The sequence below is a fragment of the Podarcis cretensis genome, assembly GCF_951804945.1.
Source record: "Podarcis cretensis genome assembly, chromosome: 13".
NCBI lineage: Eukaryota > Metazoa > Chordata > Lepidosauria > Squamata > Lacertidae > Podarcis > Podarcis cretensis.
In genome coordinates this window covers 33,769,354-33,830,864 of record NC_137182.1, presented here as the reverse complement: position 1 = coordinate 33,830,864, position 61,511 = coordinate 33,769,354, and the positions used below count along the sequence as shown (strand labels likewise).

Sequence of the window (61,511 nt, the reverse complement as noted above, 5' to 3'; positions counted from 1 at the left end):
GACCAGAACACACTGATAGCTTTCATTGGTGGATCTATATCTGAAATCTCTGTCAATATGGCCATTATTTCAGCAATGCACAAGACTCCACAGGTAAGCTCTTGGTCTAGAGATACCACAAAAGTGTTGCACCATCTTGATCAGGGATGCTGGAGGATTCCACTCCAAGCACACATGGAAATGGAAATTCACATGTTCATTAGTATTTAGGAAAGTAAATCAGGCAAGCACATATTATCTGTATTCACAGTTCTTGTTTTGTTTTTACATTATTTTAATTCATTTTCCAAATTATTACAAATCAAACCAAATTTAATTTACTGCAATTTCTTAAAATCCGGTTTCCTGTTCCTGTTCCAAACATATGATCATCATCATTCCCTCGCATAGCTGCATAATTTTTTATTTAGAGTCCAGTTGAAATCCTTCACTTGCCATTAAACCATTTGTACAGCTGGCCATGTTTTTCACCATACGAACAGCACCTCCGTTACATCTTATTAATAAATAATCCATTTCAAATGTGTAGTTCTTCATATACATTGTTGTTCTGGACCTGGTGTGCTTGGAGAGTTAATTACTATCTTCCATTGTTCAGTTATTTGCAGTGTTTATCTGGATGGTACAAGGTCACATTCCATTCCTTACTCTGTTAACAGACTAGCGTATGAGCTGCAGCCATAAATAACTCACAGAGTGCATATCCAAACTCCACCATTAAAATTCCACTCTGGAGTTCTTCCTCTGAACACAGTTAAAAAGCAAGATGTTTTTTCTCAAATTCAGCCTCTTTACCACATCTGTTCAGCAGCAGTTCATTCTCTCCCCCCCACACACACACACATTCCTGCGACAGCACTCCTACTCCAGTCCATAAATAATTTTAAATAAAGTCCATTCAGCCTCGGTTGAGGGGGGGTCATAGTAAAACCTTGTTAAATTACTTGTTGAGCATAAATCAAAAGCCTCCCCCCTCTTTTCCGAAATAACAAACAGAATAACATAGCAGCGGCTACACAGAGAAGAGAAGAGAAGAGAAGAGAAGAGAAGAAAAAAGGAGGCCATTTGAAAACCATAAGAAAGCACAAAGCACCTTGTCCTCCCCCTTCTTTTTCCTGTTGCTGTAAGGATTCACAAGCTTCAAAGAAAACATTCAGATACCTTGAAAGAGTGTCTGCATATGTCAGTCCAGTTCAGATGTAGAACTAATTATCAAAGGGTACTTCCTGGAATTCTTCAAGCAGAGGGAAGAAAAGCTATAAATCATGGATGGTCAAATGCTTGATTGCCTGCATCATACTAGATTTTGCACTTGATTGCCTACAGGACCATTTCCAACTCTGGGATACAAAGACACACTTTTTTATTATGTGCAAAAAATCTTATATGTTTTATTTCAGCTCACTTATGGGTCATTTCTGGCAGTACAACATGGCAAAATGCTATTTCCATTTTTGTACCAGATGGTTCCCAACGAAGCCTACCAATACATGGGAGTTGTGCGGTTACTTCAGCATTTCAGATGGACATGGGTTGGGCTCTTGGCTGTGGCAGATGACAAAGGGGACCAGTTTTTACAGACCGTGGTGCCAATGCTCTCCCAGAATGGCATATGTTATGCCTTCATAGTAAGAATACCAAAATGTAATTATGTGGATGAATTGATAGAATTGCTTATACAGCAACAGAAAAACTATGAGATTCTCATGGAGAGAAAGGTCAGTGTGTTCTTTGTATATGGAGAACCTCCATCCTTTCAGGTTATGAGAATGTTGCTATTTCTAGCACCTTTCTTGTCACTGCCACCTCTGGGCAAAGTGTGGATTGTTACATCCCACTGGGATTTTGAATCACTGTCCGTTCAAAAGATCTGGGATATACAAGCCTTTCATGGTACCATATCCTTCAGCATTCATTCAAATCAGCCATTGGGATTTCAAGAGTTCATTAAGGGAGTAAGACCTTCCTGGGCCAAAGGAGATGGTTTTATCCAGGACTTCTGGGAACAGGCATTCAGCTGCTCATTAAAGTCTAATGAACAGGAGGGAAAGGAGAATAAAATCTGCACTGGAAAGGAGAAGATGGAGAATATTCCTGGAATTCTGTTTGAAATGGACATGACTGGCCACAGCTATAATGTCTACAATGCTGTCTATGCTGTGGCACATGCTTTGCATGCCATGTACATGCACAGCTTCAAATACAGAACAATGGAAGAAGGAAGGAAATTAGCCGTTCAGAATATACAACCCTGGCAGGTAATGACAATTAAATACAATGGCTACAGAACAGATTAGCTTATGATCCAGAAATAAAGGCACTTCTATCTCTGCATGAAACAATTCCAGCAGTAGGGGACTGTTTGGGGACGAGGGTATTCATTTTGATAAGTAATGTTACTAATGACCTTTTCCCCATAATATGCCAAGCATTTGTAGCCTAATAGAGAGGAACGACAGTAAGCAATAGAAAATGAACTCATACATAGAAGACCCAGACAGACTTTTAAGAATGCTAAACATTGGAATATTTGGGAGGCCTAGAATCATTATTTATCCCTTTGTCAATATATTCTTCCAAATTAGGTCCATCACTTTCTAAGTAGGGTCATATTCAATAATAGTGCTAGAGAAAGTCTGCACTTTGATGGAAATGGAGAAATGGTGGCCAGTTTTGATGTTACCAATTGGATGATGTTTCCCAATGGCTCAGTGATGAGAGTAAAAGTTGGAAGGCTAGAACCTCAAGCTCCTCCAGGCAAAGAGTTAACAATTCATGATGACCAAATTGTCTGGCACCAAAGCTTTAATCAGGTGAGACTCATCTTTTGAAAACATATTATTACAGTTGAGCTTTAATTCTTCTAAAATCTCACAGAATCTCTTTATTTCATGAACAAGGCCTCATCTCAAAGAGGGTTCATCATCTTTTTTTTTTTTTAATAATATTTATTAAAAATTTTCCAGAATAAAAAGGAAAGATAGCAAGCAAGAAAGAAAAAACAGATATGATTTACACTTGGTTTCAGTGGCATCTTTCCCGGACTTCCCACCCCCCACCCCCTCTTGTATTCCATTTCCCTTAAATTGATTCCACAGATTCTTACCCCAAATTTTAAAACCTTATTTGTAATTTTAAATAACCCATTTATTCCAAATTAATTTATCTTATTTATCTTAATGAGCCATTTCTCCTTATATTTTATATAATTCCCTAAGATCGACCCCATTTCCCTTCCACGAATTCCCCTATTTTCAAACAACAGACATGAAAAAAGAAAAGAAAGAAATAATATATAATTTTACAGCCTTTGGATTCCAAATCTCCCCCCCCCCCATTCCCCAGTTCCAATCCCCAAAGTTCATCCATTGTCTACTGCCAGCCTGGTGTATCCACGTCTATATCTCAACTCCACTTTGCCGTCTTTTGATAGCTTTTAATTTCAGAAAGTCCAATCTCGAAAAAACTCTCAGAAAAAGTCATTGTTCTTCCATCCAGACCTCTATGTTTAAGAGTCTAACTTAAATTCTATTTCTTGGTCCTTTTAAAGTCTGGATGTTCCAAATACTCCGGCTTCAAATTTGGTCCAGCTCTTATTCCTCAGGTTGCTTTTTCCTGTTCTGCTGCAGAAACCTTCTAATTCAGAAACTTTTTGTTCTCCACAGAGGCTTTTGTTATTCAGGAACATAACTTGCGTCAAGTCCCTTCCTTTCTTCAATAGATAAATCCATTGTCTCCTTTAGTATAGAAACCTCTGTAGACAAAATAATGCTTCGTTTTTGCAGCTTTCCCAAGAGATAACAGATCCTGCTCAAATTCATAGTATTTTTCCACTTGCTGCTACTGTTGCAATGTCCCAGCCTCCCTCTAGAGGGAATATGGTAACTTAATTTCTTTCAAAATCAGACCCAAAAGTCAAATAACTTGTTGCCTTTATTTCCAATAATTTATGTCCAAATTGTAACAAATCTAACCAGCAAAGCCATCGTAACAAAGTTCTCTTTTATTTTCCTGCTTTGACAGCTACTTTGACAGCTGTCAAAGTTTCTGTGTCTCTTCACCAGTCTCTCATAGCGGATCATTCCCGGTTCCCGGGGGGGGGTTGCACTTTAGTTCCCACAAATCAGTCTTCTCCTCCAGCACAATTATTGTAATTTCCCTTCGTGAAGTTAAAAATTTTTTTCAGGTAAACAAGTTCATCTCTCGATCTTAGTTGTCAAATCCTTGCATTGAGCCATCTACAACAGGGGGGGCGGACTTCCTTTTTGCACTCCCCCCACTCGCTCCAAATTCAAAGATCAAATTTCCCTTTTAAGTCCAATCAATTTACTCACGGGTTGTTCCTTTTAGTCCAAATCCGAAATTTTCAAAGAAGAAGTCGTTGCTCTCCGCCGAATGGCATGCGGCTTCGCTGGGCAGGGGAAGCATTGGACTCACAGCACCACACCCCCCGTCACCCGCTCCGCAGCCTTTAAAAAGGCTCCTTCGTGGGTCGGGGGGGCGCAAATGGTGCCCGCCGAGTCACCAAGTCCATGGGCATCCCCGCCCATGGTTTTTGAGGGTCCCCTCGTCGCCGGCACGGCAGGACCCGACCCCTACCCAGCCGACTCCCTCCGTAGCTCGGAGGGAGTCCGCCATTCGGCGATGGCGCCGAATATTTCACGAGGGCAGCAACACCTTTCTGATGAACTGAAGTATTGTTATTATTAATCAAACCCATCAGTTAATTAAATGTAAGGAATTAGTTTTTCGTTTACCTTCATATGAAGTCCTCTACAGTGCACAAGTCCCATCATTTCTGACCACTGATTGGAGTTATAGTTATGTCTAGAGGGCAGCATTTTGGCTACCCCTGACTTATAAGCACACTGTAATCTCCCTCAATCATCCAGAACTTGAGACTAACTACCTTTTGTAGGTCCATGGCTTGGTGCAAAGCTAATTGAATGAGAGAGATAAAGGAACTGCAGTTTTCCACCTTTCACTGATCCTTTTAATTCTGACTGGTGTAAAAACTGACAATTTTGGTGTATGGGGACAATGTGCTTGGAGACCAATATCAGGTCATGTTATTTCTGTTTGCCATACACCCCATTATGTAGAATGGATGGCTGGCCTTGCTTAAAATCCTTCATGTTTCTTTACAGGTGCTGCCAGTTTCTATATGCAATGACAACTGCTATCCTGGCTATAGCAGGAAGAAGAAGGAGGGAGAGAGATTTTGCTGCTATGATTGTGCTCGGTGTCCAGAAGGAAAGATCTCACACCAGAAGGGTAGGAGGAGTAATCAATAAATTTTATAAAATACACAGGGAACAGAACATAAAACAACATAACCTAGAGTCACAATCCTCCAAGCAGATCTTAATGCACTCATCAATTCAAATAGGAGCTGGTGTGTGTGTGTGTGTGTGTGTGTGTGTGTGTGTGTGTCCCTAAGAAATCTCAGACTTTAAAAATTATCAGTCAGTTTTTGAAATGGGTCTGCAAATGTACTAGAAGCTTCAAGAGAAGAGAAATATGTTCCTAATATTTACTTCTGAATAAGATATGAGCTGCCACATTTTGGAACAAGTGAAATTTCGAAATCTTCAAAGGAAACCCCTGGTGGACTGCAATGCAGTAATGCATCCTCAATGTATTGAACACATGTATTGCCATAGCCAGATAAACCTTCTTTAGGAATGGGCACAGTTGGTGTACCAGCCCAAACTGGACAAACATACTCACCCAAGGCTACAATGTCCACCTGGATGTGAAAGAGCAAAACTATTACAAAATTATAAGTAAGATTTAGCAAAGCTAAGCATGTAGTGATTGGTGCAATTTGCATAGACAGTGGGAACAACCAACTTGCATGGGTTTTCCTTTTTCATGTATAATATTCAGAAGTGTGTGTGTGGCTTGATGCCATCATTGAGATAGAAAGGGAATAGCAAATTTCTGTTTATTATACCAAACTAATTTTGATTTGTTTATTCACACATAGCATCCCTCATAGAAGACTTTCACCTAAAAGCCTTCACTTCTGTGGCTTCCCCAATAATGGGAAGTAGGTAGATGGTGATTTAGCAGTAAATCACTATATTTTTTTTAAGTACATTAGTGAGAATTTTTGACTTGGTTATTTAAAAATGACGATAGAAAGGCTTTTATTCTGAACTAGACTGTTAGGATTTCTAGAATCTCTTTATTAAAAAGCAGATTTGCATTTGAATATAAAGCTGACCTTTCTCCCCCTCTTTCTCTCTCCCACCTGCAAAAAGCAGACCACTTTGCAAAATTTTCTCCAAACATTCTGCACCATATGTTGTGGTGGCCTCAATTTTCCCCACTCAGTGCTCTGGAATGATTCAAGTGGTACAGACAAAATAATGCACAGGTTGCCAATGCATTTGATGGCCACTTACAGCAGCAGCCAAAAAAAAAACCCCACATCTTTTTGGGCTGGTTATACAGGAAGGTGCTCTAATTACTGCTAATGGGGATTTGAAGCCCAACACTGAGGGACAGGCATGCAATTTCTATTTCTGCTAGACAAATTTGGTGCAATCCTCTTCTCACTTCCCCATTACTCTGCTTGGTCATCCCAAGTATATGCAGTGCATCCCATCAACTCACCAGTAAGGTGAGACAGCAATTTTTCTTCATCTGTGAGACATGATCTTATTGCACATGTGTTCCACTGAGATAAATGTCACTTAATTAAATGTCACATGATTAAATGTTCATATCCATTGTAAATGAATCAATGTATTCCATTCTTTGCATTCATTCCACAAGCAGAATCAAGTCAGTGTGCTTCCGAAACTTCATGGATGGTCCACCATCCCGGAACTGACCAGAACCAAACTATTACAGTTTCAAAAAGCTAGCTGTGCAATGTGCCTTCATACCATGCTCTGGGATTAAAGGGCTCTCCAAACTCAAATACAATAGTAATAATAATAATAATTAGGCATGTGAAAAGTGCTTTTTGGATGTTTAAAGTGCTCCACATACACTATCCCAATAACATCAATAACAATCTTGTAAATTATACATGAGAATTAAGACTAACAAAGAACAGCATTTCCAAGAGTCACCTTCTATGTTCATGACTTGAGAAGAGGTCTGCATCATACAAAAATTGTGTCACAGAAAACATTTAGTCATTACCAGATCTGTATGATCACCAAGCACTCTCACTTTCTCTTTGAAATTATGGGAATCCTTTCTCCTAGTGTTGGTCAAAGAAATGCAACATTTAAAAATTAGGGAGGTGTTGGTTAACATTTTAAAATACTTAAACAATTCCTCCTTTTTTTCAGACATGGATGCCTGTGTCAGTTGTCCAGAAGACCAATACCCCAACAACAGCCAAATTGAATGCATTCCCAAGATTCTAGTCCACCTTTCTTATAAAGAAACGTTAGGGAGCATTTTAACTATCACGGCTATTTCTTTCTCCTTGATCACAAGTTTAGTACTTGGAACTTTTATGAAGCACAAAGACACTCCCATAGTCAAAGCCAACAATGAGACCCTTACCTGCATCCTCCTCATCTCTATCCTCCTTTGCTTCCTCTGCTCCTTACTCTTCATCGGACAGCCTGGAAAGGTCATCTGCCTTTTTCGACAAATTACTTTTGGCATCATCTTTTCTGTGGCTCTTTCATCTGTGTTGGCAAAAACCATCACTGTGGTTCTGGCATTCATGGCAACCAAACCAGGATCTAGAATGAGGAAATGGGTGGGGAAAGGACTCGCAAATTCTATTGTCCTTTCCTGCTCCTTTATTCAAGCAGGCATTTGTGCTCTTTGGTTATTTACATCCCCTCCATTCCCTGATAGAGACATGCACACAGTGCATGGAAAGATAATACTAGAATGTAATGAAGGTTCAGCAATCATGTTCTATTGTGTCTTGGGCTACATAGGCTTCCTGGCCATTGTCAGTTTGGTTGTGGCTTTCCTAGCCCGGAAGTTGCCAGACAGTTTCAATGAGGCCAAATTTATCACTTTCAGCATGTTGGTGTTTTGCAGTGTTTGGATAACCTTTCTTCCAACCTACTTGAGCACTAAAGGAAAATATATGGTGGCTGTGGAAATCTTCTCCATCCTGTCCTCCAGTGCTGGATTGCTTGGTTGCATATTTTTCCCTAAATGCTACATCATTGTACTGAGACCAGAGCTGAATAACAGGGAGATACTAATAAGAAAAAAATAATAATATGATAATGCTTATACAACTGGATAGCTCAGTTGGTTAGAGCATGGTGCTTATGACACCAAGGTTGCAAGTTCATTCCCCATATGGAAAGCTACATATTCCTGCATTGCAGGTGGATGAACTAGATGATCCTCACGGTCCCTTCCAATTCTACCATGCTATGATTCTATTACCTGGTTTTATCTGTGTTACCTGAAAATAGTGAGGGAAGGGATGTTATGAGAATTTATGCATGAGTGCTTGCCTAGGCAAATGTTACTGCTCAAATTCTCAAGGGGTCCTTGTATCTTGATCCTTCTCTCACACACACACTTTTGGCTTCAGCTCATCTGCAAGATGTCCTCCTCACCTTTGACTATTAGTAAGGTAAAAACAGTGTTCAGCATAGTGTTACTATTGTCTTTTTTCCACTCAGCATCATGGGATTTGTAGTTCACCATGACATATCAATTGATAAGTCCTTTGCCTACACCTCATATGACCAAACAACATTGAGGCAAGTAACTGTTGCACTTTGCATAAAATACCTGCACATCTTTTTCTTTATTGAAACTCACCCAACCCCTAACTCAAACTGTGAACATGTTCTCCCAAAACATTTCCCACACACAATCCAGTTGCCTATTACAGTTCTCTTTCTGCTCTCTCAGTACATGTTTATGAATGGAGTGCACTGATATTACTGCAGTAAGTTAAAGCATCTTTGAAGAACTGCTACCCTATTGAGGAAAAGAGACACATCTGAAGTAAGTCCAAAAGACAGAAGGCTCATGAAAGTACAATAGGCATGCAGATGGAACAATGAGATATTCTTGAAGGGAAGAAAAAGCAAGTGCCAAAACTCCAGTGAAATATATAAGGCTTATGCTGGCAAGAGGGGGCAGTTCAGAGCCCAAAGACCTCAGCACTGACGTCACATCCCAAGAAGGTATTGCCAGCCTTCACACACTCAGCAAGTTTAGGCCCTGCAACAAAAAGGGATACAAGATGGTTATTTCAGTGTGGCACCAGCAAGCAGTTTCCTGACAGACCCCTAAGCTTTCTATCCATAGCAAACACAGTAAGAATGGCAGTAAAACTCACACTAAGAACAAAATAAATAAATCAACAATTTATGTTGCAAGCTAAATGACAAATTAAAATGCACACTTTGATTTCCTTCCTCCACCGTTCCTTTCTCTCCTTTGCCTTTGTATATCCATCACTATTGTCCTTATTATTATAGGCTGTTTGCCTCTCTCTCTCTCTCTCTCTCTCTCTCTCTCTCTCTCCCACACACACACACACACACACACACACACTCACCTGTGCTCTCATGGAGCCATACCACGGCTTTTGCCTCTAATAGCTGCCAGATATCACTATGTTCTGCAAAGTGGACATGTAGCCAGAGAACGACAAGAACTGTTGTCCATGCAGTTTGGACCACCTGAAATTATGTGCAAGGGAAGGGGAGGAAAACATCAAGTGATTCTTGCTCATCCTGTCAGGGATACCTCCAATGCCCGCCCCCATGGGGACCCCCACCTTGGATGGATCCAAGAATGATTTCTATCTTCAAGGGCCCATCCAGGTGAAGACGCAGAAGAGCGTATGAGCTTTCCAAAGGAGGTTTGGGCTGGGTATTCATCAGTATGCAGATGACACCCAGCTCTACCTCTCCTTTAAATCAGAACCAGCAAAGGCAGTGAAGGTCCTGTGTGAGTGCCTGGAGGCAGTTGGAGGATGTATGGCGGCTAACAGATTGAGGTTTAATCCTGACAAGACAGAAGTACTGTTTTGGGGGGACAGGGAGCGGGTGGGTGTGGGGGACTCCCTGGTCCTGAATGGGGTAACTGTGCCCCTGAAGAACCAGGTGCGCAGCCTGGGAGTCATTTTGGACTCACGGCTGTCCATGGAGGCACAGGTTAATTCTGTGTCCAGGGCGGCTGTCTACCAGCTCCACCTGGTACGCAGGCTAAGACCCTACCTGCCCACGGACTGTCTTGGCAGAGTGGTGCATGCTCTAGTTATCTCCTGCTTGGACTACTGCAATGCTCTCTACGTGGGGCTACCTTTGAAGGTGACCCAGAAACTGCAATTAATCCAGAATTCGGCAGCTAGACTGGTGACTGGGAGTGGCCGCCGGGACCACATAACACCGGTCCTGAGAGATCAGCATTGGCTCCCAGTACGTTTCCAAGCACAATTCAAAGTGTTGGTGCTGACCTTTAAAGCCCTAAACAGCCTCGGTCCTGTATACCTGAAAGAGCGTCTCCACCCCCATCGTTCAGCCCAGACACTGAGATCCAGCACCAAGGGCCTTCTGGCGGTTCCCTCATTGTGAGAAGTGAGGTTACAGGGAACCAGACAGAGGGCCTTCTCAGTAGTGGCGCCCACCCTGTGGAACACCCTCCCTTAAAATGTGAAGGAAATAAGCAGCTATCCTATCTTTAAAAGACATCTGAAGGCAGCCCTGTTCAGGGAAGTTTTTAATATTTAATGCTGTACTGTTTTTAGCACTTGATTGGGAGCTGCCCAGAGTGGCTGGGGAAACTCAGCCAGATGGGTGGGGTATAAATAATAAATTATTATATTATTATTATTCCAAATGTCCTACCTGAGTAGGCATTTTGCCCAGAATCTCTGCTTCACTCAGACCTAGTATGCTGAGCAGGTTGGCATCAAGGGACCAGGAACCATCAGCATTCTGCAGGGAGACTAGCCTCAGGAGAAGTGATTCATTTGCTGTTGGGGAAATAAAGAAAAAAATGCACACCTTGCAAGCATTTCCTTTATTCTTCCTCTATTCTCCAAAGGGTTTTGAAAATCCACGAAAACAAAGAAAGGTCACGATCTGTGGAATTCAGGAAATAATGTATGAAAGTGTACAGCATTGTTTACGACACCATTCTGGAACCATTTGATACATATTGTGGGAGCCTTTGGGAAGCCTTGAATGCTGGGGCCTTAGAAGAAGAGGGATTCAGTACCACATGATTACAAAGAGAATAATTACCCCACTGCCAGCTTCCAAGGTCTGGGCATGCTAGCCAACCTTTCAGGCTTCCCAAATCTACTTTATGCCTTAAACCAGGGGTGGGAAACTTTTTAAAGCCACACTGATACCTGCCCAACAGGTAGTATATGACATCAGGTATGAGGCACATGACCATGGTTCAGACCAAATGGACAGGCCTAGTAGATCATATTTGGCCCATGGGCCAGAGGTTCTCCACCAAATTATGCCTTGGATTGGAGTGCATTTCTTTCTGTATATGCACCCATTTGAACCATTCTTTAAGATTGGCCTCCAAGTCTCATTGACCTGGTGCCAAGTAGGGTCAAATTAGCAGGCACTACACATAGCACCTTTTCAGTGGTGGCCCCAGCTTACAGTCTCCCTCTCTGAGCACGTACAGGCAAAACTGTGAATGCTGTTTGTGCCAGCTGGGAAGGGGAAGAGAGATGGGAGAGTCCAGCAAATCCATATGCATGTCTCTAGCTGGCAGCTCTACTGACCCTGATGTCTGTGAGCTTCCTTGGGATGGGGAAGAAGAGAGAAACACCAGCTGTAGCTTATTGCTACCCCCCTTTTGTGTGTGTGTGTGTGTGTGTGTGTGTGTGTGTGTGTGTTCAGTTGCTATTGTGGATAAGGGAGAGAAGTGTATTACGGTGAATGCTATACTGCTCAGGGTGAGAGCCTGGATAGTTTGGAAAGTAGGGGTAAAAGATGTTAAGTTACTCAAAAGCCTCAGGGTGAGAGTCTGTTGGCACAGAGTGAGCCCTCCTTGTGAGAGAGACAGAGAAGGGGTGACTGCCAAAGTGGGGAAATGAAGTGAGAGCTGTTGCTAAGACTTTTCATTCTTTAATCTGTTTCAGTCTGTTTCTATCTAGGTATTTGGTTAAATTTGAAATATTAATTTTTACTGCTGTTTTGCTTGTTTACCTTGATAAATTGTTGTTTATTTGACCTGCTTATAATTTTTGTATCCTGTTTTTCTCTATTTATTTTCGTTACTTTGCTCCCCACTCTGGAATTGAAAAGTAAAAATAATAAGTAAGTAAATAAGTAAATATGAGCCCTGCAGTGTTAGCTTTAAAAGCAGGCCTTTCTGTTCCAAGCTGCATTTAATCTATATTTTAGTGCTCTGTATTTAACTTCTATTTTCAATTTCTCATTACTGGCTACCTTGATGTTTTAGTCCAAGTGCATTTTTAATAAATTGTGGCTTTCTAGATTAATATGTTGTGAGAGCCACCTGGATGGGCTTTGAATTAATTATAAATTATACAAATGATAAATGCAAACAGAATAAATTCCACATGAATCATAAAGAACTGAGTCATCCCCACCTGCAAAGTTCCCCTCCTTCACTTTCATAGTCCTTTCCTTCTTTCCATATATTGGAGAGATAAGGTGTGTGATAGAATCTGGATTTAAGAGTGGGATTTTATTATGCATGGACACTTAAACCTTCTGCTTTTTTCCAAAAACTTATTATTAATCAACAATACATGCTGCTAAAAAGAGGTGAGTTATTGTCTCAACTGTCAAGCATGCTTATTTTGCATTCCCAACCATTTGTACACCACATAGTGATTCTGAAGATCTCTGTGACTTAATCTCTGGAAGCAGCAAGTGGTCAGAGGGTGGGAAATCTCCGGTCACAGATCCTAGTCTCTTAGCAATGACTTCTAATTGGTGGCGTTCTGCGCCTGATTTCTCCCTGCAATAGACATTATCCTTCCAAGTTCTTGGCCAAGATACTGATAAGAAGGAAAGGAGGGAGGAGAATCTGTAAATGTTAAGTCTAAGAAATTCAACATGATCTGGGGTTTCTTAGCACATAAATCTAGACATGTATACAGTGCAAACTCACATCCTGTTGCAATCCTACACTTACTTGGGAGACTGGCATGGTCAAACACTGCATTTTCAGCATTAAGGAACTCTCCAGTAGTGGAATAACTTCTCCAACCTCTGGTACTGCTGGCAAAAAGGGTGGATGCTGAGAAATAGAGCTTTGAGGAAAATTCTAAAGCTCTCAGCAAAATACTCTTGCATCTGGAAGGTTCACACTTATATTCATAACAGCATTTATCACTTTGGAGTATATCAGCCCACACAGAGCCTAAAAAGAGATAGAGTACAAGTAATACTGAAGATGATGTTTCCCACCATATCCCAGGCACAAGACAAAGAAAATAGAGCAGGGGTCAGCAACCTTTTTCAGCAGAGGGCTGGTGCACTGTCCCTCAGACCTTGTGGGGGGCCGAACTATATTTTTTTTTTGGGGGGGGGGGAATGAACAAATTCTTATGCCCCACAAAAAAACCAGAGATGCATTTTAAATAAAAGCACACATTCTACTCATGTAAAAACACTCTGATTCCCGGACCATCCGCAGGCCGGATTGAGAAGGTGATTGGGCTACATCTGGCCCCTGGGCCTTAGGTTGCCTACCCCTGAAATAAAGGGACAAATAAGCAACCCCCCCCCCCCGGAACCCTGGGAGCGATTTGTGAGAGCGCCGGGAGAAGAGAAATAGAGGTTTTGACAGCTGTCAAAGAGCTGTCAAAGCGGAAGAATAAAATAGAGGACTTTGTTACGAGGACTTTGCCGGTTACATTTGTTACAAATTGGATACAAATTGTTTTAAACAAGGAATAACAAGTTATTTTGACTAGTGGACGTGATCTGGAAGGGAATTCAGTTATTGCAAACCACCTAGAGGAGCCGAGGGATATTACAAGTATTGTTGGCGTGGAATTTGACCAGAACTTTCTATCTCCTGGGAAACTGCAGAAATGGAACACTATTTTGTCTACAGAGGTCTACACACTAAAGGAGACAATAGATTTATCTATTGAAGAATGAAAGGGACTTGACGTAATGTTTTGTTCCTGAATAACAAGCTTCTGCAGAGGAATTAGAAGCTTTTGGAATTAGAACATTTGTGCAGGAGAGCAGGAAAAAAAAAAAAGGAGGAGTGAGATCAACAAGAACAACAAAAATAATAAGAACGGGACAGGACAAAGCTGGAAGTGGGAACATTTGGGACATCCAGATTTGACAGGCTTAAAGAAATAAAATTGGAGTTTTTACTCCTAGATATAAAAATCTGGATGGAAGAAATGGGCCTTTTTTGAGACAGATTCCTTCCAAGATTGGACATTCAAAATTAAAGATGACTGGGAAAGGACTATGGCTTAGAGAGATGTGGGAACTCCAGGAAGACATCAGACGTTGAGGAACATTGGGAACGCAACCGGGAAAGGGGGGAGGGAAATTTGGAATCCAAAGGGTGTAAAATTATTTTTTTACTTTTTTCTATTTTAATCTGTATTGCATATTAAAGGGGGGAACTCGCGGAAGGGAACAGGTCGATTTTAGGGGATGGGAAAATATTTTTAAAATTGGGTCAATGATAATAAGTTTAAATTTGGGATAAGAACTTGTTGAATTTTCTTGTTTATTTGTAAGAATTGGAATACAGGAGGGGGAGGGGAGGGGAAGTCCCGGAAAGATGTTATTGGGAAAAAGATTTTAAAATTGGATGTTTTGTTTTGTTTTTATTTTGTTGTAATTGGAAAATCTTAATAAATATCATTTAAAAAAAATAAAATAAAGGGACAAATAGCCACCTTAAGTGGAGAGGCCTTGGTGAGGAAGCCAGTCTACAACATTCCTTCAGCTTCTTTTACATCCATCCTACCAAACACAAAAAATTCTCTATAGTCATTCTTAGCTCTTCTCCAGCTTTCATACCGTCACCAAAGCCCCTTTTATTTGTTTCAGTATAAATCTCAGGCCCCCTATCTTGAAGTTTATCTACTGTTGTCATACCACACTGCTCTGCTAGTTTCCTCCAAGTCCCAGTACTTGTTGATTTCTCTGGGTCAACTTTTTCACTGTTCCCCTCCCCTATAATGCTTCAGTGCTCCGTACTATTTGGATATGGAATCTCTCTGAATTCAACAGGGGCTTGAAGCGGCTCCCCCTGTTCCATATTCACTACCACGTAAGCAGTCTGAGCACACAGCACCCCAGAGCTCAGGCTGGTCTCCAGCACCAGCTGCTGCTTTGCTGTCGATCTTGTTTCCTCCAGTTCTTTCAAAACAGCCTGAGCTGCCAGTCGGTGAACAGGAAACCTGTAGAGAGACAAAGGGTGGGGAGGAAAGTGCAAGGCAGAATTTGAAGTGGAAGGTGTGATGGGTGGTGGTGGTAATGCCTTCATGGCCCACCCCTTTCTGGTATTCCCTGGGGGGGGGGGACAGCATTATAATAGACGGCTGCCAACTTCAAAAGTCAATTTCATTGAAGATAAAACCATGAATGGCTACTAGCCTTTATGACTGTGTACTACCTCCAGTTTCAGAGGTGATATTTTGGGAATCACAAGTGAGAAGAATGCTGTTGGACTCAGATCCTGCCTGCATGTTTCCTATAGGCATCTGAATTGCCACCGTGCTGGATTAGAAGGGCCTTTGACATCATCTCACAGGACAATACGTTCCTAATCATTAGACAGGATGAAGCTCCTGCCTGAGTCTGCTCTGTCAACTGCGCCTCCTATCATCCCTGGTCACTGGCCATCCTGACTGGTGCTGGTGGCAGAATGAGTCAAACAACAACCAGAGGGCCAAAGGTTCTTCATTCCTCCTCTCTTTATAATTTCTTTTTAATATATCTGGTCTCAAATTTTAGCTTTCAGGAATGAATACATTTTTGAAAGTTAGACAGTTAGGGGGGAAGCAGGGTGGGGAGTCCAACCTGTCATTCTCCTCTGCCTCAAGTCGAAAGTCCATCTTCTCTGTGAAAGTCTGGCCTTGCATGCTGTACTGGAGCACAACAGAACCCTCTGGGAGGTCAGAGGTCTGCAGGAAAGAAATAAAAGCATCAGGTGAAGTAGTGTTTGACAATGGTCAGTAACCTGGGTGGTGTAAAAGGGCCATTAGCTCACAGGGACAAGGCCTAAAGAGAGACTGGCACTTTACCTTCTTATTTTGGCAGACTTTAGAGAAATGAGCATAAATGTTCATGTGCAGGGCCAGCCCTGCCGTTTGGCAAACTGATGCAGTTACCTTAAAAGACAGATGCATTGGGGCAGCAATTTCTAGTTAATTTTAGGTTTAGTACAGATTACACATGGCCTTCCCCATAATGAAGAGAGAGAGCATCCCCATTTAAAGGTAAAGGTACCCCTGCCCATATGGGCCAATCGTGTCCGACTCTGGGGTTGCGTGCTCATCTCGCTTAAGAGGCCGGGAGCCAGCGCTGTCCAAAGACACTTCTGGGTCACGTGGCCAGCGTGACGAAGCTGCAGCTAGCGAGCCAGCACCAGAGCAGCACACGGAAACGCCGTTTACTTTCCCACTATAAAGCGGTCCCTATTTATCTACTTGCACTTAAGAGTGCTTTCGAACTGCTAGGTGGGCAGGAGCTGGGACTGAACGATGGGAGCTCACCCTGCCACAGGGATTCGAACCGCCGACCATACGATTGGCAAGTCCTAGGCGCTGAGGTTTTACCCACAGCGCCACCCGCGTCCCTAGCATCCCCATCTACTCTCAACCAATTTCCCTACGTTATACCTGGATAAATTTAGTTTCCACAACATTATCATATCATTTTCCTCCACCACCTTTGCCCCTAACTCTGGTGCAGCTCATCACACAGCACACATCACATTGATTTTGCCCACCAACTACCGGTATGTATTCCACCATTATATTGGGCCTACTTGCCTGTTGCTGCCCGCAGATCTGAGCGTACATGAGGTAGCGTTCCCCTGCAAAGATGGCTTGAGTGCTTGACCCCAGAAGCACGGCCTTAAGGGCAGGAGGCAAATGCCACTCTAGTTTAATGTGTTTCACTTCCGGCTGCAGAGAACACTTCAGAGATCGCAGTGCCTGTGAAACACAAATGATCTCACAATCAAGGGTGACGAGAGATCAAACATAACTTGGGGAGAAAACTTATAGCAAGATCTGTTGGGATGGGCAGGGATAGGATCTGGTGGATATCTGGCTGAGCTATGTATGAGATTCCTGACACAGCTGTACCACACCAGCTTAACTCCCTCATCCTTGGCTCAGCCAAGAAATACACACATATCTCCCTCTCCTGGTTTGGGTGGGACCAAACTGGCTGAGCAGATCTTATGTGTGAGCCCTGAAAAGGGGTTTTTGGGGGTGAGACCATAGAGGGGTGTATCCTAGGCCTGCTCAGCTCAGTAATGAGACATGGCAACCAGGTGTAACTTAAGCTGGCAAAAAGGGTGGTGTAACTCAAACACCATTTTAAAAACTTTTTTTCACCCTGCCAGGTAGAAGTCCAAAAACTACTGGAGAGCCACAAGGTCTTAATCCCTGGTCTATTCTGATTGGCAGTAGCTCTCCAGAAGCTAAGACAGAAGTCTTAGCTAGAGATGGCAGAGATTGAACCTGAGGCATTCTGCATGCCCTCAACCACTGAGCTCTGGCTCTTCACCCAAGTGTTGGATGGGGTCTATCAGATCATGGTGATGAAGACAAAACACCAGGACACTCACCTTGGCCTGCATTTGCTCCTTGCTCCTGATGAATTCAGCTCTGCCACCACTTGCTTCAGCAATGCCACCTATGAAGTATGAGGAAGTCCCTTCACCAATCCCAAAGGAGAAGCATCTGTATGACAGTGGGGGAAAGGTCAGTGCTCTACTCTATCCCATTGTGCATGTTTCAAGAAGTATCCACCATCAAGGCTTGCTAAACATAGTATCGTGACACTCCTCGTGGGTAAAATTGAGTGTTTCTCAAGTAAGCACCACTGGGACCTGAAAAGGCTGGCAGGATCCATCCCATACTTTCCTGCTTCCTCAAGTTTCCAGCCATGCTCAACCAGACTCTTCCTCCAACCCCATTTCATAGGGCTAGTTCACTTAAAATTAAATGTCATTCACCCTACCACAATCTCATATCCTGTTCTCACCTGTGGGACTTACTGTGACTCTGAACTTCAGCAATGACCTCATCTACGTTAGATACCTCTCCATCCGTGAATACAAAGACCTGGAGAAAGATAGGGGTGTATAAAGTTAACTTGGAAGTCCGTGCATGCGTGCGCACACACATACACACACACACACACACACACACACACACTTCTTCTATCCCTTGGGGAGGAACAAAGTTGTATTTATGTTTTGAATTCCTGGTTCAGACTTGCTTGCAGTTCACAGCAACTAGGATCAATTTTCTAGCCCACTGGATACATTCCAAATCCCTCTTGAGATCATAACCTGGCTCTCTAAAATACAGTAGTATATTATTTAATTTATTTCATAACTGTATATACCACCTGATTGTAATTTTTTTAAAAAAAATCAAACAAAGGTAATCATTTGTTTTAAGTGAATAGCCAGGGTGTTGTCATTTGAGCAGATATAATTTGGGGGGGATTACATCTCCTACCTGTCAAACAGGGATGAAACTAGCTGAGACTACTTTTTTGCCCTTGTTGTATTGGTTGAGATTATAACATGAAGAGAGGAGATAAATAAAAGGCAATGGATATGTAGCCGCATGGAACTACAATTAATTTACCGTATTTCACATACATGAAGGTGTGATGAATTTACCTGACGGGCATATCCTTCCCTACATGGCTGGCTGTAAATGGCCTTCAGTGGTTGCAGAATCTCTGTGCCACCCAAATTAGCCTGCAGGTCCAACACCCCCCGCAGGGACTCCAACATGGTCTGTTGTGTGTACTTTACACTCTTCCTGCAGAGGTCATGAGAGAGTAAAAGTAATGCGAAGGACTGCTCTCCTGTACTGTATTCCCACTTCCACACACCCATTAATCCCAGAGCTGCATACTTTATTTAACAAAGCCCAATATCAGTATAATAATTTAAAAGTGTGCTAAAAAACACACGAATTGGTGGATGCTTGGCTCCCCAGAACCTAATGAAATCAAAAGCCAACCCACTTAGTTTTGCCCGTTTCTCTCTTAAATAGATGCTAGCAACAGGTATTTTAATTAATTGTCCACTTTTAAACCACTGAATCAAATTTGCTTAATTAGTATACTATGAACAATCAAAGAAGGTGCCTTAAAGGACAATTCTGAATAAATAGAACTGGGTGGCCTGAAGGCTGCATGCTGCCCTCAAGGTGTTTTTTAGTGGTCCTTGGGAACATTTGATCTCCCCCATCAGCCCTAATGCTACCTTCCCCAAGCCCTGCAAGTGAGGTGCTGGGCTTTGGAAAAGAGATATGAGGGCTCTTTCCCAGCTTTGGAAAGGAGGTGGAGGCCCCTCTAGGACCTTTTGTTCAGCCCCCGCCCCCGCCCCCCCAATGAAATTGCTAAAAGCAGAGAGCAATGAGATAAACCCTACACCTTGTGGGTAGTAGTCAGCTTTCTCAGAGTACACCTACTGAAATTAATGAACATGACTAAGTTAGGGTCCATTAATTTCAATGGGTCTATTCTACACCCCCATGTATGTTTTAGAGATTTTGATATTTTAGAATCTTTGGTTCCTTATACTGCAAACTACATTGAGATATTTTATATAGAGTAAGCAGTATATTAGTTGACTAAATTGTTTTAACCAATTTTAATATTGTATGTTTGCATGGTTGCAACCCACCCTTGGATCTTATGATGAAGGGCAAATAAGAAATCAAATTAATAGTAGGAAGAGGAGTAAAAAAAAATAAAGGAACAAACATTGATAAACTGGAGGCTGTGTTCAAGGCAGCCTTCTTTAACCTGGGTCCCATATATTGTTGGACTACCACTCCAATCATCCCTGGCCATTGAGAGTTGTAACCCAACAACATCTGGGAACCCAAGGTTGAAGAACACCAATTAAGGGAAGCAAAGCTGCAGAAAGCAAGAGATGGAGAAGGGAGGACAAGTGGATGGTATTATGTAGTACTATTGTTGTTTTATGATGCATAGTATCTTTTTATGCTGTTGGTCATCCTGGGCTTCCTTTGGGAAGATGAGCAGGGTGAAAATTCAACAAAATAAATAAAAAATACTTGGTCACTTACCGGTAGAATGAGTAATAGGAGGATCCAAATGCATAGATGTTGAAGTAACATCCCAGTGGAAGACTCTTCAATAGGAAAATCAGGGTCTCCTAAGGCAAAAGGTATTGTCACCCTGGGTCACCTAGCTGTCCCAAGCTAGACTGTTGACACTGTCTCAGCAATAAAGCCCTCAGTCCTAACCTAGACCCATACACTTCCATGCATCACTCTCTGCCCATCTGATCTCACCTTGCCTATAGGACCAAATTCTATTCTACCCATGAGAGTCAGGTCCCTAAATAGTCCTTATCAGCCTGTCTGGAATTACATTAAACTGGCTGCCACTCTAATTCTTGAAGCAAGAGGTACACAAAACATCCATCATAGTCAAGCAGGAAGAAAGGGATACCCCATCCCATGTATTTTCCATAAATGAGTAATGGAAAATTTCAGCTTGAAACTGGAAGTTCAGTCTGCATGCAATCTAGTCATCTATGGCTGTGAATTTAACCACCTCCCTTTAATCTCCTCTCCTGTAAACCCAACATATCATCCTCCCTTGGCTATAGGTTCTTCCAACACATCCCTTTCATTTAGCCAGGTGGCACCTTGGCACTCTGAATGCGGGTTGTGGCTTCAGAGTTACTTCTGGTGCTGTAGCTCATGCTGCCAGAGCAATCCATCAAGAACAGGAATTCGCCTGTCGCATTCAGGCCTGGCTTTGGGGCAGGAGGACTGGGATACAGGGTAAGCAAAAGCATGGGGTCTCCCATCAGTGAACCTGTATTATGAGACAGGGAAGAAGAGATTGGAGTCAGCAGACATTTCCACCCAAGGCTGTTCCCTAGTCATTGTACTGGAAAAGCTGCATTTCATGTACCCAGCCCAAGCTCTGCTTCCAAGACCTCCCTTTCCACCAGCATGGGGAAGAATTCAGTTATTTGCAATTGGTGAAACAATAAATGAACCAAAATGCAGCTATATTTCAAAATCCATACTTCTCTCAGTTATGCAATGCAGTACTCCATTTTAAAAAGTGTACAGAATGCATACATTTGGATCAATTGTGCATAAAAATGCATATTTTTTTATTAAAAACAGTATAGAAAAATGTATTATATGGGTGGAAATGCTTGCAAAATAAAATGTGCATTAGGAAAACGTACTAAAAAAATTTCTGTGAGTAAAAATAATTGTAAACAAATGCAGAAAAGTGGTGAACTGAACTTACCGGTAGATAGGAAAACAAGAAAATGAGAGAAACTGAAACTGACAGATTTGCCCATCCTTAACTCTAGTCCTTGCTTACCTGGATCTGCTCCTGGCTTCCCAACCTCTAGCAGGAGACTGGGCTTACGAATCACCTCCTTGTAATATATCAGCAGCTCCACATCTCGATTAAGGCAGTATCCTTCAGTGAGGGAAATCTTTGGCAGGGGTACGATAAGCAAAAGCAAGAATTAAAACCTGGGTATGACATCATGCTAGTTCCAAAAGACTCCAGCAGCAATAGCAGCTCAGTTTTCACTTTACAGGGAACCTATAAGGTCAAGCTGTATTCAGGCCTTCAGGAAGAAAAGCATGCTCTTCCTGAAAGCCCTTAATGCCAACGCTTCACTATGGGCTGACATAAACCCAGACCTACTCAGAGTCAACCCAGTGAGATTAATGAACCTAAATTAGTCATGTTCATTAACTTCTGTAGATCTATTCTGAGTAGCATTGAATACTACCCCACCTCAGCATCCTTTACCTGGGCTGTAGTGTGGTCTTCTGTTGCATACTGCAGGGGTGTGAGGGTGCAATTTGACTTCACATGAGAGATTCCATATGGAGAATGCAGTGTAGCACTGAGGCTGAGCTTGTAGGAGAGCTCCCTCTCAGGCACTCGTGGTATGTCCTGTACGAAGCTGCTCTCTTCTGACCCTGCACAGGGACACAATCAATGCCATGAGAGAACATGAGCAAAATGACCTTCTCAGATGTATACACTAAGTTCTGAAAAATTGTCCTACATCCGGGATTTCAACCAATGTGGTTGTGAGCACCTTCCTTGACGCCCACCAAGCCCCCGCCTCTCTCAATTGTAAAAAAAATGTTTTCAGGTGAGTTTTGTGTTGTTTTGTTGAGCAAGTTACCTGGTTGTGTGGGCGGGAGATTGGCATGTATTATTTTCAGGTGCTATTTTCTGCCTCTTTGGGAAAGGAGACTCTGAGCATTGCCAGGTTTTCTTCTGTGAAACAGATATTTTGTAGTGCCCACGATAGTTTCTCCAATTTCCAGATGTTCCCTCAGGTCCATGAAGGCAGAATCCTGCCCTTGGTAGTTCCATGACAAAGGCAAGTCTTAGTCTGAGAAACTGGACTGGGGGAGTTTTGGGGAAGGTATAAATAGCATTGACCAGGCTTAGGGAACTTCTGACCTGTGGGTCAAAACAGGCATAGCAGCATAGGAGCCAACTCCCAGGGGCTGAAGTCCCTCCAGTCCCCTCCCCCACAAAATATTTGAGGGGCCAGCCTTCCCCAAGTTGATAAGCATTGTCATTCAAATGATATGCATGTGCCACATCTTGTGATTGATTATGTATGACGGAGCTTACTCCTCCCTCCTAATGTTTTATTCAGGTTGGCATCCCTGCAACAGGAGACCATTTTGACCCACTCCCACAACCTGTCCCACACCTGACAACAGATGTGGAGCAAGAAAAGATGAGGCTGCAAAGGAACAATCAGGAGCTTAAAGCTTTCTACTGCTCATTGGCAAGTAGGGCTCGCTGACAGTGCCATGATCTGAACAATACCAATGGTGTGTCTCACTGGGATCAGCTGTATGAGGGGGTCTACAAGTTTAAACTCCTTAGTACAGGCAATGGGACTCACTGTCAGTGCCCATCCACTGATGGATACTGGAAATGAGACCCTGTGAAGCTGTCCATTTGTAGACCAGGTTTGGATTCAAACCACACCTGCAAATGGACATTTCTTTTGGCTCTGCAGACCAGCCTGTAGAGGGGAAAGATGCCCAGTTTGAAAGGGAAAGGGTCTTCTGGATGGTAGAGCCCCACTTGTGGAATACTCTCCCCAGGAAGATTCACATAGCATGGAATTTGTGGGGCTCAGATTCAAAAGCAGACTTACCAGATCTTACCCAGGCAGAACATGACCCAGATTGGACCAATAGTCTACTTTTGAATCCACAGTCCTGAGAATCCAATTACAAGGCAGTCTGAGGACAGCAGGGCTTCGCTTGTACAATTTAAAAAACCACACACTGCCCAGGCTTGCACCCTGAGGAGGTCACTTCAGTGCTGCTAACAAAGCAGCTTGATTTCACCCCTGGAGGTGCACTCCATTGTCCTTCGAGACAGATGGATGGGAAGAAGTGTGAGTAACCATGGGACACACAGCTGCTTAACCTGGCAGCCAATTGGGACACAGCCAATCATCTTGAAAGCAGGCTTTTTGTTGGGGCAAAGATTAGCAGCTACTGGTTCTTACCCTGAAGTGCATAACGAGGATTCAGCACAACTGGCAGGACAAAGCGGACTGCCCCATCAGGCCCGGGAGCCAGTGCTTGGACATAGCACAGTTTCAGTGTGGCCTCTCCACTTGGTGGAAGATTACCCAGCATGCATTTGAAAATGTCTCTGGATTTGGGGTCCCTCACAAATAGCACGGATGCTTCGAGCACAGCCAACCGATCTTCATACAATGCCTGTGCCTGAAGATGTTGAGAGACCAGAAAGAAAAAGAAAGAGATGTGAAAAGGGCAAGGAGAAATAGATGGGGTGAGGGTCACAGTGGCAGCCAGAAACTTGTCTGGAGGGGAGTTGCTGCTAATTTCACCTCAGATGCCTTTCTGATTTCTTCAATCTTATCATCAAGTCATAAAGCTCAGGCTGCTCTGCACACCATGGCCGCTGCCAGCCTGAGCCGGGGAAAGAGGCACACATGTGCAGCAGAGACACCCCCCCATCCCCGCATGCCTCTTTCCCAAGCTCGGGCTGGCAGCATCTCGGGCTGTCCTCTTTTTTGCTCTTCAAGATATGGCAACCCTACCATACTTCTTCTCTACAACAAAAAGGAGAGGGAGCTGCATGCTGTGCATTAGGTGTTATTTATGTGGTTTTTAATAGTGGTTGTTTTTAGAATACAGTGGTACCTCAGGTTACATACGCTTCAGGTTACATACAATTCAGGTTACAGATTCCGCTAACCCAGAAATAGTACCTCGGGTTAAGAACTTTGCTTCAGGATGAGAACAGAAATTGTGCTCTGGTGGCGCGGCGGCAGTGGGAGGCCCCATTAGCTAAAGTGGTGCTTCAGGTTAAGAACAGTTTCAGGTTAAGAACAGACCTCTGGAACGAATTAAGTACTTAACCCGAGGTACCACTGTATTGTAATCATTTCTGAATTTTGTTTTTAAATTGTGAGTATGTTTGCCATCCTGAGCTACTTTTGGCAGGGAGGGAGGAGATAGGATTTAAATTCAATCAAAAATTTAGTCAATAATTTATATATTGATTGATGGTTAATTCCACTGTGCTGAAGTTGTTTGTTGACTGTGAGTGCATAAATTGTTGCTTGTTGCAAGTGGCAGCAAAGGGCCTAGGGAACATTTTGTTACTGGATGACCTATAAATGCAGTAAATCCATTTTTAAACAATGGTTTAAAACTCTTGATTCAAAGGGTTTGGAGACATGCCAGTCATGGCCTTCAGCATCCCCAGAACCTCCATACCCACCCCAACCTCCCACACTACCTTGAGCCCTCTCACCTGTTCCTTCTCCATGATCTGGGCCTCAATTTTTGTCTCACCCATTAGGCCCTCAAAGGTGTAGACAGCAGCATCAGCATCCAAGGGAAAGATAAATTCAACCTCCAAAGGGATTTTCTCCTCATTCTTGTAATGAAGTTCAGACACAACATCTGCCACGAAGCCTTTGATTGCCACAGCTACAGAGATGCTTTGCAAGGGCACTGAGGCACAGAAACAGCAAACAGCTTTAAAAGAGGGATACATTTAAGTACATTACAAAGCAGACAGACATTCATGGCAAAAACCTACACACCCTTGCTGGAAAGGTTGTCAGAACCATTGCTTTTTTCTGGGGGGACGCAGGGGTACGCATACCCCTAAACATTTTGTGAATCTTTGTACTTTTTTTCGATTTTACTGTATTTATTTTTCCCGATTTGAACTGTAAAATAGTGATTTTCTTGAGTCAAAATGAGAGTACTCCTAAACATTATTTTAGGGGGGGGGAGCACTGGTCAGAACAAAAATGTTTTCAATTGTTTCTGAAAATTGCAATTAGGGGGTGCATGTCACCAGGGCTGGATTTAGGTTTGATGAGGCCCTAAACTACTGAAGGTAATGGGGCCCTTTATATGTCCAGCTGTCCTTAGCCAACAACAAACTGTCACTGTTTTTTGTGTTGAATATATGCTATATGGTAATTTATGGACCTAATAAGTATCTAAAGCCATTTGCACATAACAAAATATGGATTTTATCAAAGTAATCATTGAACTGAAATGTTGCTGTATTTAGGTTTTATTTTATTTGTTTTTTATCTTATATTTTGGAAATTTACATCCAGAGGTTTTTTCCTTTAATTTTTTGGGGGGCCCCAAGAGAGTGGGGCCCTAAGCTATAGTTGTTTAGCTTATACATAAATCCGGCACTGCATGTCACATCTCCACAGAAATGTCATTCCACATAATAGGAGTAGCCACACCAAAAGCCCTTCTCCCAGTTACTGTGAAGTGGGAGTCTGAGATCTTTGGAACTTAAAGAAGCAGCTCTCCCGCAGATTGCAGTGACTTACTGGAAAACTATTAGATAAGGAGGTCTCTCAAGGAACCTGGTCCTGAGCAGGCTATTTATTTGAATATTTATAAACCACACTTTCATAAAATACATCAAACCAGTTTACACCAAAAAAATTATAAAATCAGTGTATAGATATCTTTAAAGCATAATTAGAAATATCAGTAAGACAACAGTAGATACCATCTGGTTAAAAAGAAAAACTAAGCCTCCTAAGTCACAATTTACATCGGGAGACTTAGTTTGGTCAGAATCAAATATACACTTCCAGAGTTAACACTAAATACATTACTTCTGGTAAATGAGCCACTATAGACACTAAAGGTAAAGGTAAAGGTAAAGGTAAAGGTACCCCTGCCCGTACGGGCCAGTCTTGACAGACTCTGGGGTTGTGCGCCCATCTCACTTAAGAGGCCAGGGGCCAGCGCTGTCCGGAGACACTTCTGGGTCACGTGGCCAGCGTGACATCGCTGCTCTGGCCAGAGCCAGAGCCAGAGCCGCACACGGAAACGCCGTTTACCTTCCCGCTGGTAAGCGGTCCCTATTTATCTACTTGCACCCGGAGGTGCTTTCGAACTGCTAGGTTGGCAGGCGCTGGGACCGAGCAGCGGGAGCGCACCCCGCCGCAGGGATTCGAACCGCCGACCTTTCGATCGGCAAGTCCTAGGCGCTGAGGCTTTAACCCACAGCGCCACCTGCGTCCCCATACTATAGACACTAAAGGTAAAGGTACCCCTGCCCATACGGGCCAGTCTTGACAGACTCTGGGGTTGTGCGCCCATCTCACTTAAGAGGCCAGGGGCCAGCGCTGTCCGGAGACACTTCCGGGTCACGTGGCCAGCGTGACAAAGCTGCATCTGGCGAGCCAGAGCCGCACACGGAAACGCCGTTTACCTTCCCGCTGGTAAGCGGTCCCTATTTATCTACTTGCACCCGGAGGTGCTTTCGAACTGCTAGGTTGGCAGGCGCTGGGACCGAGCAGCGGGAGCGCACCCCGCCGCAGGGATTCGAACCGCCGACCTTTCGATCGGCAAGTCCTAGGCGCTGAGGCTTTAACCCACAGCGCCACCTGCGTCCCACTATAGACACTAGAGGGCTATAAAAAAATTGTGTCCTGGGTTTTTTAGACTTGTCTACCCATGTACTATCTGAAACCAAAGGTGTGTCTTGGTTGCCAGATGTGAAGTTTTTTCAGCTCTCCTACCGCATTACATAAGCCAATAACCACAACTCCTGTGCGCAGTTAAGCATGCACACACACATCCGAAACACTGCCCCAATCTACCTTTTTGAGGATATACTAGTCTTCTGCTTGGCATTTCTGGTGGTGGAGGCCTTTCATTCCACGCGTCTTCATCCATCTTTGTTCGGGGAAGAGACCGTACCTGTGGTGAGCCAAATTAAGCAGTATGCATTGCAAGATGGATTGACCTTGCTTTGTTGATTGACATAAATGGGAGCATCTCTCTGCATACAGACATGGCAGAGTCTTTCTCCCACACAAAAACAGAAACAACACCCACATTAATTAATTTGCTAGGGCAGGCCTAGCAAAAATATGTTACAATATGTACACAAAACACATACAATTCATAAAGTGTGTGCAAGGCAACTTCCAGTAACAGCGAGCCTCCCTGTGATATAAAATAATAGAATTGCAGAATTGGAAGAGTCATCAGTCAAGCATGGATGGTCATGTCATACCCTTCAACATTTCTCCAATGAAAATAGGGACATCCAATTCAACAATAACAATTTTATTACGTATTTATACCCTGCCCATCTGACTGGGCTGCCCCAGCCACTCTGGGTGGCTTCCAACATATATCAAAACATAATAAAACTCTACAGGGCTGCCTTCAGATGTCTTCTAAAGGTTGTATTGTTATTTACCTTCTTGGCTCAGGGGTCGAATAACTCCATACCCTCCAACATTTTTCCAATGAAAATAAGAACATCCTAAAGAAAAGTGGGATCAAATCGGAAACTGAGACGGCTTCTGTAAATTCAGGACTGTCCCTGGAAAACAGGGGTGGAGGGTCTATCATGTGCACCAATGTGGGGGGTGAGACTAGCATGCCTCCTCCCTCTCCTCAAGTCAAACTCTTCAATGTATTGTTTTGAATGCATAAGTAGAACCATATACTTTTGCACGTTTAATCACCAGTCTTTTCAGAGAGGAGGAAGAGGGAGAGAGCAGCTCAATCACAGGAAGAGTTAAAATGGTCTGACTGAGCACCAGTCTCCATGGCTCAAGGGATTCTTACTAAACATTCAGGAATTTCTAAGGGATGCCCAGGTAATAGGAGGAGGTAAGGGTTTCTGCTTCTTTCCATCAGTCCTATAATAATGGCTGGTGAAGGGCTTTGCCTCAATGGCGGAGAATCTGCTTTGTACACAGAAGGACCCAGATTTAATCCCCAGCTTCTGTATGTAGGGCTGGAGAAGACACCCAGCCTGAAACTCTGGAGAGCTGCTGCCAGTGTCAGTGTAGACAATACAGAGCTAAATGGATCAGTGGCCTCACTCAGTTTATAAGGCAGGTTCCCGCATTGGAACAAGAAAGCAGTAACAGGATGAAGGGTCTTACTGCAATGGAGGGTAAGGAACATTTCTAAGGCCCTTCCAGAGAAACTCAGAATGCAATAGTTTTGGAGACCAAGTCTAAGTCAGGGGTTGAGTTTCTCAAGAGAAGAAGCTTTGCATGACGCAGAGAATGGGGCAGTGGAGCTACATATGCAGAGGATGAGATTGTCTAGACTGCCATGAAGATTGTTTAGTGCAGCATTAATGGGAAGGACTCAGAATTCAAAGGGACTCCATGCAGGGGAATGGTTATACTCACAGCGAGGCAGAGGATCTAGTCACCTGAGGCTCCAAAGCTCTCCCTGCAACCAGACTCCAGGGATGTTGCACGCTCTTTGATGCTACAGTGCTTCATTTTTTCCTGTGACGCCATTAGCATCAGCACTGCAGCCAGTCCCGTCATCCCCACCCCCGTCTGGGAATGCCTGCCAAATGCACGCGTATAGTTCAGTCACAGTCTGCTTTCCAGAGTAATGACTGCAGCAATGTTCCAATGTCATCTGGAAAATTGCTCCCTCTCCTGGCAAACCAGCAGCTCATCACAAAAACTAAAATCCACAAAGCCCATCCTGAGCAAAGGAAGGTTTGGATGGGCAGAGAAAGGAAGGAGACTAGCAGAACTGAGCTGCATTTACAGCATTTGAAAAGGGTGGGAAGTACAGCTCTATGTCTCCTAGGGTTCCCATTGTTCTAATCTTAAACTCAGTCCCCAAAATTTCCACATCAGCTTGTGGAATAAAATTCACCAGCATTTTAGAGCAAATGCCTCCTAATATTTTCATTTTACTTCCTGGGGGGGGGGGCGCAATCCAGATTAAAATGCAGGCTAGCACTGTCTGGCACTGTTTTGACAGTGCTGTCTGGGTGCTGGGGAAAACCTGCCTGTGGAGCAGCACTGATTCCAGAAAAAGTACCTGTCTGGAAGTGGTGTGTAACATTCAAAACGAGTTCTAATCCCAAACAGCCAAACATTGTTTTGAATAGTTGATTTTGTTTTTTAAAAAAGAAAATGAAAGTTAAGGCTGAGGCAGGCAGATTATTGACATTTCTCTTCAGCCAGGCATTTGGCTGGTTGACATTCTGTGGCCTTTAAAATATGTTTGTGAAAGTGGGATTATTGGTTTGTTTTTATTCTTGCTTTTGTTTTATTATAGATCATTGTGTTCTCATTTTGTATTTTTGTGTTGTGATTTTTGGATGAAGGGCTGTATACAAATTTTAATAATAATAAGGCTGCCTGCTTTCCAGACTGAGGATACATTTGATGAGCTTGCAGCATTATCACCCAAACAGCTCTCTCTCTCCCTCGTTAGGTTTTGAGGCAGGGGGCAAACACAAAGCCTTGGACTCTTTGCACAAAGAGCAACTTCCATGTCTTCCCAGCCCCAGATAAGACCAGACTGGACCCTGGCCTGCTGTTCTCCTTCCACTCAGGATGACATCACCTCCAGCCGGGGATTAGGCAGCGGCCTGCCCCCATCTTTGGGAAGCATCTTGAGCTCATAGTTTCTATGACAACACACCTGTACTTGGCCAGCTCTTTTCAGTAATGCAAGGAGATGCTTAACAGACTTGGCTCAGGCAATTAATTTAACAAAGAGAAGCAATTTGACTATTTCTGGCAGTTCCTTCTCTCCTACAGAATCCCACCATACTGATTCTGAAGTCTCTCAGCTTCAGATTGCTGCCTTCCATGTCTTGAAAAGTGACAGAAACACCAATGGCGAGGGGCAGATCTAATGTGTTTGGTCCCCACTGCCCCCTCTCATGTGTTGGAGTTAACAAAGTAATGCTTGAATGTGGTTACAGTGGTCAATGCTGGCATGTAGAAAACAAGTTACAGTGACCTCCATGTGTGGCCATATCATATTTACTGCCATGATCAAACTGTTTCCCTTTCACACATACGGTCATAATGGTCAGGTGGAAAAAGGCACAAACAAAATGGTTATTTGTGGGGAGAGGGGATTAGATGGGACAGAAGCAGTGATGTGTGAATTTGCCTTCTTTATTCAACCCACAGAATTCAGATTGCTTTTAACACATGGAGTCAGAGAGCACAAAGTATCCATTGCCCTCGCTATGTGAGTGGCCTCACATAAAGTAAAATGAGTAAATCACCCAAGCTCAAACGCTTTGATTAAAACTTTCTAATCTGTATTGAGAAACAGCCCCAAACTCTGGTCTAACTTTGTGAGTGGCATTTACTGTAACTTGTGTTTACCTGAATGCTGTTCTTGCCATTTAGTGCCGGTTCCCAAAGGGGCTCCTCCCCAAAGCGGAAACCAAGCCAAGATCCTGCAATTAGGCTTAATTGTCAGAGGCAGCACTGGCAACAGGCTCAATTAAAAGGTGTTGTCAGGTGCACAAACTAAGTTTGGAATGAACTTTGCCAAATAGCTGATTATTAGGTATGGCAACTCTCCAGTCCCTTAGACACAGCTGCTGCCTCTCAGCCATCTCCGTTTAATAATACCAACAAGCAAATGACACAGCTGGTGTCAGAAGGGAAACACAGAAGCGTTCAGGGCAGAGGAGGGGGGAGTTTCAAACTTTTTCTAGTGTGAGTGATTTCTCATGGTATACTCTGTACACAGAAATGCAGGCAAAAAAATATTGCTAGACATTAACCTGGTGCAATTGTAGAAAGCAGAACTAAATAAAGGCCTTCATAGTGTGAATGAATGTTTGGGCCTGTTTGGCATTACAAATCAATTGAAACAGCAAGTGCTTTAAGCCTAATCTACACACACATAAAACCCCTCACTTGTGTCTTGCTATAGCAGAGCTTTACAGTCTTTTCATGTTGGTGACACACTTTTTAGACATGCATCATTTCGCAACACAGTAATTCAGGTTTACTAGCAAACCGGAGGTTAAACTAACCCATTTCCAGCTCCAGGAGTAGTGCGGGGAGTGTTTCACAACTCACCTGCACACTGCAGCAGACACACTAACGTCATGACACACAGTCTGCAAAGCTCTGTGCTAAAGCTAGAGGGCTAGCAAATGTCCTATTGAATGCGTACATGGGCCAGGATTGACCTCGGCTGCCATTTAGAGGACTGCACTGTGAAATAGCAGTGGTAACATACTCTGAGTGGTAGTGCTATACTTGTCAGGATAGGGGTGGGGTGAGGTGAGGTGGCAGCAAGGTCAGTGCAGTGGCTCCAAGTTGGTGGCAGGGCTCTGCAGGCGTACATGCTCCTGTGGGGCTGCTGCCACCAACCTGAAGCTTTCACAGCCTTACCACTGCTGCATCCCTTTTGGGCCTAAGGAGCATAGAACCACTGCCACAAAGAGGACACTAGTGTTGCCCGCCTGCTATGAGCTGTTGCTGCTGTGAAGGTTGCTACAGATTTGGCATCGCCATTATACTAAAGCTGCCATCCTGTACACACTTACCTGGGAATAAGCTCTATTGAACTGTGTCTAGAACTACAGTGGTACCTCAGGTTACATACGCTTCAGGTTACATACGCTTCAGGTTACAGACTCTGCTAACCCAGAAATAGTACCTCAGGTTAAGAACTTTGCTTCAGGATGAGAACAGAAATTGTTCAGCGGCAGCAGGAGGCCCCATTAGCTAAAGTGTTGCTTCAGGTTAAGAACAGTTTCAGGTTAAGAACGGACCTCCAGAATGAATTAGGTTCTTAACCCGAGGTACCACTGTATTTATCAACTGGTGATATTTAAATAGTTTTCTAAATAAATAAATATATTGCTTCATTCTCACAGCCTCCAAACTTCCCTCCCATCTATAATACATCAGCAATCCTCTTTCACCATATAGTTTAATAATCATATCTTGACTCAGTCTCGCCATGTATCTATTTATTATATTAATATATTAGTGTTCCACCCTTCTTCACCCATGGAGCTCAATACATAAGAATTATCCCTTTCTTTTTTTTACTTCTGTGTGAGGGTAGTTAGGCCCCAGGACAAAAGAGATGTGCTTGCCTTGATAAACAGTCTACATTTATTGCCCATAGTTACAATATACTTGTCATTTGTACTGGTGTACAGTTATTTAGGTGTTCCAGTTTGCATGTGACTTCTACATGTGTGGATAGGCTTGCCTAAACAAACCTGTTTTAAGCAGGCGCTGAAAAGAATACAGCAAAAGCCTAGTGTCAATAAGCAGGTGGGTCCAAAATACAGGTGCTGGTGTGGCACAATAAAAGTATCTATTCCTTCTAAGTGTATCATTGTGCTTCCATAGGAACTGATTGTTAGAGCATTTTCCTCCCCCCCCCCCTTTTTTTTTTTTTGACTGGCCAATAAATACCTGAAATACCTAAGAATGGTGTGATGTCTATGTGAAGGGAGACTGCAGTTTTGAGACAATGGCTAAGGAGAACTGAATTAGGGTACTGTAAGCTAACATGGGTGGTGCTGTGGGTTAAACCACAGAGCCTAGGGCTTGTCGATCAGAATATTGGCAGTTCGAATCCCCGCGATGGAGTGAGCTCCCCTTGCTCGGTCCCTGCTCCTGCCAACCTAGCAGTTCGAAAGCATGTAAAAGTGCAAATAGATCAATAGGTACCGCTCCGGTGGGAAGGTAACCAGCGTTTCCATGCGCTGCTCTGGTTCACCAGAAGCGGCTTAGTCATGCTGGCCGCATGACCCGGAAGCTGTATGCTGGCTCTTTCAGCCAATAAAGCGAGATGAGCGCCACAACCCCAGAGTCGTCCGTGACTGGACCTAATGGTCAGGGGTCCCTTTACCTTTAAGCTAACAAAATTTGGGAGGCTGTGTGATGTGGGAGGTAGTATTAGAATTTGGCTGTTGAAGTTGCTCAGCTGTTATATTTGTAAATTAACATAAGAATTACAAAATGCAAATAAGCCTCCAATGACTCCTTTGCTAAAGGAACCAAATGTAAGCATCATGCCCCTGGAATCTCTCAACACTCAGAAAATAGCATTGAGTGCAACAATACACCTTTTAAAAAATAAAGGTCTTACATTGCATTTCCTCTGGAAAGGCCAACTATAACCTCAGGACAATTCCAAAAGAAGCCCTGTTTCACCCACATGCAATCTGATATTCTTTCTTCTGAAGCCTCTCGATACTGTTTGTGGTTAAAAAAAAACAAAAACCCCAAAAAACAGAAGAGACAGGTTGTGTATACCCAGGTAAGTCTTTTTAGTAAGCAAAATTCCAAACAGAGAGATAGCTCAAGTACTACATCTCATTGAGGAAAATTCTCCCTTCCTACCCTGTATACCTGTCTGTTCCCTCAGTACTGGCAAAAGCCTTGTTTTCTTATCCACCACCAAATGGAGTTAAATACCTCTGCCTGTAGGGTTTTGAATGCTCTATTTTATTTGTTGCCTGGGTATCTTTTTTTTCACAATTGTAACATAGGCAAACATCTACCTCCTGAAAATCCCAGTGAGATAACAGTAGGGGTTATGAATTATGCCCCCCAAACCCTCCAAAGGAAAACCCTTCTCACACTTTTTAATCCTTTAAGAGGCATAGCAGCAACAGGCATTTTCAAATTGCAGAGACCAAAAATCACACCAGTTTAAGTTGTCTTTAAAAGTGCTTTTTATTATGTGGTTATATCAAAACCCTGACAGATAATTCAGAAAATTATTTCATACACATGAGATTAAGTGGTTTTTACAAATCAAAGCCCCAAAGTCAAGCTGTGCAGGAGATTATTATGCAAAGCAAAAGAAAAGAAGAAGAAAATCAGTGTACAATTCTATACCCGCTTAGTCCCATTTAACTCAATGGGATTTACCTCTGTAAACAGATATACTATATATAGAGAGAGGATATGTAGATATAGGATTGTGCTGTTAATCTGCTTTAGCTGGTCTTCAATATTTATGGACATGTCTTTAGATTAAGGCTCAGCAAAAAATTATCTGGGTTGAAACTGGGGTTAGGGGGAGAGAACATTTCCACCACTTGTTACATGGCCCAAGGGGAAAACATAAGTCATTGTCATGTATTTTCATTCCCAGAGAATCTTGGGGGGGCAGAGGGAAAAAATTTGGCTGCCAGCCATACAGAGGGGCATTGCAACAAGCAGTGCATTTTGCAGGGGGTAGTCTAGTGTACACAGTACCGCCACCTCTCTTTTTTTGTTATTGTTAAAAAGTGTAGCACTTACTGCAACAACTTCATGGTGAGTAGTGGCACCTATTTTTCTAGAAAAAAAAGTACTGGCCACAAATAAGGCCTACATCCCCCACTCCCTTTGCCCTCTTTTTGCAATTCTCAAATAGTGATGAAATATCTCTCCCCTGTAAAAGGGAAAATAAAATTGCTGTGGAACATTTGGGGCCAGCATTCCTTCAGATTCTTGACCCTGCATCTACAAATATAGACATAGACAATGTGGAAACGCCACAGAGATTCTTGCTAAGCATAATTCTTGGCAGGCCACAACCTGACATCACTGGGATGATGAGGTCTCAGAAATACAGCACTGTGGAGGAAAAGACAAAAGATGCATTCAAAAGTTAGTAGGGCACACCCTGATGTGGTTTCAGTCTCACATTGCAAAGCTTTAGGGTTAGCAGAGAATGTGGCTAGTCCACCTACAAACTAAAATAATGTAGCTCTTGCTCCATGACAAGAGCTATTCTACATGTTTAGAAAGGGGGGGGGGGAATTGTGTGCAACAAATGTGGAAAATAAAGGTGCACTTACTGAGCATTAGAAAACCTGATGATGGAGGAATGTCCTGAGGGAAACAATGGGCAAAATGCACAGGAATATGCTCTTAACCTGCCTGTAAGTGACTTCAGCAATGAAGTGTGGACTATTATAAACTATTTCTCTCCTCCTCCCTCTCTATCTGATGGCAGAGAGTCTGCAGCGAGGAGGAAGATTGGAGACTGCTGTCTGAAACAATGGCTTCATGAGTTTTTTATGGTGAGTTTGATAATGCAGACTATTGCTGTTATTCTTTACCCTTCCTTGAAAAACAAATAAAAAACTCTAGCTACTGTGAAATGTGGTGTTTGTCATAAACATAAGATTCAGAGGAGTCGAACAGTAAAAGCTGGGAGTTTGTAGGCCCTCCTTCCTTGGAGGTTTCTAAGCAGCGGTTGGATGGTCACCTGTCATGGATGCTTTAGTTGAGATTCCTGCATTGCAGGGGGCTGGGCTAGATGACTCTTGGAGCCAACTCTACAATTCTGTGATTCTAGAATTGCAAAGTGTGGAGATGCATTTCCACAAGTACACAAGAAGAATGCAATCTGCTCTTGAGAAACGTGACATATCCCTCTAACAAAAGAACAACATGGGTTAAGATGCAAGCCACATTCACACCATACATTCTTAAGCACCATGATACCATTTTGAACAGTTGTGGCTTCCTCCAAGGAATTTGTGAAGCGGGGGGGCCACTAAGTGGCGCGTCGGAAGATGGCTGACAATAACATCTCTCCGACCCACACGAGGTAATTTGGAGGCTATGATGGGGGTAATTAGCCTCCTTAACCCCCCCCCCCCAGGATTATGGGGGGGCGGCCCTTGCCTGCTGTGCCCTATACCACCCCCGAATTTCTGGGGGTGGGGGCACTAGGCACAAAGCCCTCCTGTGGGATTATCGGCACTCCTCGACGCCGTCCCCGATTCGCGCCGCTGGTTGCAATGATCTTTAAAAGAAATAATTTGGACATGATTAATTGCACATACATCAAGGAAAAAGGGGACTAAATACTGCTGACAGAAGAGATCTCTGATAACAAGACAACTATAAAATACGAGAAGAACGGCAAGATACGGTAATGACTGAGGGGGGAGGGGGAAAAAACCTGCCTCTACCTTTTTATGTGATTTAACAAAATCCCCCTCCCCTAATGAGTCAGAAATTAAGGACTTAAGCTGTGGATTTAAGGCTGTGTGGAGATAAACTTTCGATCCAAAGCAATGTTTCAAGATGAAGCTGGAAAGCTAAGAGTTTTGGAGTGACGCAGTCAGGGAAAAAATGCCGTTCGCCATTTTGTGAGGCATTGTGGGAGCTCTTGGGTCTGGGAGGAGAAAGAGAGAAATAGAGTTGTTTACATATCGTGAATCAACTCCTCGGTGGGACTTAAGAGCGACAAATGCCAAAATTTATGATGGATAAAGTGATGTTATCTACGAAGGAGATATATGGAAACCATCTAGACTTAGTGGAGGAACGGGAAATCCACACAGGATTATTACACTTGCTATCGGCTTAAGGAGACTAACAGAAGAGATCATAAAGGAAAAAGAGAAATTATACGAACAAGATATGATGTGGCAACACCAAGATAAGACTGGATAGAATTATGAACTTTGTTTGGACTGATTGGGACTGATTTGGACATTAACGCAGTAATAAGAAGATTGTCCGAATTCCCCTTTGGATCTTGAAGTATGGGTTCCCCCAACAAAATTTAAAAATTTGGCTTTGTAATTCGGAATTTATATGATGTGATTTAATTTGATGTGATTGGCCAGTTAATAAAAATTATTAAAAAAAAAAAAAAGGAATTTGTGAAGCGTAGTTTGTTAGGGGTGCTGATAGTTGTCAGGACACTTCCATCCCCTACCCAGAGCTACAATTCCCAGAGAGGTTTAATCTCTCTTCCCAGGGAATGCTAGGAACTATAGCTGAGGCCCTCGTGCCAAATGTGACTCTGTGGATCTCTTTATCCAGTCATCCCTGGGCCACATTCCTCACCAGCCCTGCTCATGAGTGCTTTTGCCTTCCTGGAATGTGTACTTGAACTGGGCTGCTGGTACCTCTTGCTCTCCTGATGGAGGATCGAGAAGTGTGGTTATGGGTGTAGAAACCTCAGGTTTTTTGCATGGTTGGAATGGAGCCAAGTGAACAAAAGTAAGAGTCTCATCCATTGCAGCACGGCCCACTTACGTTCTTGAACCCTCCCATCACTGGCATGCGGCCTCTAGAAGATTTCCCAGGAGGAATGTGACCCCACGGCCCCCACCTTTAACTATCTTCTTTTGCAGGCTAACCTTTCTTGTGCTAAGGAATCTAGGGATTCCAAAAACCACTCCATATAGATCCATTTTAGTCATCCCCTCCACCACCAACACCAAGTTTTAATTCCATCTCAGGCTGTCACATACCTTGATGTCCAGGACAGGCTTGGTTATTATCCCAACCTATAGAATAGAGAGAGAGAAGTATTTTCCCCCCTTTAAACAACCATTCTCCCAATTCCCATCTTATAGTCTGAGAACCTTAAAGGTAAAGGTAAAGGTACCCCTGCCCGTACGGGCCAGTCTTGACAGAAGGTAGGGTTGTGCGCTCATCTCACTCTAGAGGCCGGGAGCCAGCACTGTCCGCAGACACTTCCGGGTCACGTGGCCAGCGTGACAAAACTGCTCCGGCGAACTGGCACCAGAGCAGCACACGGAACGCCGTTTACCTTCCCGCTAGAAAGCGGTACCTATTTATCTACTTGCACTTAATTGTGCTTTCGAACTGCTAGGTGGGCAGGAGCTAGGACCAAACGATGGGAACTCACCCCGCCGCGGGGATTCAAACCGCCGACCATGCGATCGGCAAGTCCTAGGCACTGAGGTTTTACCCACAGCGCCACCCACATCCCCTGAGAACCTTAGAAGGGGCAAAATTCTGTATTTCTGTCTCTCCAATTTGTCTAGTTCAGTGTTTCCCAAAGTGGGTGATACTGCCCCTTGAGGGGTGCTAGAACAATCCAGTGGGGGTGGTAGTAGCCTCAGGTTGGTGAATAAAAATAAGGGAGCTGTGGAAGGATAAAGAAAGAAGATAAGAAAATTTTGAAAAACTGTTCATACATGTTTCATCTGTTGTGTTGTGATGCCGACCACCAGGTCAACACCTCCCCTGAATCCGGCGGTCGTGCTGGAGGTGAGGGGTTTGGGTGAACCCTTTTTGGCCATATCCAGGCCCAGGAAGTAGATAATGGCTTGCGTGCCTATTAGACCAATGGCAGGTGGTCTGTGACACCAGCCCCACCCCATGGGCTTTTAAATGCTTAAAGAAGGTAGATTTCCAGAGGCCACTAGTAAAACAATTTCTGAAAAGGAGGCAGTAGGCCAAAAAAGTGGGAACCTCTGGTCTAGTTCATAGTGGGAGGAGGATTTTAGAACTGATTATATACCCTATACAGAAAAGAAAACATGTTTTTCCCTCATCCATTTAAGATGGTATTGGATGAAGAAAAAAATCACACATCCAATTGCTTCATGAGATTTACTTCTGCCCACCCACCCAACTACGCCAAACCCAACCCAGACAGGGAGGGATGGGGAATTAGAACTGGTGCCCCACAAAATGAAAAGCCCAGTAACTTCCATTTGGTTACCTTTCCCCTCAAAAGCACAGTTGTGGTAGCTGCAAGTCCCCACTGACTTGGCATCTACAGTCTGGCCATCTGGGGTGTCTTCAACTGACGTGACCTTGAAAATCTCATAGGGAGGGACCAACACCTCCTCTTCTTTCAAAAGTGACATCTCACTTATATCAATCCCCTCACAGGTGAACAATTTGAAAAAGGTTACAGTCTGAAATACTTCGGCCACATTCGAGTTCTCTGATGTGGAAGTGAACTGCCCAAACCTGAAGAGGTCCTTGATGGAAAACTTCACACCAGTGCCCCTGTAGACCTTAACACATTTGTGGTCCTTTCGTTTGAATGACAGGGTTGCCTGGGTTAAGAGGAAATGCAGGGACTTGAAAGGGTAGGCCTCATATTCCTTAGGCCCTTTTCCTGCTGTGCGGGTGGCAGCATTGAACTCCATGTAGAGTGAAGGGTATGCTCCAGTGTATGCCCAGATAGCCACTTCAGAGAGCTCTTCCATATTCTTGGGGTATAACTTGGACTGGTTCTCCTGCCAATTAAACAGTCCTTCCTCCCATGCTTCCTTATAGATCTTAGACATATTCAGCTCACTTAGAATGAGAGATGTCAGGATGCTCTGCATGCTCTCCAGGCAGCCTTCATACTTGTCATCGAGGGAGTAATGTGCCATGTTCAATATTGGTTGGGATCTATTTGTTGACATTTCACTGGAGCCAACCTGGAGCAAATTGATAATTGCATCAGGTGAGTCATATGGCCTCTCAGAAAACATGTATGACAGTTTGCTGTTCACAACACAAGGCTCCCAATCCATTGTAAAGACAAGAGGCTGCATCCTATGCATTGTTGGCTGAATGGTGAATCACCTCCACCACATGGCCTCACCTCAAGCAGAGAATGGATGAGCTTAAAATGTTCAAACAGGCTGGCCTCATTTGAATCAGGAGCAGGAGACTGGTCCAACCCAAAATGGGCTTTGGAAAGGGTAATATGCAGAGGAGAGCAGGAGCCTGAGCCTCTCCTTGTTTGTAATTTACATGCTCTGTATATCATTACTTAATGGGATGCAGCATTATTAAAAGCCCCATGATCCCTGGAAGGTAATAATGCACATCACACATCACACACAGCCAAGGAGAGGTCTTGCATGCATATCATGTTTAGGAACAGTAGATTATATTTGGAGACACATTGACAGGTCTCTGTGGTGTTGCCTCAGCTTTGGAACTTCCTGCCCCTTGAAATCCAGCTGATGGCCACATTGTCTTCCGTTAAACACCAGCTTGGAGCATGGTTTTTTGTGATTGCTGTTGAGGTTCACCTGTGATATACTTTGGCCATATATTTTTATGGGTTTTATAGATGTGATTTGATTAATTTACTGAAGTTGTGTACTTCATCCAGAGATCTTCAGATTAAAGGAGCAATACAAATGCTTTAAACAAATAAAGAATATGCAGTCAAGGAGATACCTTGCTTCTGCTCTGTTTTTCCAAATTATTTGCCCTGCACGTAATTTCCTGCCAAGAATCAGGGGCTTGTAATCCAGCATGGTGATGTGTATTACATTAGGAAATGATGTGTGATGCACCAGGTACAGCTGAGGTTAGACTTCTCATCTTCTCACCCACCCTCCACTATCAACTCCTATATCTCCCTTCTCTGAGAAAAGTGGGGGCATGGCAGCAGCATAGGTGGTGAGTATTTGACTTGGAAAAAAGTCCCATTAGACAGCCTGCTCATTCCTAACAACAACACCCAGACAGTTTCAAAAAACAACAACAAAGGCTATTGTCTTAGTTTGGTCAGTAGTCATATAATGCAAAAAAAAAAAAAAAAGAGGCGTGGGACATATAACCTGAGACAGCTCACAACTGCATACTCCATTCTCTTTCTAAATTCTGTTTGTCTCTCAATTTCACCATCTTTAAGAATCAGTTGTGAGTAAAACAGAATAAGACTCTGGAAGAGCAAGCATTTGATCACATATTAATCCAATGGCAAGATATAGGGAACTTTTGCTGAACCCATGGACCTTCTTGCAAGGCCTAAGTGCCCATAGCCATCTCCTTAGCACTGCCAAGATTTACCACAGTAGGTTCCTTCCAAACTTGGGGCAACCCTTGGGTTAGAGAAAGCCTTGCTTTCTCCAATTCAGGAGTGGGGGATCTTTGGCCCTCCAGATGCTGCTGAACTACAACTCCCATCAGTCCAAGCAAATATGGCCTGTAGCCAGGAATGATGGGAGTTGCAGTTCAGCAACATATGGGTGGCCAATGGTTCCCTGCACCTCCTCTAATTAGTCAGTCTTTGTTCATCAATAGCCACACAAAGCAGGGAAGGACATAGGACTTACCTCGGCAGTCCCTTGAGCAGATGACACAATGAAAGCAACTAGCAGAAATGTAACATGCCGTGGGTTCTCCATCCTGATGCCCCACAGTATGTCCACAGTTGTACAAGAACTGTGTCAGGTAATGTAAGTTGACTGGAGAAGTGGATATCTTTGAGGCTTTCACCTATCTGGAAATCCTGACCCAAACTGAAGGGACAGTGTTGTGACAAATGAGGATCTTCCCTCTTTGCCTTCCAAATGTAGCTTCATGGTGCTATAAAGCCACAGTACAGCTTATATGACACAAGTTAGAGCCGTTAGGAAGATTACAAGATAGGTAGAGCATGTGTGCTGATAAAGCCACTTCCTCATGACATGGGGACATTATATATTATCTCAGTGGTCTCTGACCATGTGCTTGTCCATTTTTTCAGAAGTACTTGATGCTGCTCCCTAAAATGGCTCCTTTGCTCCATCAAGGCTGAGGCCTCCTCCAAGTTAATGCAAGCAAAATGGTAATGAGGTAGCGAATCATTTCTTTCAATTAGCCAGTCTGTCAATCAATACCTTTATTATGGTCATAAGACCCATTCAGGTCAAAATACATAAAGCAAATAGCAGTACACAAAATATGCAATTTCTCCAATTTAGCTAAGATAGTCAGCCTCATATGGGCATGCCAGTTAGGAAAGGTTAAGTCACCTGTTTGGTGATCTGTTGGACCTGAAAAACAATGCATTGTCAGTCTTTCATCCAGACACCCTAGCAAACTAGTCAGAAGAGGGTAAGTTATATGACATGTCACATTGGAATAAAACTTACTATATAATCTCAGGAACTCCCACCTTATAGGGGCACAATCAATTTGGAAATTTAACATTCAAAAATCTGCTGGTTTATTTATTTATATAGGCTTATACACAGCACAATAAACAAAGTATCTCAGTGGTAAGCATCACAGCCATAAAACAGCATCAGAATGCTTAGTAAACATCTTGACACTGATACACAATAACTGGTGGTTGAGCTATATAAACAGAATTGTCTTAAATGGGCTTTTGAAACAAACTACTGATGGTGCCTGCTTAACATTAATAGGCAAAGACTTCCACAATCTAGGTGCACTGCAGACACACTAAATACCCCATTTTTTGTAGAAACGAAGGGAATGCAATGTGGTATCCTTAATAGTAATTAATAGGTTTTCTCCCTTGGCATTTTGGTATAAGAATTGCAGTGTTTCCATGTATCATGTGGTTCACTGGCGATAAAAAGTTTACATTTCAGGCGGAAGTTACTGTTGTGGAATCACCTTGTTAAATACAAACATAGGGGAGGCAGGTGCACTCTGTGCATGCTCATGGGATATATTTCTGACACTTGTAATTCTTAATCATATCTCCACCGGGTCAAGTTAAACACCTTAGGCTGTGTCACACTTTGATGTAGAATATTGCCTGCATGTTTTCTTTCTCAGTCAGTGAACTTTTAAAAACAAACAAATCATGCATTGGTTGGCATATATAGTTGTATTGCATTAGATCAGGCATCCCCAACCTGTGGCCCTCCAGATGTTTCGGCCTACAACTCCCATGATCCCTAGCTAACAGGACCAGTGGTCAGGGATGATGGGAATTATAGTCCAAAACATCTGGAGGGCCAAAGGTTGGGGATGCCTGCATTATATTAAGTCTTCCATTTTACATGTACCTTATCACAAATTTATTCTTGTCATTTATTGGTCCATGACTTTGTTATTTCTCTTGAGTGGTGATTTTAACACTGATTTTCCAGGGTCTACCTTATCCCACAACACAGGATTGCTATGTTTGCATGTATTGGAAGCTTGCTCTCTCTCTCTCTCTCTCTCTCTCTCTCTCTCTCTCTCACACACACACACACACACACACACACACACACACAAACACACTCATGCCTCTGGTAACACCTCCAAATCTGTTAACATATCAGCACATCATCTCATGGGGTGCATAGTGGGTAGTGATTTAAAAACGGTCACTGAGATAGACAGATTGCCACTATCATTTAAGCCATTATGCTTACCCGTTCCTCCTCCTTCTGTTTCCTTTGTTGATTTCTATCCTGGGGGGGGGCGGGGAATTGAAGGGCAAGGTAGAGATCTAATTTTTCTCCTAGAAACTTACAGTGGAAGTAGCTAAACTGTGGCTGACCAGATGTTGCTGGACTATGACTTGCATTAGCCCCAGCCAACATGATCAGGAATGAAGAGAGTGATAGTCCAGCAACTCTTTGGTTCCTTGGGCACAACTGCTGCCTCTCACACACTTTTGTTTAATAACATCCACTGGCAAGCATCACAGCTGGTAACAGACGGCAGCCATAGAAACAATCAGGACAGAGCTGAATGGTGTGGAGAAAATGGAGGGGATCAAACAAGATGTGCATACAAGGCCAGTTCCAGCTTTGAGGGGACCGTCAGCCAACTGCTCACAAATACCTGCAGTGACACTATGTCAGGGACATTGTGTGACATTGAAATGGTGGCTTGCAAACTCAGATACCGGAACAAGTGTCAGTGCCAGGGGGCTGGGCCTGCGTGCACTTGTTTGTTAAAGAATTGCTGGCCCATTTGAGTATAACAGGGGATGGTGGAAATCTATCAAAGGGGGCACTAAGGAAGGGGAATGACATTAACTCCACCTTTCCCACTCATTCTTCAACCACCTTACCTTGCCACTGCTTTGGGATGCTTTAGTCATTTTCCCTCAGCCCAGGCAGCAATGTTCTAAGGAGACCAAGTTGTTTGTGTCTATTGACAATTTTATATTTCCCAGTGTTGCTCTAAAGCAGAGGTGAGGGATCCTGTGGCCAGGGGCGCCAACTATAGGGGCTTCACCCACAATTTTTTTGTTGTGGATGCTCAGCACCCACACTGCAGCCCCCCCACCAACTTCCAAGGTCTTGCAAGGTCTCAGAACCTGACTTCCAGTGGCACCAGAAGTCAGGTTCCAAGGCCAGGGGGCAGGCGTGACGTCATGACGTCATGTTGTAATGTGATGTCACACCCACTGGCCACCCATAACCTGGGACCCAAGTTGGCTCTCCTACCTGTGGCCCTCCAGGTGACTGCAATTCCCATCAGCCCCAGTCAACCTGGGCTGCCCAAATAGCATTGGGCCTGTCAGGTACAGTCTTCTTCTGGTCAATATTGTCCCTTGAATTGACCAGTGGCAGCCTCTACCTGACAAGCCAAATGCTATTTGAATTAAGAAAATTTCAGAAGGTGGAGAAGGAATCCTACCGCAAAGGCCAGAACTCTGGAGATTTGATTAGGTACCCTATCATTGTCAAAATTACTGTTCTCGTGTTGACCACCTGATGTCAGTAAATTATTCGCAAGGCCAACATTATCCACACCTGAAGGATGCTATTTTTAAAAAGCCTGTTGTTTAGAACCAAATCCAGGGGTAGACAGCATTTTGTGTGGTCCTTTCCCCTTTATATTTTAGGCTTGATTTTTTCGTTGATACCCCCGTGGTCTATAACACAGAAATACATACCTGTGACTCAAGCACATTTTATTACATCTGTAGGTGCAAAGCTATCAGTGAGAATTGTTTCAAAAGGCACCTGCACTGGGCCTAAACATCCAGTCATCCTGAGTGGAAAATGTGAAAAGGTGAAGAGAATTTGCTGTGTTGAGGCATTGACTGACAAGAGGTAACAAAATGGAAACAAAGGCACTACAGCAGGCAGAAGAGACTCTTAACTGGCCAGTCTTTCCTTCTATAACCTGACAAAACTGATGCAGGACAGATAATATTTCATAGATGAAAACATGGGGCTTCACATAAGGAAGGGATGTTTTGCCTTCCAGAGGGCGCTGCCACTCATGTTGCTGCTTTTTCTGCTGTGCCATAGTATATACAATGCACATTCTATTAATTGCAGCATATACACCGACCCAATCCCTATTCCTCATGAATTTTATCACTCAGGAGACCTTGTAATCGGTGACATTGCTGCTCACATCTTCTTCTTTTATGAGACTCTCTCTTTCAAGGAACAGCCAAGACAGACTATGATTGGCAAACCGGTGTAAGGAAATATTTTCTCCCTTCGTTTTCCTTCTGTAAAAATGTTCCACTCTTGATATCTGAGAGCAGAAAATCATTTAAGCACTATGGTACTTGAGAAACACTTGGTCTAGCCTTCAGGGTGAAAAGTAGTGTTCCAGGGGACATTTAGTTTGTTCTGTCATTTTATTTTATCTGTCCTGCTATTTTCCTGTACCATCTGGCACATTTTATGAAGAATTTCTCTTACAGACCCTGTGCATTTTTAAGGGGCTGATGCAGAAAAGCCTGTCTTGAATTACTCTTTGATGCACCATTCTTGCACTTTAAGAACATTGATGAAATGGAGTGTGTCCGGAGGAGGGCAAACAGGATGGTGAGAGGTTATTGCATAGGCCTTATAGTAAAACAAAACACTGCACCACTAGAGACCTGCCTCTCCACACATTCCCTGGAACACTACCCCCCCCCCATGGACCCCTCTCTCTTGCATCACCTCCTCTTCACTCTGAGCCACACAGGGCTCCCTGGCCTTTCCTAACCAGCATCTGTTTTGCTGGGAACACTCGAAAGAGCTAGGTATTTTTAGCCTGAAGCATAGGAACAAACACAAAAGTAATTGAAAAAATTCAAATGGTTTGCATGCACTGCATAATGTGATCAATTACCTGTCTCTCCCCCCCCCCACCCCACTCATATCTTATTGAAGTTGGCACCTCTGGCCAGAAGAAGAGAAGATTATAGGGAAGCATGACAGCTGACTTCAAGTATCTGAAAGACTTTCATTCCCTGTAGCTCAAAGGGCAGGCTCAAATTTGTAGAGAAGTAAACTTTTGGCTGAATACTAGTCGAAACCTCCTAACGATAAAGGCTGTCTGATACTGTAATCAAATATCTTATGTGCACTGGGCAGTAGGCTGAGTTAAATTATTTCCAGGGTCTCTCAACTCCTTCCTCTAACTCTTTCTCCTCCATTTATTCATTAATTTCAGAACATTAAAAAAGGAGTTGTGAAATTACATGGTGGGTGTGGGTGTGGATGTGTAGCATGCTATTGTAGTAAGTTAAGTGCCCTCAAACAGATAGAAAACAGTAAGTAACTATTTCCATGGCATTGTTAGCTGCCAGCTGCCACAGGACAAAAAAGCTATTAAAAGCACAGTTAAAGCAGGCACATCAAAAGTTCGCAACTCTACTGTTCTGCAAAAGCCTTCAAGTACATTTTTAAACATTGTTTGGCTAAACCTCTAGTAATTCTCATTGCAGTTCAGTGCCAAAGAAATACCAGCACATCTTGGTCCTGGCATTTGCCATAAAAGAGATCAATGAGAATCCCAGCCTCTTACCAAATGTCACTTTGGGCTTCCATGTCCTCAACAGCTACTACGTTGCAAAGACAACTTTTAAAGCCACCCTCAGCCTGCTTTCCACACCACATAGGTTTGTTCCCAACTTCAAGTGTGATACTCAGAACCATTTAATTGCTGCCATTGGAGGGCTTGTTTCTGAAACCACTGCCAATATGGCCACCATCTATACCACCTACAAGACTCCACAGGTAGGCCATATGCAAAAGCTGTGGATATTTCTCAACTGTGGCACATAATCCAGTCATCCAATAATAAAATTAATTATTAAGATGTTTATTCATTTCCCTGGAATTGTGACTAAGATGACCCTGGGTCACTCTGGTAGATGATCGACACCAGAATTACAACAGAGGAGAATGAGACCTTATGATCCCCAGTTTTTTCTGGTGCAGCAGACACAGAAGGTGGTGCTGGGAAACCACTCTTCCAAACCCATGGACCTATGGGTGTTACAAGGATCAGTTTTGTCTCCCGGGATTTTACAAATTTACATGAAGCCTTAAGGACCACCTTCTTCCATGAACCTGTTTGAACAATGCATTCAACACTGGAGACTCTGTTTCAGGCCTCCTCATTGCAGGATGAGCGGCAGATGGACCTGAGGCAAAGCTCCTTTTCTCTTATGGCATCAAAGCCCTGGAATGGCTTCCCAAAGCAGAGGTCCTAGCTGGTGGTTAAAGGGAATGTAAACCTCAAAATGCAAGGTTGATCTTCAAGGAGTAGAAAATTATCAATCTGTAGTTGTAGATTCTGACCTGAATGGCTGAATTTTGTACTCTTCAAGACACATAAAAAGCAAAGGTAGATGTGTTGGGAAGGCGGGGACCTTCATTCTCCATGACTGAAGGTCTCACAGGGGCAAGACCTACCCAAGAAGTGTAGCTGTGCTCATGAGGCCTGACACTGCTGTGCAGATCCTGTTTTTTCTCATAATAAAGAGTTCACTTCTTTCATGTGATTTATGGCTGGTTTGCTCCTGATACAAACTGGATTTTTGCAGTTTTATCTTTTATAAAATGTGTTGGGAGGACTTTTCCCTGAAAGTACTTTAAATAAACAAGCCTTCATTTTTAAAAAAGAAGCCAGTTTTTATCTTTTATGTAGCAGAGCAGAGCATAGATGATTGAAAACGAATAAGGAAACATGTTCTTGGAACGCAACTGAAAGATTCTAACCTATTTCTTTCAGCTAACTTATGGATCATTTTCTCCAGTCCAAGGTGACAAAACACTATTCCCTTTCTTGAACCAGATGGTCCCAAATGAAGCCTACCAGTACAGAGGGATTGCCCGCTTACTTAAGCATTTTGCATGGACCTGGATTGGACTCGTTGCTGTGGATGATGACAGTGGAGAAAACTTTTTGCAGACAGTGATGCCCATGCTTTCCCAGAACGGCATCTGCTATGCTTTCATATTAAGAACTCCAAAGCGAACTTACATGCAAGAAATGTTAGAGTCATTGGTAACTCTGCTAGATCAATATCCAGTCCTCACGGACAGGAAAGTCAATGTCTGTCTCGTATATGGAGAACCTCCAGCTATGCAAGTTTTGAGAATGCTGTTGTTTACAGCAGAAATGTCTGACTTGCCACCTCTGGGTAAAGTATGGGTTGTTACATCTCAGTGGGAATTTGCTTCTTTATCCACTCAAAGGATTTGGGATACAACCCCCTTCCATGGTGCTTTATCCTTCACAGTTCATTCCAATGAGCCACCAGGATTCCAAACATTTCTTCAAATTGTAAGACCTTCCTGGTCTAAAGAAGATGGGTTCATCCATGATTTCTGGGAGCAAGCATTTGGCTGTAGGTTGAAACATTCTGATAAGTACAGTCAAGCCTGCACTGAGGAAGAGAAGCTGGAGAGCATCCCTGCAGTTTTGTTTGAAATGAACATGATTGGCCATAGCTACAATGTCTACAATTCTGTCTATGCTGTGGCACATGCATTGCATGCCACATATGTATCCAGATCCAAAAATGGGAGCTTAAAAAAAGGACAGAGGCTGATGTTTCAGAAGGTACAGCCATGGGAGGTAACTGAACACACATTTGTACTTTAAAAAGAAGTAGGGTAGAATATTATCTAGACAAGGACGGAACTCTGATCTCAAGCTCTGCACAAAATAAATCCTCCAAAATCATGCTAACAAATTTTCCAAGTTAATGTGTTTAACTAATGTCAGTTTAATGATCAAATTGCTGTTGTTCTTGTAATACAATTAAGGAAAACTATATGAAGGTTTTCTATAGATGGTATCTAACACCAAGCAGAATTGGCTTAATGTATTAAAAAAAAAAAACCTCAGATAAATGTTGGAAATGCAGTTAAGTGGTGGGTACAACATACCACGTTTGGTGGACATGCAGAAAGATGAGGGAGTTTGGGGATCTAATTTATAACGAATTAAAAAGGATGTTTAAAAAAACCCAGAAACATTCCTATTGGGAATTGTGGGAAATGAGATTCCAAAAGATTTAAAGAAAGTATTCATGTACACCACCACCACAGCAAGAGTTGTGATTGCACAGAACTGGAAAAGGGAATGTTTACCGACCAAAAAAGATTGGTTGGTCAAATTAATGGAGTACGCGGAGATGGGCAAGTTGACTGGGCAGATAAGAGATCAAACAAAACAAAAATTTAAAAAAAGATTGGAACATATTCAAACAATATTTGAAAGATTATCATGGGGAAATTGAAATTTTGACTGGTTTAGAATAACTTCTGTAAGAAAAAATACTAAAATATAGTGGAGAAACAGGAAAACAAACTCATAGACATGTTAAGAGAGGCATTCAAATAAGGAAAACTGAGGACCCAAGCAAGAAGGGGAGGGAAGTCAAGTATAAAAGGAATATGAATGAATCAAGCAATTAAGCACAAGTTTTTGTTTTTATTTTCTTTATTATTATTTAGAAATACATGTTTAGCCATAGGAAAACTGACATGTTATAATGTAATTCTATGAATGTAAATTAAAATAAACCAATAAAGATGATTTGCGCATGCGTATGTGTATATCTCAAGCCAGTGTTCTAGCAAAATAAAATAATTTAGGTTTAGCTAAGCCAGGACTTTATATAAACTTCACTGTAAAGATTTCAACAAGTTCTTCCTTTATTTTCTTGTTCATCCTAGATTAATCACTTTTTGAGAAGCATTTTGTTCAACAACAGTGCTGGAGACACTATACAGTTTGATGAAAATAGAGAATTAGTTGCTGGTTTTGATGTTATAAACTGGGTGACTTTCCCAAATAGCTCTTTTGTTAGAGTAAAAGTTGGACAACTGGAACCTCAAGCTCCTGCAGGCAAAGAACTAATCATGAATGATGACCAGATTGTCTGGCACAGGAACTTTGATCACGTAAGACACAGCTGCAAATGTTTAAAGTCTACTGAATAATTGCAGAAAGTTCAGTTTTGACCAATTCAGGCGTCTTCTTGAGGCTTGATTTCTGCTGAGTGTCAGTTGTGAAACCATAGCTCCTTCACTTGTTTGTAAAAGAAGTAAAAGAACATGAGATGCGTTAACTCAATAATGTTGGCATTGGATTAATTAAAGCAGTGAGGTTCTTAGATCACAATGAAACAAACACCTCCTTTGTTTTCTTGATGCTAATTACCATTTTGTTTATGGACAGGTACTGCCACTTTCTGTGTGCAATGACAAATGCTATCCTGGTTACAGAAGGAAAGAGAAGGAGGGAGAGAAATTTTGCTGCTATGATTGTGCTCCATGTCCAGAAGGGATGATTTCTGGCCAGAAGGGTAGGAGAAATAATGCACACTGGTTAAAAACAAAAATGGCCTAACCTAATATTCTGGTTGTTAGAGTGGTCTCAAGGCTATTATTAATTAGACAACTTGTCTTTGAGTGCAAGTTTTTTGTTCCACAAATTGCCAGTGTGTGTCTGGGGATGGAGTACAAATTGCAACCCTGGTGTGGGGTTGTTGGGACTTTAACCTTTTGCTTCCTGCTGCTTTCCTGATCTGGATCAGACTCTTATGCCTGAAATTTGCACTCAAGGTAGATGCAGAACCAATAATAAGTGAAATCCACTAATTCACTGTGGAGACCGTAGCTGCTTAATGGGATAATGTTGATATCATCAAAATGAAATCTTAGACCCTTGTCCTGGACCAGCATCTAGAACATAAGGGTACATGAAACACCTGGGATCCTGAGAGTGATCTATTTCAGGATCTGGTGCCTCTGACACTAAATGTGAAAGTAACCCCAAATGTGTGTTATCAGCTGACTATACATTTTTTCACGCCTACCCTTTCCGCCATCTACATTCCCCTCCCCCATCTTGAATTTTATACTGGAAACTTGTCAATACAGAAACCCTTCTTTCTCTCAGGGCTCTGTAAAGAACCAGGCAGATCCTCTATGCTAAATAAATCAGAATGCTAATGAAAGATGCTTCAAATTATAACATTCATTTTTATAATGTATTTTTTTCTGTAAATATTATTATTTAAAAAAAAACATTAACACAACATTTTGAAGGCAGCAGCTCTGTCAAAGACATACAATTTACATTTACATCTAGTTTGTATTGGTTATACGTCATATAGCAGCTGCTCCTTCAGTTATTCATTTTGATGATGTTAAACAAAGTCTTGAAATATTTCTCTTCCTGTTTTCAGATGTAGATGTCTGTGAAAATTGTCCAGAAGATCAGCATCCAAATGTTGACCAAAATCAATGCATTCCCAAAGTTCTAAGCTACCTGTCTTATAAAGATACATTGGGGATCATCTTAGCTATCTTGGCTGCTTCTTTGTCTTTGGTCACATCTTTAGTGCTTGGGACTTTTATTAAGCACAGGGACACTCCCATAGTCAAAGCCAACAACCGAACCCTCACCTACATCCTCCTTATCTCCCTCCTCCTTTGCTTCCTCTGCTCCTTGCTCTTCATTGGACAGCCTGGACATGTGACCTGCCTTCTCCGGCAAATGGCTTTTGGCATTATCTTTTCTGTGGCCCTTTCCTCAGTGTTGGCAAAGACCATCACTGTGGTTCTGGCATTCATGGCAACCAAACCAGGAGCCAGGATGAGGAAATGGGTAGGGAAAAGGCTGACGAACTCAGTTGTCTTTTCTGGCTCCTTTATTCAAGCTGGCATTTGTATGATTTGGTTAAGTACTTCTCCACCATTTCCAGATACAGACCTGCATTCACTGAGTGGGACAATCTTAGCAGAATGTAATGAGGGATCAGCTTCCATGTTTTACTGTGTCCTGGGCTATATGGGCTTCCTTGCAGTTGTCAGCCTCACTGTGGCTTTCCTAGCCAGGAAGTTACCTGACAGCTTCAATGAAGCTAAGTTCATCACTTTCAGCATGTTGGTTTTTTGCAGTGTTTGGTTGTCCTTTGTTCCAACCTACCTGAGCACCAAAGGAAAATACATGGTGGCTGTGGAGATCTTCTCCATCTTATGCTCCAGTGCTGGTTTACTGGGTTGCATTTTTACCCCAAAATGCTACATCATTGTGCTGAAGCCAGAGCTTAACAACAGAGAGCAGCTAATAAGAAGAAAATAATCAACGAATATGTATGCACCTCCCTTCTCCATTTGTTTATAGTTTGGAGAAACAATTTCCAAAGACTGCAGATCTTGTGGTTCATTGTGGAAAACCTTCATGGTCAAGGAAGTGATAAGAAGTACTGTAAGATAGGGTTGCCGTATTTCAAACAGTGAAAAATTGTTGAGCTTTTTGGCAATGTTTTTGAGCTTTTGGGGGGAAATTGCTTGCAAAATTGCTGGTTTTGAGCTATTTTTATGGAAAAACAGCGATGCCAACATGGGTTGCCATACGCCTGAATTTTCCCAGACATTTTCCTGGTTTCCAACCACACGCTGCTGCCGACTGCCGTATTTCAGATATGTTTGGGAAATTCCGAAAATATGGCAACCCTAAAGTAAGAAAATCCATCAAGAACAAACACTGCATGCATTTGAGAAAGTATATGAGCATGAAACTGACTTGTGCTGTAGTCAGGGCCACCCCAACACGTTTTGTTGTTTGAGGTAGAACAGCAAATGATACCCCCCACCCCCACCCCACAAAGTCAGGATACACAGTACCCAAAGCTGACCAAGGTTTGTTGACACCTCTGATAGAAACCCAGCAAGGACCTTTCCCTGCATGTGAAAACACAATAATTATCAGTTTAAGTACAGTGGAACCTTTACTCACGACTACAATCCATTCCGTAGGCCCGTCCGGAAGTCAAAACGGGTCACTGGGAGAAGCGTTGTTGTGTGCAGGTGCGGGCGACGATTGTCTACTTCTGCGCATGTGCGAATGGCAATTGCTGCAGTCCTAGCTTTCCAACACCAGTGCCGCCATCCACGGGTTACTGGCGGTGTGGGAGGAGGCGGGAGAGCTGAGAGTGGCATTGTGGTGCTTCCCCACTGCTCCTAACTGACCACACAAGTGCATGTGCCTGCCACCCCCCCCCCCATGATAACAGTGGGGGTTTTTTAGTATGCATGGCCAAATATTAGCAAAGTGGGAGTGGGCACACCATACTGCCCATGTCCATTCCGTGGCTATTGTTTCTGCTTGATGTTGAATTGTCTACTGGACCCCCCACCACCACCACCACCCTGAAGCTACTGTTCAGCTTCGGACCTTGCCTTTCAACCCTACTCCTCAGGAAGTGTTTTGATGTGCTGAAGAGAGAACCAGACGCTTTCTATTGTGGTACCATTTGCACAAGTAAACAAACGAACTGCAGCACCCCTGAAGCCCTTTTACACAGCGAGCTCAGTCCTTCTGTGGTTAAATGGTACGGTATTGTTCCTCTTTTCAGTGGGAGGGGGCAAGAGGGGGATTGGGCTGATTTTTATCTCTGTAATCACTAACCAAGAGTGTAAGATAGCAAAGATACAGAGTGTATTCAAGGAGCAAAGCAAACTTTATGCTCATTTGGGGGTCTTCCCCCCTTTTTTAGTGTGCTGGGGGATTTGTGCAGTTGGAAAACCTGCTTTTTTAAAAAACTCGGGTATAAAACATTTCCTGCACATGGAAAACTAGGTGTCTAGGTGGAAAAGCAGGCTAGAACACTAACCTCCAACCTCTAACTCACTCTGAGGATGGGGAAATGGTTAGTGTATGTAGGAGTGTTCAGTCATGTGAGCAATTAATTCATATGTAACTTTTCCTGGATTTCATGTGCTCTGGCATTCAAACTGTTAACAGAGAATGCAAAAGAGTTGACAACTCACCCCACTACTCCCCTGAAAACTAATTCCCTGAACTTTCTTAATTAACAAAAAAGATTCAGTGAGTGAATTTTCTCCACTGGGACCAAAACTGGTGCTGACTGGGAAATATTGAGCTGGCTAACAATGCCCTTTGGAGATGTTAGAAAGCTGTCTTCTCCATGCTGATAAATTATGGTAAATATTACACTGAGGGCTTGGAAAACAGCTCTTGCTGGGATAGATGGTAACATTTCCCACTGTAACATTGGTCACAGAAGCATCGCATCGCATATGGAGTTGTGCTAAGGAGCAGTCCAGCTGAAAAGAAGGTAGAAGGCTTCCATTGCTATGGCATTCTGCTAGGGCAGTCTTCCATAATCTGGTCTCCTCCTCCAAATGTTGTTGGGCTCCAACTCCCATTAACCCCAGCCAGCATGGCCAAAGTTCAGGAATGATAGGAGTCAGAGTCCAGCCTAGGGGGCTTTTTTTAAAACAAGAACTGCACATATCTGCAGGTTCAGAAAGCCAGGGTAATGTAGTGGTTAGAGTGTTGGACTAGGACCTAAGAGAGCCATGTTCAAATCTCCATTCAGAGCTGATTCAGCTTTCCCCACTCTTTGTCTCCATGTTAGTTTGGTTTTCTTTGGAGGGGACCCCATATAGCAGGCAAGAAATCACATTCTATTTGGGTTTGAATTTTAAAATTTCAGATTCGCATCCTAAAGGCACAGAAACTCTGAATGCATGTACCATCAACACTATTATACTATTTTCAACAATAAATCAAAACAGCTTAGTATTGCTATACAGTCATATCTCGTGTTGCTTTGTGCTCTTACGGACTTTCAGCTTACGAATGCAGCAAACCCGGAAGTGTTTACTTTCAGGTTTGTTGCCTGTGCACGCGCAGAAGCGCTCGGTCGTGCTGCGCACATGCGCTGAAGAGGTGCTCTAGTTGCGGACTTTTTGGGATACGAACAGCACCCCGAAACTGCTTAAGTCCACAACTAGAGGTACCACTGTAGCTGCTAAGGGGCTTTATAGATTTAATATTCTCCTATGGAACCTCACAGGAACACAGGGTGGCGCTATGGATTAAACTACAGAGTCTAGGACTTGCCGATCAGAAGATCGGTGGTTCGAATCCCCACGACGGGGTGAGTTCCCGTTGCTCGGTCCCAGTTCCTGCCAACCTAGCAGTTTGAAAGCACGTCAAAGTGCAAGTAGATAAATAGGTACCGCTCTGGCGGGAAGGTAAACGGCGTTCCTGTGCACTGCTTTGGTTCGCCAGAAGCGGCTTAGTCATGCTGGCCACATGACCCGGAAGCTGTACGCTGGCTCCCTCGGCCAATAAAGCGAGATGAGCACCGCAACCCCAGAGTCGGTCACAACTGGACCTAATGGTCAGGGGTCCCTTTACCTTTACCTTATGGAACCTCACAGCAAGATATGTAGATGAGCGACATATTTATTCCAGTACATTATAAAAGTTCTCCATTTCTCAATAAATTGATTGTCTGCCAGTAAGGCAGGACACGACTCTTGATTTCCCCAGCAAACTAAATTAACCTGTATACAGGAAGGAATCCAGCTCTACCTGGATAGAATTCATCAGGGGTTTTGAGTAAGAATGAGTAAGATTTTCATTTAGGAGAAAGATCATATTTGATTGGCAGAGAATACATTTTACACACAAAAGATCCTTGGCATCACCAAAGTAAGATGTTTTAGCACTGAAATGTCATATGGAACCAATTCCACTCCCATCCCAAGTCAAAGGCTGGCATTCTTGGGCAGCCAAGGTTCCATATTTATTTTCCTGCTGAGTTCTGAGGAAGTAGATCCAAAACTTCATACTGATTTATTATTTCTAAAGCTGGCCTTAATAGGAAATGTGTCCCTGTTGTTGCAGCATGTTCCAAATAGTCAGATACCTGGAGATTTCTTCAGGCTATTATCATCCTGCGATTGCAGATTATCAAAATTCCGGGGGCAAGGTGAACCTCAATACAAAGGGCAGTTTTTGTGCTAGTATAACAGGTTTCTCCCAATTCTTAACAACATGTATGCTTTGATTTCAGTTCCTTCAGTTCATGTGCAACCCTCTCTCTCTTTTTTCAATGTACATACAGCAATTGATAAAATACAGCAAAAAAAGACAAACTTGATGTGAACGTATCAAGGTTCTTTTTTAAAAATTGCATCAAGATTCTTTCTGTGTGTTCTTTTACTGAACATTCGAGAAATATTTTTTTATGTTCTGTTTTCTTTTTGTGAGCTACTTTGTGCACTGTTCTGCTGATACACGCACATGTTCCCCTGCACATTTCTTAAGCCCCGTACAAAATATTATCTTGGTTTGGTCTTTGTTAGGGGTTTTATCAGTGCACACATGCAAAACAGTACAAAACGATTCTTGATACTGTCAAGCATGTAAGCGGGTCAAGATGGCTTTTTAAAAATATTATATCTGTTGGTAATGGGGGCAAGAGGAGAAAGGCGCAAATGAAATTACAGCAACTTATTCACCCACAGTGTTACTACTGTGATCTTAAATCGGAGGAGAAATTTGCAAGCACCTAAGTTAGGGGTTAGCTGTATCTCTCCCATATAATGTCCTAGTGGTCAGGTCAGATTTTGAACTCCATCTTGGGATGCACCATGTTTCACCCAGGTGGGCATGCTCAAAATCATACATGCACATGTTAATCAATGAGGAATAATGTTGCATCAGTTGTTGGCCCTTAAGAGGCACTTCAGACACTTTATGGATGGCAATTTTCCTTCACAGTGCTAAATATACAGTGTGTGTGTCTCTTTCTTTCTTTCTTTCTTTCTTTCTCTCTCTCTCTCTCTCTCTCTGTGTGTGTGTGTGTGTTCATACTGCTTTATTTTAAAAAAGCACAACTCAAATTAGTGCACAAATAATAATAAAATGCATCATATACAATGAAGCAATGGCATGCTGACAAAAAGCACATTTGCAGAAAGTGCTGTTTAATTTAAGTCCCAAATCAAGGAAATATTAACAACCTGATTTAGAAAAGATGTATAAATTATGATCTGCATGATATTAGGTGGAGGCAGGAAGTTTTCATTACATTTAGTTTATTATTGAGACCAACATTTGGAGGAAATAAACATTCATCTTATCCTGTGGCTGCCAAATCAGTATCTATAGTTCCATGATTCATCCCTGTACCTCTGTTTCTCCACAGATGGATGTTGGACAGGCCAAGCACTGGGAGAACCAGAGCACAGTGAATGAGTTCATTTTGTTGGGATACCAAGAATATCCTGCTGTCCTCTTTATTGCCTTCCTGGCCATATACATGGCAATATTACTGGGCAACGGTCTTATTGTGATGGTTACAACACTGGACCCTGCCTTACGTACCCCCATGTACTTCTTCCTGCGCAGTCTCTCAGGACTGGAGATGTGCTACACCTCAGTCACCCTTCCTAAAATGATGGCCAATCTAATCTCAGGGAACCTCTCCATCTCTCTTCTAGCCTGTGCCTCACAGATGTTTTTCCTGCTTTTTCTGGGTGGGACCGAGTGCTTCCTACTGGCAGCCATGGCCTATGACCGCTATCTTGCCATCTGCCTGCCTCTCCGCTACATGACCATCATGAGCCATAAGGTGCAGGTGGGGATGGTGGTCAGCTCCTTTGCCATCAGCCTCCCTGTGCAGATGTTGCAAATTGGGTTCATCTTCTCCTTGCCTTTTTGTGGGCCCAATGAGATTGACCACTTCTTCTGCGACATCCCACCGATACTCAGCCTGGCATGCGCTGACCTGTATGCCAGCGAGTTGACTGTGTATACCAATAACTTTCTCTTTGTTATAATCCCCTTTTTCCTCATTTTGGCCTCCTATATACACATCACCAGAACCATCCTGCGCTTGCCATCAGCCACAGGACGCCAAAAGGCCTTCTCCACTTGCTCATCCCACCTTACTGTAGTCATTCTCTTTTATGGCTCTGCAACGGTCGTGTACCTGAGGCCCAAGACACCCGACTCTGTGAAAGTGGACAAGTTGCTTTCCCTACTCTACACAGTCATCATTCCCCTCTGCAACCCGCTTATTTACACCCTGAGGAACAGGGAAGTGAAAGCAGCCATTAGGAAGCTATTAGGAAGGAAATAGGTTGGCACAGGCGTCCACTGAATCCACTATCAAAATCTCACCCATACTAATATTTGGCATTTCCTTACTTGTTCAAAGGATTTCATATGCATTAGTCTACAACAAGCCTACAAAGGAATTGAGTATTATTTCCCCCTTATAAAAGATTGGGTTGGAGGGGTAGAAGCTGAGAGAGAGAGAAATGGTAAGTTCATAGATTGGGGTTGATACATCTGTTGATTTCAGTTCTGTCAGGTTCTCATTTTTCCTATCCTAAATTTCTGCAGCAATTTGCCCCCCACCTCATTTAAGGAATCCTTGTGAAAATTCATCAGCATGTTAGTGTGAATTTATCCTGATAAACCCATTTTTTTCGTTTTGTTCATATTTTGAAAGTTCGCATTTTTGTAAGCAAGTTAATTTGAATAAATTACTACAGATTATGAGATTTAGATGAGGTAGTATTGTGAATTTTCAGCAGAACAATTTTATATATATATTCGTGGACAAATATTTATTTAATTTTTAAAAGGGTTTCTTTCATTTGTTTTTTATATATATATTGGCTTTAAGAAAAGAACAATGCAGGTGTGTAATAAGCCTTGACCTCGGTGAACTGAAAAGAGATTTGTAATTGCCTGTCTGGTCCTGAAATGGAAACTGAAATAAAGAAATCTATGATTTAAAAAATACGAATTTGTAATGTCTGCTTCCTTATTATTCAGTGTATTTTTTATTGTAAAAATGAAAAAATTGCCTTCAGAACTGTAAAACTTGGGGGTGGGTTATTGGTCACTTTATTGCTTATAAGGGTTAACAGGTCTTTGGAAGACTGCTGGAAACCTAGAGAACACCCACACAGAAAAGAGAAAGCTAGGAACAATCACATATGTCAGTTGCACAATGCAACACACACACACAGGGCTGGCCCACCCATGAGGCAAGGTAAGGTGACTGCCTCAAGCAGCAGGATCTACAGGGGCAGCAGATCCGGCCTCCCGGGAATGCATTGCCTGCTGCTGCCACAGCAGCCACCATGGCAACAACAGCTGTGCTGTGCTGTGCTCTTTGGAGAGTAGATCTGCCTCCTTCTCCACAGCCCTCCTCCACGCTGGCTCTACAGTGGTCTATTAGTGAATAGGAGGTACTGTTGGTCCCTCCCCACCCCTAGGGAGGAAGCAGAAGGGGCTTTAGGATATCCTGAGCTCTGCACCTGCCTGACATGGTTCAGAGTGGGCCCTGCTCTTAGTGGGGGGGGGGAGCTGTGATTGTTGCCAAGCTTATGGATATTGATGATACTGGAAACCAGGGATACCTACTGTAATTTGTGGCCCTCTGATGCTGCTGAACTCTATTTTCCATCAGCCTCAGGAAGCATGGCCAACAGGGGTGATGGTCATCTCAACCTAACATGGCTAAAGTCCAGAACCCCCCAAATTGGCTTGATTCAGTTTGGGTTGCAGTCAAATCTGGTACCTAGCCCTATCCAAAACCATCCCAGCAAACTGAACAAATGCACAATTAAATGGCAAAATAAGTATAAAATAATGCACGTTTGAGGCAGATCATTCAGCAATGGGTCTGAACTAGTGGTGACTTACCAAGAAAGAGGGCATGGTGGATTGAAACATGAATTCAGGGTTTCGTGACAGACAAGAATGGCAAATTGCTTGTGAGGGATTGTTAGGGAAAGCAATGAAATTGCTTGAGAATGAAATTGTCTCAAACAGCAGGTACAAGGCAGACAAAAGAAAGCACTCCTTCACACATTGCATAAAGTATCTATGGAACTCCCTACCACATGATCTTGAGGTGGCTATTCGCTTATCTGGCTTTAACAAGCAGTTATATCAGTTCATGGATGGTAATAGTTTAAGTGGCTATTGAATATATGGATATAACACTGTAACACTGTGATCTAAACCAGGCATAGATGAACTCGGCCCTCCATATGTTTTGGGACTACAACTCGCATTATCCCTAGCTAACAGAACCAGTGGTCAGGGATAATGGGAATTATAGCCTCAAAACATCTGGAGGGCCGAGTTTGCCTATGCATGGTCCAAACCACTGAGCCTCCTGGGCTTGCCGATCAGAAGGTTGGCGGTTTGAATCCCCGCCATGGGGTGAGCTCCTGTTGCTCTGTCCCAGCTCCTGCCAACCTAGCAGTTCAAAAGCATGCCAGTGCAAGCAGATAAATAGGTACCACTGTGGCGGGATGGTAAACGGTGTTTCCATAAACTCTTGTTTCCATCTCGGTGTTCCATTGCACCAGAAGCGGTTTAGTCCTGCTGGCCACATGACCCGGAAAGCTGTCTGCAGACAAACGCTGGCTCCCTCGACCTGAAAATGAGATGAGCGCCACAACCCTATAGTCACCTTTACCTTATCTTTACCTAGTCACTGTGAACCAGCTGCTGGAGGGAGAAACCATTATTGCCTTCAAATCCTGCTAGACTGGGCTGGATGGAACTTAGGATTGATCCAGTGGGGCTCTTCTGATGTTCTTGATTTAAAATGTACTTCTATCTCTGCTGTTTACCCAAGGGAATGAGCATATAATTCCCACTGGAATCCTACCACTGCTACAGTTGATGCTGATCTTGGGTTGGCTAACAACGACCTTTGGTGGCAAAGTTAGTTAGCAGCCAACTGCTCTCTGACACTCCCCACATCAGCAATAAGCATTTGGGAGAGCACTGCTTCCCCTGCTAAAGCTAAAGGGTGTTAAGAGTCCCCTACTCTGACCCCGGCAAGGGAAAGACAGCCGCCTGGCAAGAGCTGTGGACAGCAGAAACGCAGCTGCAAAGAAGGTAACACTTAAGATAGCTTAAGAGTACCATAATTCTATAATAATTTCTCCATAATGATAAATTAGGGGAGGGACATCATTCAGCTGTAGAAATGTTCACTTGGGTATCTGACTTACCTATATTATCTCTGTCTGTTTGCTCTCTATCTTTCAGCCTCTTGTCACCAAAAAATTCAGCTACTTTTCATTGTTCTTGCTTGTCCTATTTCTGTGGTTCCCAAACTCCCCCCCACACACACACACCACTTGAAAATTGCTGAGGGTCTTGGTGGGCCATTTGTTTATTTTTTCTGCCCCTTATAGCATTTGTGATGTTTTGTGCTAGATGCTTTGTGTGCTCTTTAATTGTACTTTTGTTGTTCGTTTTATCTCTTTTCTTTGTAATCCAATAAACACAGTATTAGAATAAAATACAATGAAAAATCAATGTGAATTTTTAATGTGGGCGCACCACAGACTGCCTGACAGAAGCCTGCAGAGCAATGGAAATCCTTGTACCATAGAACTAGTACTTCCTTGTTCATGCAGGAGGGAAAAGCAGATTCATGAAGCCAGTGTAATATAAGGACTACAGTGTTGATTTGGTAGCAAAGGGACATGGGTTGAAATTCCCTTCTA

The 61,511-nt window shown here is 43.0% G+C and overlaps 4 protein-coding genes across 5 annotated transcripts; 2 read left to right on the top strand and 2 right to left on the bottom strand.

The window, feature by feature from the left end:
* Nucleotides 1–1,045: 1,045 nt before the first annotated feature.
* On the top strand, nt 1,046–8,209 carry LOC307201446 (vomeronasal type-2 receptor 26-like; the record flags this gene model as incomplete). The annotated part of the gene is made up of 3 exons (XM_079950676.1): nt 1,046–2,813; nt 5,148–5,274; nt 7,311–8,209. The coding sequence occupies exons 1-3, from the start codon at nt 2,661–2,663 to the stop codon at nt 8,207–8,209; spliced, it is 1,179 nt and encodes a 392-aa protein (XP_079806802.1). The 5' UTR covers nt 1,046–2,660.
* An 835-nt stretch (nt 8,210–9,044) lies between these two features.
* Nucleotides 9,045–29,127, bottom strand: LOC307201441 (von Willebrand factor A domain-containing protein 5A-like). 2 transcript variants are annotated; one of them, XM_079950661.1, is made up of 18 exons: nt 28,900–29,127; nt 27,340–27,439; nt 24,999–25,201; nt 23,719–23,941; nt 21,975–22,147; nt 21,531–21,648; nt 20,830–21,002; nt 20,243–20,331; nt 18,817–18,961; nt 18,168–18,247; nt 17,749–17,863; nt 16,943–17,107; nt 15,969–16,072; nt 15,144–15,346; nt 13,099–13,326; nt 10,812–10,939; nt 9,518–9,641; nt 9,045–9,177 (listed from the first exon to the last, which is right to left on the bottom strand). In XM_079950661.1, exons 2-18 carry the CDS (start codon nt 27,413–27,415, stop codon nt 9,098–9,100), a joined length of 2,427 nt encoding a protein of 808 aa, XP_079806787.1. In that variant the 5' UTR covers nt 27,416–27,439; nt 28,900–29,127; the 3' UTR covers nt 9,045–9,097. The 2 variants fall into 2 exon arrangements, with proteins under 2 accessions (XP_079806787.1, XP_079806786.1); XM_079950660.1 differs by having other exon boundaries at nt 27,340–27,449; nt 28,900–29,126.
* Nucleotides 29,128–34,181: 5,054 nt separating this feature from the next.
* Nucleotides 34,182–41,545, bottom strand: LOC307201425 (NAD(P)(+)--arginine ADP-ribosyltransferase 2-like). The gene is made up of 4 exons (XM_079950632.1): nt 41,313–41,545; nt 38,960–39,674; nt 37,737–37,772; nt 34,182–35,091 (listed from the first exon to the last, which is right to left on the bottom strand). Exons 1-4 carry the CDS (start codon nt 41,382–41,384, stop codon nt 35,078–35,080), a joined length of 837 nt encoding a protein of 278 aa, XP_079806758.1. The 5' UTR covers nt 41,385–41,545; the 3' UTR covers nt 34,182–35,077.
* A 15,621-nt stretch (nt 41,546–57,166) lies between these two features.
* LOC307201359 (olfactory receptor 10A7-like) lies at nt 57,167–58,102 on the top strand (the record flags this gene model as incomplete). The annotated part of the gene is made up of 1 exon (XM_079950497.1): nt 57,167–58,102. One exon carries the CDS (start codon nt 57,167–57,169, stop codon nt 58,100–58,102), a length of 936 nt encoding a protein of 311 aa, XP_079806623.1.
* Between the last annotated feature and the right edge of the window lie 3,409 nt (nt 58,103–61,511).

Excerpts from the sequence above, each read along its gene's own strand:
- LOC307201441 (XM_079950661.1), bottom strand. The coding sequence starts at position 27,415 with ATGGATGAAGACGCGTGGAATGAAAGGCCTCCACCACCAGAAATGCCA. Across the intron at positions 18,248-18,816 it reads GGGAAGGATATGCCCGTCAG|GTCTTTGTATTCACGGATGG; the intron begins GTAAATTCATCA and ends ATCTTTCTCCAG. Across the intron at positions 10,940-13,098 it reads TGACCATGCCAGTCTCCCAA|CAAATGAATCACTTCTCCTG; the intron begins GTAAGTGTAGGA and ends TTTCCCCAACAG.
- LOC307201425 (XM_079950632.1), bottom strand. The coding sequence starts at position 41,384 with ATGGAGAACCCACGGCATGTTACATTTCTGCTAGTTGCTTTCATTGTG. Across the intron at positions 39,675-41,312 it reads CTGCTCAAGGGACTGCCGAG|GTTGGCTCCAGTGAAATGTC; the intron begins GTAAGTCCTATG and ends AATTTGCTCCAG. Across the intron at positions 37,773-38,959 it reads CTGTGCTTTTGAGGGGAAAG|GTTGGGATAATAACCAAGCC; the intron begins GTAACCAAATGG and ends TCTATTCTATAG.